This window comes from Hyla sarda, chromosome 4 (genome assembly GCF_029499605.1).
Source record: "Hyla sarda isolate aHylSar1 chromosome 4, aHylSar1.hap1, whole genome shotgun sequence".
Taxonomy (NCBI): Eukaryota; Metazoa; Chordata; class Amphibia; order Anura; family Hylidae; genus Hyla; species Hyla sarda.
This window is the reverse complement of record NC_079192.1, coordinates 80,465,433-80,537,521: the sequence shown is the minus strand read 5'-3', so window position 1 is coordinate 80,537,521 and position 72,089 is coordinate 80,465,433. Positions and strand designations below refer to the sequence as shown.

Below are 72,089 nucleotides of genomic sequence, written 5' to 3'. Positions count from 1 at the left end.
ATCGTTTTTTCCAGAATGAGTCATCTAAACTTATATCACATTGAGAACCGTGAACTGAAACAGGATGTTCCCAGCAACAAGCCATGCGAAGGGGGATGTATGAAAATATGTTAGAATGCAAATTTCTGAATGTGATTGATGAGTAACATGGCAGATGAATGGGGTAAATCTCCAGATTACTGAACCAGACTTTCCTCTTCTGCACTAGTTAATGATGTTAGGTGTATTTTTTTCTGTTTGATGCCCTTCAAATCCTCAGTATTTGTTATATTATAAATCTAATTGATAGTGATGTGTATATGACAATCTAATGAGACATGAACAATAATTCACTGCTGGAAATTATGATTTTTCCAGTATTCTTAATTGAATTTTCAATCCTAATTAAATATTCTACTAATAAAGTACAGTGGTCCCTCAACATACGATGATAATCCGTTCCAAATGGACCATCGTTTGTTGAAAACATTGTATGTTGAGGGATCCGTGCAATGTAAAGTATAGGACAGTGGTCTACAACCTGTGGATCTCCAGATGCAAAACTACAACATCCAGCATGCCCAGACAGCCGTTGGCTAGTATTGGAAGTTATACTCACGTGTCCCCGCCACTCCGGACCGTCACTGCTGCCCTGGATGTCGCCTTCCATTGCTGTCGCCGCGTCACTGGGGTGTCCACGCCGCTCCGGCTAGGCCTCTGTTTCCCCGGCATCCTCGCTCTCCGTCGCCACCATCACATCGCTACGCATGCCGCTCCGCATGCCGCTCCGCATGCCGCTCCTATTGGATGACGGGACGGCGTGCGCAGCGACATGATGACGATGATGGAGAGCGCCGACGATGCAGGGGATCTCGAAGAGGACGCGCCGGAGCACCGAGGACAGGTAAGTGATCGTCAGCGGACCACACGGGGCACCGTAAACGGCTATCCGGTGGCAGCTGAAGCAGTCTGAGCTGACGGATAGCCGTTTATGCAATGGCCCCGACATACAAAAGCATCGTATGTTGATGCTGCCTTCAACGTGCAATGGCCTCTGAGAGGCCATCGTATGTTGAAATGATCGTATGTTGGGGCCATCGTAGGTCGGAGGGTCACTGTACCAATGGAGCAATATTTACTTTACCCAGTAACATAATAACATAGTTTGTAAGGTTGAAAAAGAGACAAGAGTCCATCGAGTTCAACCTAAAACTCTGCTGTGTTGATCCAGAGGAAGGCAAAATCCCCCATGATGCTGATGCCAATTGCTCCATGACAAAGGAAAAATTCCTTCCCGATTCCAGTATGTCAATCAGAATAAATCCCTGGATCAACGTTCTATCCACAAAAATCTAGTATCCATAGCCAGTAATATTATATTAAAAAAACATCCAGGTTCTCCTTGAACTTTACCAATCTCTTGTCGCTCCAAATGTTGAAGCAAATCACCGGCTGTAGTGGTAGGTTAGCCAAAACCACAGAGGTCACTGCTGCTGCTAGGAAATGGCTACAGTGGTTACATGTGGAGACAACACAAGACCGGTAGGGGACAGGGAGCAATATGCGATTGCTAGGTTCAGTATTACTCTATGGGCCCGTTCACATTGCCGTTCGCATCCAATTTGATAAGGGTCCGATTGGCTCTTTCATTTTTTCTTGGAGCCGATCGGACCCTAAAATGGGTCGGATGAAAACGACTACTATCGGGTCCCGATGGACCCCATTCACTTGCATCATTGGGGATCGAAGGATCGGGCATGTTAAATTTTAGCTGCCTGATTCTTTCATTTTTGGGGGGATAAATCAATGCCAGAGGGGTCTGGCAAAGGCTGACCTCCTCCTTCTCTCTTCATATGAACACTCAGCTGACTTGAGCATTTATGTATATGGGGGTATTTGGGAGATAGAGCCACATTGGTATATATATGACTTTAGCTATGTGTTGTATGTCGTGAGGCTTAGTATAAATTGTGGAAAAAATTATAACCTGTGAAGTGTGTGACAGGTAACAAACTCACCACATTTCCAGCTATAGAAACATTTTCTAGTTATTGGCCTTCTCAAATATATTGTTCTATCTGCTCTGCTAACAAGACATGCTTATAGTGATGTTCATACCAATAAGTCCTTTATGGCCTGATTCCAAGAATACAAATACTATATAAATTTATACCAAGCACAAATTTATCTCATGCCGGTTGGATTTTCTTGGTTCACAGGTCACTGCTAATGCAATTTCTTATCGGACCTTTTGCCTGGGCTTTCTATCAGTAGCCAGCCATTCACAGGAGAAATCTAAGACTTAGGTGCTATATAGCTCCCATGAAATGGGCTGGATCTGATCCCCTAAGAGATTATTGTGCTTGAAATGAATGTTTATTTTCTGGGTATGAGAAAGTTAACCTTGTGAACTTCCTTCTAATCCTTATACTGTAGAAAATGTGTGAGAAAATGATAGAAGGAAGCCTGGGATTCTTATAGCGAAGAAATGTAAATATGATGCACGGATTACCATAAATTGGCATCATACACAGATTTACCATAACATTAAAATCACTGACAAGTGAGGCGTATATCATCGATCATCTTGTCAAAATGAACATGTCAAAGATCATGAGATAACAGAAAAGCTGTACCTTCTAGGAAGAGTCTGTGCCATGATGGGAGCAGTAGTAGGAGGGACAGCTCCTGCCGGGGAAGTGGGCGGCATTGCGCTCCATTCCCTGGCTAGTTCCCAGTATATGAATGAACACCAATGTAAAAATTTTAAATACCCCACGAAGAGCTATGAATGGCCACTCGGTGCCGGCCATTCAGGGCTCCTGACGGGGAATATGTTGAGAAAAGTTTCACATATACATCACCAGGGAGCAGAGCAGCGCGGCATGCCGCCCGCTCGCCTGGTTTATAAGTTATGATTGCATCGGGTCTCAGAAGTGAAACCCAATGTGATCAGTCCCTCAGCCCCTTTACTACTTCCCCTAACATGGAACAGACTCAGTCCCATCATGGGAGTAGTAGTACAAGGCCTACTGCAGTCACCAAAGCCATCCGCAGACTCCTGCAACCAGGGGGAACCACTACTGAAAGTGAGGACATGCTGGGAATTGTAGTGTTGATTGTACGCAGCGTGGAGCGATGCAGAGGCAAGCAGGGATAAGGTGCTGACAGCACTCATTGGTCCCCACTGATTGATCAATGAGGGCTTTTGGCAGGCAATGTGAACTTATAGTGCGTTAAGTTCACATTTCCCACCACAAGCCCACATTGGTCAATCGGAGGCGACCAATTAGGGCTTATGTCGGCAAATATGAATTTACTGAGTACTGAACTTAGCTTAGGACCATCCCCGAACAGAATAACACAACCTGGGAATAGTGCATCCTAAGTAAAATATACTTACCTAAAATAAAAAGTAAAAACATTTTAACACATAAAAAAAGATACATTACACATAAAAAATGAATAAATTACACATATTTTTTTTTTTTTTTAATGATTTTCACTAGGGATGCCTATTTTAATATTGTCGGTGGCTTTTAATTCCCTGCCGCTTTTCCGATAACTGTTCCCTGCTTTCTAATAAAAAAAAAAAAAAATGTAAATATAAAATTTGTTCCCTACAATTCAGGCATCCCTACTGTATCATTTCTTTTTTTTTGTCCATCCTTTTTTAGATTGCTGAAGTAAAAAAAGGAATAAAAACATCCACAAAAACACCAATGTTAAAACCCACATGGCTTTTTTTCACTCCAATGGAGTTCGATGGGAAAAAAAAACACCAAGATTTTCTTGAAAAAAATGCCAGTCTCAACATGAGGTCGTTTTTGAAAATTGCCCACTGAGCACAAAAGCCAAAAACACCAAAAGGATTAAAAACACAACAAACTGTAAAATGCCAAGTGGACATTGCAAGGCGATGCATTTTGCAGTTCCCTATTGACTTGCAGCTAACATCTGGCCATGGCAGAAGGGGCGTTTGCAATGTTTAGTGTTTGCAATTGTAAGACTGCAATTGTAGTCCCCATGGAAACAAAAAATAGTGATTGTATTTTTTTGTAATATGTATTAATAAAGGTGAATAAACCCCTTCCCCAATAAAAGTTAGAATTACTCAAATAAAATAATGCAAAGAAAAATAAACATATGAGGTACCGCGACATGGGTATATGTTCAAACTATTAAAATGTAACAGTAATAAAACCACATGGTGAATTGTGTAAACATAACAAAAACATAACACTCTATAAACCAGAAAAAGAAAAGGTTCTCATAAGAACTACAGAAAAATTAGACCTCATACAGCCCTGTATAGGGACCAAAAGAAAATGATTTTGAATATACCGTATATACTCGAGTATAAGCCGACCCGAGTATAAGCCGAGACCCCTAATTTCAACCCAAAATCCCAGGAAAAGTTATTGACTCGAGTATAAGCCTAGGGTGGGAAATACCTCATCCCCCCCGTCATCATCCAGACCCGTCATTAACATCCTCATCATCATCCCCTTGTCATCATCCCACACATCCCCCCCTTCATCATCCTCTTATCATCCCACACATCCCCCCTTCATCATCCCCTTATCATCCCACACATCCCCCCTTCATCATCCCCTTGTCATCATCCCACACATCCCCCCTTCATCATCCCCTTATCATCCCGCACATCCCCCCTTCATCATCCCCTTATCATCCCGCACATCCCCCCTTCATCATCCCCTTATCATCCCACACATCCCCCCTTCATCATCCCCTTATCATCCCGCACATCCCCCCTTCATCATCCCCTTATCATCCCGCACATCCCCCTTCATCATCCCCTTATCATCCCACACATCCCCCCTTCATCATCCCCTTATCATCCCGCACATCCCCCCTTCATCATCCCCTTATCATCCCACACCCCCCCCTTCATCATCCCCTTGTCATCATCCCACACATCCCCCCTTCATCATCCCCTTATCATCCCACACATCCCCCCTTCATCATCCCCTTATCATCCCGCACATCCCCCCTTCATCATCCCCTTATCATCCCACACCCCCCCCTTCATCATCCCCAACCCCTTCATCATCCTCTTCTCATCATTCGCCCTCAGTGGTCTTCAACCTGCGGACCTCCAGAGGTTTCAAAACTACAACTCCCAGCAAGCCCGGGCAGCCATCGGCTGTCCGGGCTTGCTGGGAGTTGTAGTTTTGAAACCTCCGGAGGTCCGCAGGTTGAAGACCACTGCGGCCTTCAACATCATCCAGCCCCCTCTCACCCCCTTTAGTTCTGAGTACTCACCTCCGCTCGGCGCTGGTCCGGTCCTGCAGGGCTGTCCGGTGAGGAGGTGGTCCGGTGGGGAGGTGGTCCGGGCTGCTATCTTCACCGGGGGCGCCTCTTCTCCGCGCTTCCGGCCCGGAATAGAGGCGTTGCCTTGACAATGACGCAGAAGCACCTATGCGTCGTTGTCACGGCAACGTGACTATTCTGAGGCCGGGCCCGAAGCGCTTAGAAGAGGCCTCCCCGGTGAAGATAGCAGCCCGGAACCACTATCCCACCGGACCACCTCCTCACCGGACAGTCCTGCAGGACCGGACCAGCGCCGAGCGGAGGTGAGTACTCAGAACTAAAGGGGGTGAGAGGGGGCTGGATGATGTTGAAGGCCGCAGTGGTCTTCAACCTGCGGACCTCCGGAGGTTTCAAAACTACAACTCCCAGCAAGCCCGGACAGCCGATGGCTGCCCGGGCTTGCTGGGAGTTGTAGTTTTGAAACCTCTGGAGGTCCGCAGGTTGAAGACCACTGCGGGTGGGGGAGTTCACTCGAGTATAAGCCGAGGGGGGTGTTTTCAGCACGAAAAATCGTGCTGAAAAACTCGGCCTGTACTCGAGTATATACGGTACTTATTTTCTTACAAAAAGTTATCATTTTTTTTTAAGTAGTAAAATAAAACAATACCTATATAAATTGGGTTCTAACAATACTGACTACAGAAAGGGTACTGCGTAGAAACAAAACCCTCCAAAAGGTGTAAAATTGCTTTATTTCAATTATGCCCCACAGATATTTTTTTCTTGTTTTGTTGTACATTTTGTGGCCAAATTAACGATTTCATTACAAAGTACAATTGGTGACGCAAAAAACAAGCCCTCATATGGGTCTGTAGGTACAAAATTGAAAGCGTTATAGAGAATAAAAAATATGTAAACACACACACAAAAAAAAATACCTGTGTCCTTAACCCCTCAAGCAAAAGGGCTTCGGGTACTTAAGGGGGTACGCCACCCCAAGACATCTTATCCCCTATCCAAATGATAGGGGATAAGATGTCTGATCGCGGGGATCCTGCTGCTGGGAACCCCAGTGATCTCTCCAGCAGCACCCCGAGTCATCTGCTGGACACAGCGAACTTCGCTCTTTGCCTGATGATGGACGTTACGGGAGCCGGAGTATCGTGATGTTATGACCCTGCCCCCTCATTACTTCACACCCCATCCCCTCAATACAAGTCTATGGGAGTGGGCATGATGGCCGCCACGCCCCTCCCATAGACTTGCATTGAGGGGACGAGGTGTGACGCCTGATGACGGGCTCCTTGCCTGATGACGGGCGATACAGGGTCTGGAGTATCGTGACATCACGGCGTGAGGTGCACTCCGTGCAGCAGATGACACGGGGTGCTTCAGGAGATCGTGGGAGTTCCCAGCGGCGGGATCAGACGGGGATAAGATGTCTAGGATTCGAGTACCCCTTTAAGAACCAAGGGTGGTCCTCTTACTGTGGTTTGAAGCATGCTTACGAGCTGAGCATGCTTCATACCCGGTGGGTCCTGGTTGCTATAAGCAGCCAGGACGACGGTTAATGCCGATTGGGCCTATGCCTGGCATTTACCCTTTAGATGCTGTGATCACAGTTGATTGTGATGTCTAAATGGGGGAGTTAACGGTGTCAGTTAGCTCAGCAGAGCTGTACAGGACCATCGCGATTAAATCTTGATGTCCTCCTCGCCATCCTATCGGTGCTCTGATTTCCCCAGCCAGCCATGGCAGGCTAGAGCAGCAGAGCACCGATAACACTGATCAATGCTGAGCCAAAACTCAGCATTGAAAAGTGTATGCAATTGCAAGGTTTTATGTTATTTTTACCGAAAAGTGCACTGCTTAGAAATGGAAGCCCCCAAAAGTTACAAAATGTTTTTTTTTTTTTCAATTTCACCCCACAAATATTTTTGGGGGGTTTTGCCGTAGATTTTGTTATGAAATGATTGATGTCATTACAAAGTACAATTGGTGATGCAAAAAACAAGCCCTTATATGGGTCTGTAGGTGCAAAATGTAAAGCATTATGGTTTTTTAGGAGGGGATGAGGAAAAAACTAAAGTGCAAAAACTAAAATTGGCCTGCCCCTTAAAAGGTTACTCCACTGCTAGGCATCTAATCCCCTATCCAAAGGATAGGGGATAAGATGTCTGATTGTTGGGGTCCTGCCGCTGGGTGCTGCACAGAGATCGCGGGGGTCCCACCGATGAGTGCTGCACAGAGATTGTGGGGCCCTAGCAGTGGGATCAAATATCTTATCCCCTATTATTTGGATAGCCTAGCGGTGGAGTACCACTTTGGTCCATAAGGGGTTAAATGGGCACTTTCAGATTCAAAACCTTTTTCTAATATACTTCATAAAATTTTTTATCTCCTTTTTATAGAAATTACGGCACTAGGGGTCCCCATACCATCCAGAACATAATCCTGTCTGACTGCAGCATCATCTTTGTTCCAGCTGAAGCACAGGATGAAACAAAGTTCAGGAAGTGAGGTTGGGACTGGCACTTCTCTGTGCTCACTCCTGTCCTATCAGACTCCTATCTGAAAAGAGAGAAGAGGGAGTTACAGAGCAGCCTGCAGTGCTTGGATGAGGATACCCAGCACAGCACGGCAGACACAGGGAGGAAGTGAATGTATGGTGAGTGACGGCGGGCTCAGCACTTGCCGTAGACAAACCCTTCCTGAGCAGTGGATGTCAGAGTGAGTGAACAGCAGAACAGAGGGAACAAAATACAGAAGCTAGATACATCAAAAGACATGTAAAGGATCTGCATGACCTAGTGGGTAACATATAAGCATTTTTTCTGTGAAATAACAGGTACACTTTAAGGGGTTAGCATCTGACCTTTCCTGTATAGCACATTATTGTACCATAGTCTAGTGCCTTATAAAACCCAAAAATAGTCTCCAGTTCATTAACAGGATAATTGTATTGGAAAAAAAAAAGTCAGAGCATTGGAATTATATGATTATCTTTCGCAGTGCGTCTTCGCATACACTTGGTGCCCATTTCCAAAGAATAGTAAAACTGGTTAGAAGCATCTGTATATTTTCTGATATTCCTGAGTGTTATAATCTTCCCTGTTTAGAAGATCATTACTTGCAGACAGGAAGAACCGACTGTCAGAATTTATGATCAATGGGGGATGATGACTTTTATCTTTTCTTAAAGAATTCAAAGACTTTTTGTAGGCATATGAAGCAGGTCACCACAGGATCCCCCTCCTGTCTACACATTGCCAATTAGACCTAAACAGAGTTATTGAAATCTTTATCAATGTGGATTAAGCACTGCCGCCTCCCAGGGGCGCCGTCGAAGGAGATGCAGTACAAGAAACATTAAGCTTTACAGTGGGTAGCAGCTAACGTGCCTTTTCTGCACATAGGCCTGATGTATACCGAAAAGTCAGATCAATACGCAATTGACTGTTTTATCTTTGCACTAAGTTCACCCTGAAATTGCTGGCAACATAATGGTGATAGTTATCAGCGAATCACAACATGGCATGAACTCGTTTAGCAGATAAATTTCACCAAATTGGATTCAAGCATTGACTCGTCAATAGGTACACTTAACCCCTTAAGGACTCAGCCCATTTGGGCCTTAAGGACTCAGACAATTTTATTTTTACGTTTTCGTTTGCTTTCAAAAGATTATAACTCTTATATTTTCATCCACAGACTAGTATGAAGGCTTGTTTTTTTGCGCCACCAGTTGTTCGTTGTAATGCCACTCACTTTATCATAAAATGTATGGTGCAACAAAAAAAAATACTATTTGTGTGGGGAAATTAAAAAGAAAACCGCAATTTTGCTAAGTTTGGAAGATTTCGTTTTCACGCTGTACAATTTACGGTAAAAATGACATGTGCTCTTTATTCTTTTGGTGAATACGATTAAGTGATATCATGATAACACACTTTTCTACTACTGTTCCACTTAAAAAAAATTGCAAACTGTTTAACCAAATTAGTACGTTTAAAATCCCCCTATTTTGAAGACCTATAACTTTTTCATTTTTCCATATAAGCGGCGGTATGAGGGCTCATTTTTTGTGCTGTGATCTGTACTTTTTATTGATACCATATTTGCTTATATAAAATTTTTAATACTTTTTTTATACATTTTTTTTAAATAAAATGTCATAAAAAAGCAGATATTTTGGACTTTTTTTTTTTTAAGTTCACGTCGTTCACCGTACGGTATCATTAACATTTTATTTTAAAAGTTCAGATATTTACGCACGTGGCAATACCAAATATGTATCTAAAATATTTTTTTTTACACTTTTTGGGGATGAAATAGGGAAAATGGGACAATTTACGTTTTTATTTTTTCACATTTTTTTTACACTTTAATAGTCCCCATAGGGAACTTGTTATAACAATCATTCGATTGCTAATACTGTTCAGTGCTATGTATAAGACATAGCACTGATCAGTGTTATCGGTCATCTTCTGCTCTGGTCTGCTCGATCGCAGACCAGAGCAGAAGACCTGTGGAAGGCAGCGGAGGCAGGTGAGGGGACCTCCGGCTGCCATGCGGCAGCGATGCGGGCAATCCGATCATCCATTTTAGTGACCGCGATGCTGCAGATGCCGTGATCTGTATTGATCACGGCATCTGAGGGGTTAATGGCGGACATCTCAGTGACCGCAGATGTCCGCCATTACGGGCGGGTCCCTGGCTGCTATCAGCAGCTGAGACCTGCCACGCATGAAGCGAGCATCGCTTCGATGCTCGCGGTTATGCATAGGATGTAAATGTACATCCTGGTGCGTTAAGTACCAGCTCACCAGGACGTACATTTACATCTTGCGTCATTAAGGGGTTAAAAATGAATGATTCTGTCTATCCCTCAAGTGATTTTCCTCTTTCATGTCATCTTTATGTAATTTTTAGGTCCAACATCCTATCCAGATGACTTTCTTCATATACATTTATAGAGCAGTAGTTGGAATTTGTTTTTTCTGATCCAAAGCTCAAAATCTCCTGCATAGATACAGATTTATAAAAAGCACGTTATTCTCTACAGCCACCACTAGAGGGAACATTGGAGTTAAATATGTAACAGAATGTGGTAAGCTCCCTCTAGAGGTAGCTGCAGGTAGAAAACATATTGGGGCAAATTTGCTAGAACAGCCTAAGGGTCTATTCACGCAACATAATTTCCGCTTGCGCTTCAAATTAAAGCCCATAGACTTCTATGGGATTCCACACTCCCATTCACAGTTCTGAATTTCTGCAAGTAAGTGGAATTCCGCTCTGATTGGTTGCTATGGGCAACTGCACCACTCTTCCTCCATGCAAGTTTTGATAAATCTCCCCCACTAGGTCAAGAGTGCATCATAGCGTTATACATCAAAACACACAACATGGTTTTTAACTCCTTCCCGCAAATGGACATATATTTACGTCCACTCTGGGCTCCTGCTGTATGACACGCGCTTAGCAGCTGGGTGCACATCTTACCTGGTGGGTCCCGGTTGCTATTAGCAACTGGGACCCATAGCTAATGCCGTAAATTGTCGATCGGGCTGATGTCCGGCATAAACCCTTTAGACACTGCAAAGTTTATTGCTGCATGTAAATGTGGTAAATCCCATTCCCAGCTAGCTCAGTATGCTGATCAGGACTGCCGTGGCGAAATCGCGGCACCCTGATAAGCTAAGAGGATGGTGGGGGGTCTCTAACCTTTCTCCCTGCTGTCCGATTGGTGCTCCAAACTTGCAGTCAGCCATGCCAGGCTGAATAAATGGAGCACTGATAACACTGATCAATTCTCTCCTATGGAGAAGCATTGATCTGTGAATGCAATCTAAAGATTGCACAGTATAGTCTCCTATAAAAAAAATAACAATAATAATCAATATAGCTGCAAGCAGCAATACAGGTGGCCAAGCTGCACAACCCGGGTATAGCACATGATTGCTTTGACCCCCTATGGTGGAGAAGGTGATCGTAGACATGTGTGCTAATTTTCACATTTTTCTGACCAGTTATTTAAGAGAAAAGTATGCTTGCAGAATATTACGCAATTCAGTATGGCAGCCAAAACATGTGATCAATAGTGGTACAGAAAGTGATCACAAACATGTGTGCTAATTTTCACATTGTTTTGACCTGAAATTTCATAGAAAACTATGCATGCAGAATATTGCGCAATTAAATATGGCCACCAAATCTGGTGATCAATAGTGGTACAGAAAGTAATGACAAACATGTGTGCTAATTTTTGCACAGTTCTGACCAGCAATTTTAGAGAAAACTATGTTTGCAGAATATTGCGCAATCCAATATGGCCGCCAAATTTAGTGAACATTAGTGGTACAGAAAGTGATCACGAACATGTGTGCTACTTTTCACATTGTTCTGACCTGCAATTTCAGAGAAAACTATGTTTTCAGAATATTGAGCAATCCAATATGGCTGCCAAATCTGGTGATCAACTGTGGTACAGGAAATGATCACAAACATGTGTGCTACTTTTTACATTGTTCTGACCAGTAATTTAGGAGAAAACTATGTTTTCAGAATATTGCACAATCCAATATGGCCGCCAAATCTGGTGATCACCTGTGGTACAGAAAGTGATCATGAACATGGGTGCTAATTTTCATATTGTTATGACCAGTAATTTTAGAGAAAACTATGTTTGGAGAATATTGCGCAATCCAATATGGCAACCAAAATTGGTGATCAACTGTGGTACAGAAAGTGAGTATTCTACTATTGTGCAAAGAAATATAACTTTTTGATTAACAGTCTACATATTACACACATTTAACAATATTGCATATAATTATTAATGCTATCTTAATGTTATTGTCATGCGGCGGCCATATTGATTATGCAAATGAACCAGCTTCAGCAAACCTGGTACAGGAGGTAACCATGAACATGTGTGTCAAATTATACCTACGTTATTTTAACAAATGGCTTTAGAGAAGATGTTTTTATAATATTGCACAATTCAACATGGTGGCTATACTATGTGATCAATAGTAACAAGTCAAAATTGTGATCACAGTCTAACCAAATATAACAATTTTTAAATCTGTATCTTTAGTGATTGGGGAAATACAGAGGTTTTAATATTGTGCAAAAACATGCCATACAAACCAATATGGCTGCCTGACCATGTGACCTATGACCTTTATGTTACAACAGATTATGCAGAGTACTGGGCTCTACCTTTGGGTAAAACATTATAACATTGTAACATTGAGGCATTTACAGGCATATTAAAAAAAAGCCCATAGAAATAATATGAATAATTGTTGATATTTACATTATTCAATATGGCTGCCGAACCCTATGGTTGAATGAAGTCAAACAAATATGAATGATTCTAGGTCACAGTGTAACCATACACGGCTATTTGTACATCTGTATCTTTAATGGTTTCAGAAAAACAAGGCTTTGCATATAGCATTGAATATTGTCAACTTGGCTTCCAGCTCATGTGACCTATGACCTTTATGTTAAAAAAATCTCTACCATTGTGCAAAGAAACATACGTTTTTAATTAACAGTGTACATATTACATAATTTTTTTTTTTTTATTGCACATTAATATTAATGCTGTCTAAATCTTATTGGCGATTGGTGGCCATATTGAATATGCAAAAGAACCAGCTTTAACAATATTAGAACAGGAGGTAACCATGAACATGTCTGCCAAATGATACGCTATTTTAAGAAACGGTTTGCGAGAAGAATATGTTTGTAGATTATTGTGCAATCCAATATGGCGGCCACACAATGTGACCAAAAGTCTTACAATGAACAAATCTGACTGCACAACAGTGTAACTACAAACAGTGATTTCTATATCTGTAGCTTTAGCAGTTATAGAGAAGATTTTTGAATATTGTGCAAAAATTGCCACAAAAAACAAGATGGCTGCCTTATCATGTGACCTATGACCTTTATAGTACATAAGATTATGCACAGCTCATGGGTCTACCACTATACAAAGTCACATGTGTTTTGGAGTTACAGTACAGCAGATTTGAAACTCGCTACAGAATAATAATAATAATAATAATAATAATAATAACAATAATAATAAAAAATATAGCTGCAAGCAGCAATACAGGTGGCCAAGCTGCACAGCCGGGTTATAGTACACGATTGTTGTGACCCCTGATGGTGGCAAAGGAGGTTCATGGACATGTGCGCAAATTTTCACATTGTTCTGACAAGTAATTTCAAAGAAAACTATGTTTGCAAAATATTGCGCAATCCAATATGGCCGCCAAATCGGGTAATCAAATGTGGTACAGAAAGTGATCACGAACATGTGTTGTCATTTTTACACTGTTCTGACTTGTTATTTTAGAGAAAACTATGTTTGCAGAATATTGTGCAATCCAATATGGCCACCAAATATAGTGATCAATTGTGGTACAGAAAGTGATCATGAACATGTTTTTCTAATTTTCACATTGTTTTGACTGACAATTTCAGAATAAACTGTGTATAAAGAATATTGCACAATCCATTATAGCTGCAAAACCGTGTGATCAATTATGAAGGAGAAAGTGATCACAAACTTGTGCTAATTTTCACATTGTTTGGACCAGAAATTGCAGAGAAAACTATGTATACAGAATATTGCGCAATCCAAGATGGCTGTCAATTGTCTTGTAATGAACAAATAATAATCTTGATCATGCTGTTGCCACATACAACAAATTATACATCTGTGTCTTTAATGGTTACATAGAAGCAGATATATGAATAAGGGAATCTCGCGAAAGGCCACAAAAACAATGAACTTTAGGAAGGCAACGTTTGATCAACTGAGAGAAGCCCTTAAAGGGGTATTCCAGGAAAAAACTTTTTTTATATATCAACTGGTTCCAGAAAGTTAAACAGATTTGTAAATTACTTCTATTAAAAAATCTTAATCCTTTCAGTACTTATGAGCTTCTGAAGTTAAGGTTGTTCTTTTCTGTCTAAGTAATCTCTGATGACACGTGTCTCGGGAAACGCCTAGTTTAGAAGCAAATTCCCATAGCAAACCTCTTCTAAACTGGGCGGTTCCCGAGACACGTGTCATCAGAGATTACTTAGACAGAAAAGAACAACCTAAACTTCAGAAGCTCATAAGTACTGAAAGGATTAAGATTTTTTTATAGAAGTAATTTTACACTCTGTTTAACTTTCTGGAGCCAGTTGATATATAAAAAAAAGTTTTTCCTGGATAACCCCTTTAACAATATAAAATGGGATATTGTCCTCAAAAACAAGAATACTGACACTAAATGGGAGACTTTTAAAAATATCTTAAACTCTCACTGTAAGCGGTATATACTTTATGGGAATATAAGGGTCAGGAATTAAATAAAACCAGTATGGATGAATAAAAACGTTAAGGGGGCAATAAATGACAAAAATAAAGCATTTAAACTACTAAAACAGAACGGCAGTGAAGACGCAGAGCTATAGAGAAAAAAACAGCTTTTATGAGGAGCTCCAGACTGGATCAGGGGGAATCGCTGGATGTCGTAAATCTGGATTTTTCCAAAGCATTTGATACAGTGCCACATAAAAGGTTGGTGCATAAAATGAGAAGGATTGGGCTGGGGGAGAATGTGTGCAAGTGGGTAAGTAACTGGCTCAGTGATAGGAAACAGGGTGGTTATGATTGGGTGACTGTTACTAGTGGGGTACCACAGGGGTCCGTCTTGGGTCCTGTTCTATTTAATATATTTATTAATGACCTTGTAGAGGGGTTGAATAGTAAAGTAGCAATCTTTGCAGATGATACTAAACTCTGTAAAGCGGTAAACACTGTAGAGGACAGTGCACTGTTACAAATGGATCTGGATAGGTTGGAGGTTTGGGCTGGGAAGTGGCAGATGAGGTTCAACACTGATAAATGTAAGGTAATGCACATGGGGAAGAAAAATCTGGGATGGGATTATGTATTAAATGGGATCACACTTGGGACAACTGACATGGAAAAGGACTTAGGAGTCTTAGTTAACAGTAAATTTAGCTGTAGTGACCAGTGTCAGGCAGCTGTTGCCAAGGCTAATAAAATCATGGGGTGCATCAATAGGGGCATAGATGCCCACGACAAGGAAATAATTCTAACGCTGTACAAATCACTAGTCAGACCACACATAGAATACTGTGTACAGTACTGGGCACCAGTGTACAAGAAAGATATAGTGGAGCTGGAGAGGGTTCAAAGATGGGCAACCAGAGTAATACGGGGAATGGGAGGACTACAGTACCCAGAAAGATTATCAGAATTAGGGTTATTTAGTTTAGAAAAAAGAAGGCTTAGGGGCGACCTAATAACTATGTATAAATATACCAGGGGGCCGTACAGAGATCTTTCCCATGATCTATTCATACCCAGGACTGTATCTATAACAAGGGGGCATCCTCTACATCTAGAGGAAAGAAGGTTTCTACACCAGCACAGACAGGGGGTTCTTTACTGTAAGAGCAGTGAGACTGTGGAATTCTCTCCTGGAGGAGGTCGTCCTGGTAAACTCTATAAAAGAATTTAAAAGGGGTCTGGATGCATTTTTGGAGAATAATAACATCACTGGTTATATATACTAGATTTATTAGATTTATAGTGACATAAGGTTGATCCAGGGATTTATTCTGATGCCATATTGGAGTCGGGAAGGAATTTTTACCTCTAGTATGAGGGTTTTTTGCCTTCCTCCGGATCAACTCAGTAGGGACTCATTAGGGTTATAGGTTTAACTTGATAGACTCTGGTCTTTTTTCAACCTTATGAACTATGTTACTATGTTACTAATATTATGCAAAAACATGCCCAAAAAATGAAATTATAATATTTAGCAAACATCGTCCTATACAAAGATGAAATATGTCTAATCATCTAAAAGGGAAATTGTGTACTAAAGGGAATATGTGACACATGTGACAAAGGTAGCAAAGAATTGAAGTAAGGACAGTGTATATTAATACATAATGTATGAAGAATCTAACTGTAAATGGATGTTTCTTATATTGCAACAATAGCAAAGAGTGTTTGTGTAATACAGTAATAGACAGTGTTAGTAATGTAGTGTAAAGCATGTGAGCATTTTAAATGGATAATTTGTAAAGGTTGTATGTTGTATCTTTAGAAAACCAAATGTGTTGACAGTGAAAAGGGAGGGAAGATGTATTAGTAAAACAGATACTCTTAGTAGCAGATATAGTAACCCCTTAAGGACTCAGCATTTTTCCGTTTTTGCATTTTCGTTTACCTTTAAAAAAATTATAACTCTTTCAATTGTGCACCTAAAATTCCATATAATGGCTTATTTTTTTGCGCCACCAATTCTACTTTGTAATTACATCAGTCATTTTACCCAAAAATCTATGGTGAAACGAAAAAAAAAATCATTGTGAGACAAAATTGAAAAAAAAATACGCAATTTTGTAACTTTTGGGGGCTTCCGTTTCTACACAGTACAATTTTTGATAAAAATGACACCTTCTTTTTATTCTGTAGGTCCATAAGGTTAAAATGATACCCTACTTATATAGGTTTGATTTTGTTGGACTTCTGGAAAAAATCATAACTACATGCAGGAAAATTTATATGTTTAAAATTGTCATCTTCTGACTCCTATAACTTTTTTATTTTTCCGTGTATGGGGCGGTATGAGGGCTCATTTTTTGCGCCATGATCTGTAGTTTTTAGCGGTACCATTTTTGCATTGATAGGACTTATTTATTCATTTTTTCTTGATATAAAAAGGGACCAAAAATGCGCTATTTTGGACTTTGGAATTTTTTTGCGTGCACGCCATTGACCATGCAGTTTAATTAATTATATATTTTTATAATTCGGATATTTCCATACTGTACCATTGTGCAAAGATATATAGGTTTTAAATACCTTAACGACCATGGATGTGTATACTCGTCCATGTGCCATTAAAGGGGTATTCCAGGCAATACCTTTATATATTTATATATATATATATATATATATATATATATATATATATATATATATATATATATATATATATCAACTGGCTCCGGTAAGTGAAACAGATTTGTAAATTACTTCTATTTAAAAATCTTAATCCTTCCAATAGTTATTAGCTTCTGAAGTTTTCTTTCTAACTGCTCAATGATGATGTCACGTCTCGGGAGCTGTGCATGATGGGAGAATATCCCCATAGGAACTGCACAGCTCCCGGGACGTGAGTCATCAGAGAGCAGTTAGACAGAAAACAACAACTCAACTTCAGAAGCTAATAACTATTGGAAGGATTAAGATTTTTTAATAGAAGTAATTTACAAATCTGTTTAACTTTCCGGAGCCAGTTGATATATATAAAAAAGTTTTGGCCTGGAATACCTCTTTAAGGTGATGTGGCACTAGCTCCCGACTCGAACCCACATCATACCGGCCGGCCCCCAGCTGATTCTTGTAGCTGGGGGCTGGTGTTAATAGCCAACATGCGGCGATCGCCGCGGCCGGCTATTAACCCTTTAGATCGCCACTGTCAAAGCCATCAAACACAGGTACAGACACTATATTATGAACTACACTAACTTTACAGTCAAATAAAAAATTGTGGAATGCCCCTTTAAACGTTAACCCTTGCCCATCCTTAATACCACAGCATATGCAGAGGTAGCAGTGTGACACAAAAAAATGGCAAGTTATACAAGCTTAACTCACGATACTCACACACTAGTTTATACACTTGAAGAGAGAACTTCTCAGCCACACGGTGACTAGTCACTTCAGTACCTGGGAGACAGTACATGCTGTCCTATTCCCTGCAACATGTATACATAAATGTGTCCAAAACTCCCTTTTCTCTTTTCTGTTTATTGATTTGAAAAGTCTAAATACATTCATTTTTCATAGTTACATAAAGCACAAGCCATTATTTTACATAACGATTTTAAAGTGTATATAAGAGGACATCACAGCGGGGGACTCAGACTACAGGTTCCAGGAATTCTATTGTAATTACCATAATTCAGATGTTTTTGTGTGTGAATATCGATCCTGATGGTAAGAGCTGGAAGCGTGCACATATTCGTCATACTGCTGCAACAAAAATCATAGGCTTTTCCCTCTAGAGAGCTTTTGAATAGGATCCTCAAGCTAAGACTATGCCTTTCAAGAAAGACAAATACTTTAGAAGCCTGCATTATCTAGGCGTTTGCGAGGCAATGTGTAGGGGTCAAACCAAAATGAAAAACTTTAGCAAATTATCCTTAGAAATATGCCTTGTATGTCACTATTTTTACTAGAAACAAACCATAGCCATGGAGCTTGTAAAAAAACACACAAAACAAAAAAAAAAAACATTTTCCATAAAGCATGTTTTATGGAAGAATATTTACTATGTTAAGAACACACAAAGAAACACACAAAGAACACACAAAGAACACACAAAGAAACATTAAAGAAACTTATCACAATTAAAGGGGCTAAAGAATAGGTGACAAATGCATTACTGGGGACCTGAGCTCCCATTCCTCATTAGGGTGCGTTCACACTGCGGAATCTTAGCTCACTGAATTCAGCCACCACCGCCGCCGAAAACACTTCGGCGCTAGGGCCACGGGGCACTGAGCTGATGCAGTGCTTGCGGAATCCGCGCAAAGAATAAACATGTTCTTTCTTTGCTAGGAACAATTTCAGGGGGCAGAATTGTCCGCCACTGAAATTCCGCAGTGTGAACGGTTCTCGCGGGAACCCATTCACACTGATGTTAAGTTCACCCTGCGGAATTCCGCTCATGTAATTCCGCGGGAATTCCGTAGTGCGAATGCACCCTTTCTGTATTAATGCAGTGAAGATAAGTTTAAAGGGGAACTCGGGTGATTTGTAAATCACTTCTATTTAAAAATCTTAACCCTTCTAGTACTTATCAGCTGCTGTATACTACAGATACACCACAGTTCTTTTCTGCTGACAACAGTGTTCTCTACTGACATCTCTGTCTGTGTCAGGAACCGTCCAAAACAGGAGAGGTTTTCTATGGGGATATGATTCTAATCTGGACAGTTCCTGACATGGACAGGGGTGTCAGCAGAGAGCACTGTTGTCAGACAGAAAATAAATTCACAAATTTCTCTGTTTTATACAGCAGCTAAAAAGTACTGGAAGGATTAAGATTTTTTTAATAGAAGTCATTTACAAATCTGTTTCACTTTCAGGCACCAGTTGATTTGAAGACATTCGTTTTCTTCTTGTTTCCACTGGAGTTCCCCTTTAACCCCTTAAGGACGCAGGGTTTTTCAGTTTTTGCATTTTCTTTTTTTCCTCATCACCTTCTAAAAATCATAACGCTTAAAATTTTGCACCTAAAATTCCATCTTATGGCTTATTTTTTGCGCCACCAATTCTAATTTGCAGTGACATTAGTCATTTTACCAAAAAATCTATGGCGAAACAGAAAAAAAAATTCATTGTGCAGCAAAATTGAAGAAAAAATGCCATTTTGTAACTTTTGGGGGCTTCCGTTTCTACGCAGTGCATTTTTTTGGTAAAAATGACACCTTATCTTTATTCTGTATGTCCATATGGTTAAAATGTTACCCTACTTATATAGGTTGGATTTTGTATTACTAGTGAAAAAAAATAACTACATGCAGGAAAATGTATAACTTTAAAATTGTCATATTCTGACCCCTATTACTTTTTAATTTTTCTGCATCCGGGCCGGTATGAGGGCTAATTTTTTGTGCCGTGATCTGAAGTTTTTATCGGTACAATTTTTGTATTGGTCGGACTTTTTGATCGCTTTTTATTCCTTTTTTTTAAATTATGTAAAAAGCGACCAAAAATAGTCTATTTTGGACTTTGGAATATTTTTGTGCGTTTATTTTTATTTACACAGTTTTTTTTTAAATGGGAAAAGGGGGGTTATTCTTACTTTTATTAGGGAAGGGGCTAAATGATCTTTATTAACTTTTTTCACACTCTTTTTTGCAGTGTTATAGCCCCGTCTAGTGGCTATAGCACAGCACATACCTATCTTATACATAGATCAGCCCCATGTATTAACATGGAGATGATCAGTGTTATCGGTGGTTGATTGCTCAAGCCTGGATCTCAGGTGCATTGGACGCAACAGAGGCAGGTAAGGCACCCTCATTTTCACCGCAATCAGCCCCACTGGGCAGCCGGGAAGTTTTCACTTTCATTTTAGACACGGCGATCAATTTTGAACGTCTAAAGGGTTAATAGTGTGCGGCAGAACGATTGGTCACGGCTGGGGATGTGATACAAAATAGTGATATTCACTTTATAATCACCTACCCTAGTCTCCTGCAACTCAGATCGTGACGTCATCCAGTCGCCAATTTTTCCAGTATCCGAGATGGGGTTGTCTAGGCAGGGACTGCCTACTCATCCAATCACTGACTGAGGTGGGGCACTGCTGAGACAGTGATTGCGTAGTGTCAAACCAAGGTAGGTGAGTATGATCTTTTATTTTTATTTTTATAACATCTCAAGTAATTCATGTGCCCAGATAACCTCTTTAAGGGAAGCAATGGTCAAGAATTTATGCTGTCCTTTAAATTACACAATATTGACAAAGATAGCCAAGTGCTGTACTTCCTTTTTTTCCCACTAGGGGTCATAAAAATGTAATTATTTCAAATCAATTGAGCAATGTCTCTGGCTTGGCCCAAAATATAAGTGATCAATGGCAAACCTAGGAGCTAGAAGTAAGCGAATCTACTGTAAGATTTAGTAAATCAAAATCTTATGAAGTGGCCATGAATTTATTTAGTCATGAAAAGGTACAGAAGTTCCACTTTCCAAGTGTTCCAATTTCATGGAAATCAGAACTACTTTATCAGGACTAAACAAATCTATGGCTTCTTCATTAGGTTGGATTTTGCTGAATTTTTATTGTCGATTTGCTTACATCTACTGGGAACCTTTGGTAGCCCCCAACAGCTGCTTTGGTGACAAATTGGTAGTCACAGTTACATTGCAGCATGCTAAGAGAGCATTTTCAAAGAGCAGTATAACCAATAAAAATATGCAGTATATAAAAAAAAACATTTATTTGCAATGTATTTCGGCTCTGTACACCAGAGCCTTCATGGAGCAAAACACATACTAAATATGTCATGTGGGAATTGGAACAGCAAAAAATATGTTGTTTTTAAAACATTCACACTCCATTATAAAAAAAATTGGTATGCTCGGAATACTCCATTAATTTTAAAGGCTACTGTTGATAAGTAGTTTATTCTATGAAACCATTCGGTTTCCTATGGCTCGGATCTTCAAAGTTGGATTGGCACAATGCTGACATTGTATCTAGATGTTTAGTAAAGATTTTGTTTGCTGCCTTTGCCGTGTATCTAAAAATTCTGTTCTAAGGCATAACGACTTGTTGGCAATCCCTGTTACAACAAACATCCAGGACACGTGCAACAATTGAAGAAGGAGAAACAGAGAAAGCTTATCAGGACAGCGGCTTAATGCTCGAGCGGATGTTTTCAGCTTTGAGAAGCGGATTATTTTATGAATAATTATTTGTATCTTAAATTCAGTTTTTTCATTCCATGTTGTGAGCTGACAGGCATTGTTGTAACCGCAGCGTCATTTCAGTGCAAAACAATAGGTACCATGGAAATGGTGACATGGAGTATATTCATCATTTAGAAAATATTATTGTACTACAAAGGATAAAGACGCAATTAAAAATAAGTTACCTGAGGAACGTTAATTCTTTACAAGTCTTACATTTCCTTAGTACGTGCGTACAACCGGGCTACCTAAATGATTCACACCACAATGGATAAATATCATGTGAATGTGACTGAGCTGTAGTACCAGGCTAGGTTACAAAACCCATTTTTCTGATGATCGGTGGATTATTATTTTTTTTTTTTACAATGATAAGGTATGGAAGGAAAGACCTCCTGCTAAGCACCGAGCAGACCTAGGTTGGCAGGCTGTATTGATATTAAGACAATGAAGGGATCCAGTTGTACTATTCCCAACGCTTTTTTTTTTAGCTTATAGCAATGATCTTAATCATGGTGCCCTTTGACCTGTAGATCGGACTTTTAAAGCAGGAGAATCAGTTGAATGAACAGATTCACAGGCCACAGGAGCCAAATACACCAATACAAAAGTACAAAAATGACATATATAATTCTCAACATTTAAAAGAAATGTTGTGGGAGAAACATTCCATTATAAGAATCTGTTTGGTATCCTCTAACAAGTAGTCTGTCACAGACTTGTGTGCCTTTCTTACAAGACTTGGACTATTGCTACAATTTCTCTTAACCCTTTTCAGTCCCCTGAAAGGTATGGATATCTTGGAGTGCTGGGGGTGCTAACTCTTATGGTTCAATATTGTATTTGGTGCAGGGGGCTTCACGAAAGTAGATAAAACTACATAGGAACCTGGTTTCCCCTTCAAGGTCAAATCAAGAAAAATGATTTGTGCCCTGTCATGAAAGTATTCCAAAAACAGTGGTATGACAGACATATCATCACTCGGATTGGTGGTGAAGAACAAATCCTGGAACACATCCATGATTTCAGCCTGAGATTGGACAGGGTACAACGTAGGGTTTGACAATGCAAAGGAATTGCTATATCCCTATTTATGCATTGTTTCATCCTCTTCCATCTATAATACTAAAAGATGAGTTAAACAACACTGTTTTTGCCTCCTCCTTCCTTTATGTTCTTTGAGCCCTTCACTTGTTTAGATTTATTTTCTACAATGCCCTTGTGAGAAACATACTGCTTAGGTTTTAGCTCTTACATCTGTGGTTGCTTTACCAGGTATATAATCTTACAATATATGTGACTTGTCTTTGGCTTTATTTCTTATCTTTAGTCCTATTCAACAAATTGCTAAGAAATCTAGGGGAACGGGGCTTATGAATGAAAAGAGCAGCAGTACCAGCCTCTAGGTAGGGGTTGCAAGCCAATTTTTTTCATCTTTTATTTTTGGGAGGGAGAGTTTGGATATATGTGTGCATAAGGCTGTTTTTACACAGGGTCTGCTTAACCTCTGTTACACTCTGCACTCTGGCCGCAAGCACCGGCCATGAGCGCAGAGTCCCTGTGTCCCCGTCTGCCGGCGGGGCCGTGATTCGCATCATGAGACGTGCCCACATGCGAATCCCGGCCCGTCACTCACCATGTTCTGCTGCCGCCTCCTCCCCTGTGTCTCAGCTGTGAAATTTAAAGAGCCAGTACGCCCATAATTACTGTTTGCACTTGACACTACATTATAAAGTCCCTGCATCTCCCACACTTCCCTGCCAGATCTTCAGTTCCCCTAGCCTGAGATTAAGCGACCCTTTAGCCGGTTAGCCTTACCCGTGTATCCAGACCTTCCGCTACGTTATTAGACTCCTCACCTCTGCCGCCTACCTTGACCTTCTGCTACGTTTGACTACGCTACTGCCACGCTACTGCTCCTGTACCTCACATTGCCCAGCTATCTGTGTGGTTGAGCCATGTCGGGGGTAGCGACCTGGGTGTCGCCTGCCGCAGAAAGCCCATCCTGCCTTGCGGCGGGCTCTGGTAAAGACCAGCGGCACCTTAGATTCAGCTCCCCGATACGGTACGAGTCATCAGTCACACAGGTTAGAGGATTCACATCCAGCTCCGTTACAACCTTCTCGTGTATGAGTTAAAAAAGATCCAAAGACCACCATTACCTGCAGAAGGTCATACGCATTTTATCTTTGCCACCATTCAGGTTATATTGAATAAAGTTTCTAATTTAAAAAAAATACCTGCAAAGTCCTAAGGAGTCAGTTGACCCCTCTAAATCCACCCTACAGTCAATTTGTCCTCTTCCCTCTTTCCCACTTATATATATCACATCTATCTGAGGAAGAGCATACACACTTTCTATGAGGTTTTTTTCAGATTTACTTTTATAGCCTATGAACATGAAATTTGGCAGTCTGACTTATGTCTGCAACCACACTGCCCCCAGGAATCACAATACTGAATCTAATTTTCATGCCATGAAAGTTGACATTTAAAAAAGGTAATTATAAAATAATGCTCGCTAAAAGTTAACTAAAAAATTACACAAAAATGTCACAAATCCAGACACAGCAACCAGATAGAACACAGCAGGCTTAAGACTGTTGTCGACATTACTATACATAATAAGATAGACTTAGACATAACACTGACCATAAAAGAGATGGTCGGTTGAAGGCTGTGTCTCATGACTAAAGATGGCCATATATTTTCAATAACTATTAACTAAACATACTGTCCTCTCTCCCCACTTTCCCATACACTTGGGCATTCGGCTTGGCCAAACATTCATGTGTTCTCTATTGGGAGGGGTAGGCATGGTGCTGGCACATTCCTCCTAGAACAATAGGGTCAGGCACTTAAAATACAACACGCCAAATCAGTCTTTCAGACGACATCAACTGTTGGTGGAAAGTTGGGAAGCTCCTTAATACACCATTCAGTTGGCCAAAGGCTGACTTCAAGACTTTAGACACCTTAAAGGGGTACTCTGCCCCTAGACATCTTATCCCCTATCCAAAGGATAGGGGATAAGATGTCTGATTGTGGGGTCCAGCCGCTGGGGATGCCCTCAATCTCCCTGCTGCACCCGGTGGTCGTTAAGAGCGTTGGGTGCAGCAACGGAGGCTCGGGACGTCACGGCTGTGCCCCGGTCATGATGTTATGGCCACACCCCCTAAATGCTAGTCTATGGGAGGGGGCGTGGCATCCACCACGCCCCCTCCCACAGACTTGCATTGAGGGGGCTTGGCCATTATGTCACGAGCCTCCGTCCTGCATTGCCAGTCAAACGACATGGAGAGAAGTTTGTTCCGTGTACCCAAAGTCTGGGGTACCGCAGCCGAGATCGCGGAGGTCCCCAGCGGCGGGACCACCGCGATCAGACATCTTATCCCTTATTCTTTGCATAAGATGTCTAGGGGCAGAATATCCTTTTAAGAGTCTATCCAGAATACATTCAGGTTCTACATTTCTGATATACATTGGAGTATCTGCAAAAACTGTACATTGATAGGCCCCCTATGTTAAATTGACCAAAAGCAGTTCACTTGTGATTATACTCAGTCCATACCCTTAATGTATACTGCATTGGACACAAAAGTTTGGCCTCCTTTGATTTTGGGACCTATAGAGAATCAATATACTCTTTTTTTTTTTAAATAAATATTCACACTCAAGGATCATGTATGTTGAAAAGCAGTCTTTGGAGATATGTGCAGGTTGTCCCCATAAACAACATATTGTTGCAAATGAGGCAAATATAGGTGGAAAGTTTGGGCAAAATTTTATTTTAGTTCAATGACTGCAGTGGAGGCCCACAAGATCTGCTCTTAAGGATCTGATTTAGATGCATATCATGATACAAAATTTTAAATATTTACTTACTTGTATTATGAACCTGCAATCTACACTTAAAAAAAAAATGTAACCCAAAGCAACATAGTCATTCTAAAAATAAACTAAAACTACCATTGAAAGCAAAACATAACGGTGAATCAGCAACCCACTCAACGCATGTAGCCTAGTTTCTTAAAATGTGTAGAAAAACCACAATACAAAGAATTGTCTGTCTTGAAAACCGACATAATCAATTTGTGTGCTGCTGCCTAGAGGCTACTCCTCAATATATCATTCTATGACCTTTCATGCTGAGCGTGCTCATGGAGAAAAGTTTGCCTTTTCTTGAAAGCGTTTTTTTTTTCTTTACACATTGTCATATTTTTTTATACCTGTATAGACAAGGGAGAAAATGCCATAAAGGTAGCACATGTGGCTGATATGGGGCAATGAAAAAAAGGAGCTTGTACCACTGACCTGACTTTGTGTAGGTATTTGACAATTTTCTGGCAATGTTTCATGCACTTTAGAAATCTAGCAATTTTATCACACCACTATACTGAAAATCACGGTCCATACATGTATCTCAATGAAACTACAATTGTGGCTCCCTCTGTAGCCGTGCATCTGCTCCCCTATTTCACAGGAGGTGGTTTTAGGTTGTTAGTGGATCCAGAATGTCACTCAGCCTGAGGTGAGTGAATGTTAGGGTCCCATCCGATATGAGGCCACCTCCGCGTGGTGGATGGGGGGACACGTTTTGATCAAAAAGTGCGCTAAGAGCCTCCATTTTGTAGACCAAGTGTCCTGCTGCCATTTTCTTTTTTTTACATGTTTTGTACTTGCCACAGCAGTGTGCACCCGTGTATTGGGCTTAGGTGCCGGCTAGATTTTAGTTTTTTTTTGTTTTTGTTGTATCTTACTTAGCCCAATGCTTCACTGTGCAATAAAACAAGAAACACCTGCATATTTACCTCATACACTTGTGTTCCCCGTTCTGCTTCTTCCCCTGATTGGCTTTGTGAGGAGCAGGATATCAACAAAAGAATGAAGAAAAACACAGGAGGGGAGACCAGAAGATGTGACAGCTGCAGTGCATAGGGAGCAAGTGAGGTACTGTGAGGATCAAAAGTTTGGGCACCCCAGGTAAAAATGTGTATTAATGTGCATAAAGAAGCCAAGGAAAGATGGAATAATCTCCAAAAGGCATCAAATTACAGACTAGACATTTTTATAATATGTCAACAAAAGTTAGATTTTATTTCCATCATTTAGACTTTCAAAATAACAAAAAACAAAAAAATGGCGTCTGCAAATGTTTGGGCACCCTGCAGAATTTATAGCATGCACTGCCCCCTTTGCAAAGCTGAGACCTGCCAGTGTCATGGGTGGTCTCAATCATCATTTGGAAAGGCCAGGTGATGTCAATCTCAAAGGTTTTAAATGCCCAGACTCATTTGACCTTGCCCCAACAATCAGCACCATGGGTTCTTCTAAGCAGTTGTCTAGAAATCTGAAAGTGAAAATAGTTGACACTCACAAAGCTGGAGAAGGCTATAAGAAGAAAGCAAAACGTTTTCAGATGTCAATATCCTCTCTTCGGAATGTAATTAAGAGATGGCAGTCATAAGAAACAGAACAGTGGAAGTTAAAGCAAGATCTGGAGGACCAAGAAAAATATCAGACAGAACAGCTCGCAGGATTGTGAGAAAAACAATTCAAAACCCACGTTTGACTGCAAAATCCCTCCAGAAAGATCTGGCAGACACAGGAGTTGTGGTACACTATTCCACTATAAAGAGATACTTGTACAAATATGGTCTTCATGGAAGAGTCATCAGAAGAAAACCTCTTCTATGTCCTCACCACAAAAATCAGCGTTTGAACTTTGGAAATGAACATATAAACAAGCCTGATGCATTTTGGAAACAAATTCTGTGGACCGATGAGGTTAAAATTGAACTTTTTGGCTGGAATGAGCAAAGGTACGTTTGGAGAAACAGAATTTAATGAAAAGAACTTCTGTCCAACTGTTAAGCATGGGGGTGGATCAATCATGCTTTGGGGTTGTATTGCAGCCAGTGGCACAGGAAACATCTCACGAGTAGAAGGAAAAATGGATTCAATAGAATTTCAGCAAATTTTGGATGCTAACTTGATGCCATCTGTGAAAAAGCTGAAGTTAAAGAGAGGATGGCTTCTACAAATGGATAATGATCCTAAACACACCTCGAAATCCACGGGGGATTACATCAAGAGGCGTAAACTGAAGGTTTTGTCATTGCCTTCACAATCTCCTGACCTCAACATAATTAAAAATCTATGGATAGACCTTAAAAGAGCAGTGCGTGAGAGACAGCCCAGAAATCTCAAAGAACTGGAAGACTTTTGTAAGGAAGAATGGGCAAAGATACCTCAAACAAGAATTGAAAGACTCTTGCCTGGCTACAAAAAGCGCTTACAAGCTGTGATTTTTACCAAAGGGGCAGTACAAGATATTAACTCTGCAGGGTGCCCAAACTTTTGCAGATGCCATTTTTTTGTTTTCTGTTATTTTAAAAGTGTAAATGATGGAAATAAAATCTAACTTTTGTTGACATATTATAAGAATGTCTAATGTGTAATTTGATGCCTTTTGGAGATTTTTCCATCTTTCCTTGGCTTGTCTATGCACATTAATACAAATTTTTACCTGGGGTGCCCAAACTTTTGATCCCCACTGTAAGTATGAGGGCATTTTAAGGCAATGAAATACCAAAGTAACTAAATTATGTTTATATACTGGTCAACCATGCATTGGAATTTTATTGCCTGGTGACCATCCCCTCATAACAAAGATATCTGTGGCAAGAACATCTACTGTATGGCTGCAAATACTGTAGCAGGTGCATCTGTTGCTGGTACCAGCTATAATAAGGGCATTTGTAGCTGGCACAGGCTACACACTCTGCATATTCTCTGGAATATTGTGATCAGTAAGAAGGTAATACATAAAACTTACGCTGTGTCCCTTCTTCTGCTCCTAGGCAGGTAGACTCAATTCACAATATATTTTTTTCTGTTCCTACCTTTACTTTAAATGATATAAGAATAAAACATAAATGGCCAACGGCTACTTACTATTGAAAATGAGATAACACTGTGATGTTCTGAGATCATATAACGCCACGTGGCTGGAGGCCAAGCACTTCTGCAAAATGCATGTAAATTAACTTTGAATATTTGTAATAATTTACAGGGATTTGCTCTTTTGTATGCAACAAAACACATATCCAGAACTGCATATCCAGCTTTTGAAAGTATAATATATTGGGGAACTGATTGATCTCCAGTTTTTAACACTTTAAGGAAGCAGAATTTTTTTATTTTTGCATTATTTTGTTTTCTACAAGGTGCCCCCATAGTTGTAGGCCCTCTCTGTGCTAGCTGCCCCCATAGTTGTAGGCCCCCTCTGTGATAGGTGTCCACATATATTTAGGTTGTGGCTCCCAGACATACTATCCCACAGCTGCCATATAAGCTTCTGTGCTCCACTGCTTCTCCGGGCCAGGGTTGGAACCTACTGATGTAGGTCCACAGCAGTAGATCCTGACCAAAGGAGTGGTGATTCGGTAGTTATCATCCTGGGTCTTCACAGCATCCTGGCAGCACTGCAGGCTGTGTCTCCGCTCTCCAGTGGCGTTGCGACCCGGGTGCGGGGGGTGCGGAGCGCACCGGGTGACACCAGCCTGGAGGGGTGACACCACGGCCGGAAGCACCCCCCACATCTGCACACCGTCACTCATCTCAGCCGGTATTTGCAGCATCCCCAGACAGAAGAGGCTTCTTTCATGACCTGCAGGCTGCCGCACTCCAGTTTCAGCCCCCGACACAATCCTATCCCCCAGCCCCAGGAAGCTGCCTCTTTAAGACCTGCAATGCTTTCTGGGAACAGAAGTGCCGTGCACACGTCTGCTCCCTCCCCCGACGTGTCCCTGCCTCATGTGCTCCGCATCTTCTGAGGATTCATGGGTGATAAATTCCTCCCCAACCCCCGGACATTCCTGGCCCTGGAGCCGCAGAAAGTGAAAGTGAAGACAAGAGACTGGTGAGCTGGTGAGACCTCTCTGCAAAACTGTGTATTTAATGCAGTGTTTCCCAACCAGGGTGCCTCCAGCTGTTGCAAAACTATTACTCCCAGCATGCCCAGACAGCCTTTGGCTATCCGGGCATGCTGGGAGTTGTAGTTTTGCAACAGCTGGAAGCACCCTGGTTGGGAAACACTGATTTAACGTTTTAATGTAACAGGGAGAAAGGGGGTGCTGAGAGGCTCTGGGGGGGGGGGGGGGGGCGCATTGCCAGGAGGATGATCCTCCTTATGTATGATGGGGGTGCTACTGATGAATGATGGGGGTGCTGCACCCCCATCATCCCTCAGCAGGATCATCCTCCTGTGAGAAGCACCCCCATCATCCATCAGCAGGATCATCCTCCTGTGAGAAGCACCCCCATCATCCATCAGCAGGATCATCCTCCTGTGAGAAGCACCCCCATCATCCATCAGCAGGATCATCCTCCTGTGAGTAGCACCCCCATCATCCATCAGCAGGATCATCCTCCTGTGAGAAGCACCCCCATCATCCATCAGCAGGATCATCCTCCTGGATGATGGGGGGTGCCTCTGGCAGGAGGATGATCCTCCTTATGTATGATGAGGGTGCTACTGATGAATTATGGGGGTGCTGCACCTCCATCATCCATCAGCAGATCATCCTCTGGGATGATGGGGGTGCTACTGGCAGGAGGATGCTCCTGCAGATGTAGCACCCCCATCATCCTGGCCGTAGCACCCTCATAATCCATTGGGAGGATCATCCTTCTGCCAGTAGCACCCCCACCATCCTGGATGATGGGGGTGCCACTGGCAGGAGGATAATCCTCCTTATGTATGATGAGGGTGCATAAGGAAAGACTATAGAGAAGTCACCTGTAGTCACTGATATTATTGTGTATTTTCCTCATTATGTCCCATCAGAGCTGTAGTCACTTGTAAGTTCTGCAGTTGTGATGAGTAAAACTACAACTCCCAGCCAGGGCCGGTGCAAGGATTTCTGCCTACACAAGCGAAGCTCCATTTCGGGAATCTCGGTGGGCCGCAGCAATAAAACCAGAGAGGGTGGAGTGGTGGCAGTGACCTCTGCTGTGCGGCGGCGGGGCGCACAGGTGTGGGTCTTAGTATAAAATAAAGTCTTAATTTTTCCGCCCCCATCAGCTGCGAGTCCATGCGTTCTCAAGCGGACGCATGGTTTGCCTTATGACAGCATCGGGCCTGCTCCCAGCATAACCTCACCACTGCGTAGGTCATACTGGGAGCTGTAGTTTTAATTGGTGAAACCTTTTTTAGCGCTTTACCATTCTTTGGCAATTGGTATATTTGATTATTATACTGGAATTTTTCACACTGCTCTACATCAGTGGCGCCTGTCACAACAGGCTAAAAACTTACTGGGGGGGGGGGGGGGTAGGTATGGGGTGACACCATTTTAGATCGCACCGGGTGACACCAACCTTAGCAACGCCACTGCCGCTCTCCTATCCCCCACTGATGTGACTTTGGGACCCCCAGCACTTTGATTTAGTGGACATGCCTGTGTGTGGCACGACCACTACCCTATGTTTCAGCAGCTACCATGCTCTTAAAGAGGCACTGTCATTATGAATAACGTTTTAATATTTTGTAGTACTACTGATAAGGTTACTTTTTTAAATGTACATTTATAAAAAATAAATAAAAAGAAAATAGCCACCACTAGGGGTCATCTGTCTTTATGCAGGCAGACTACTCTGTATTTTGTAGCATACCGTAAAGTGTGTTGGTATCCAGTATAGGAGATCACCATTGCACCACTACAGTCTTCAGCTGTTCCTAAAATACAACTCCTATGATGGGAGTTGTAGGTTTGCAACAGCTGGGGGTACAATCTTTGTAAAACTCTGTTTTAGAGCTGTGTATTCTCCAGCTGCGTGCCGCCAGCTCTTGCAAAATTACAGACAAAGGATGTGTGGGCATTCTGGGAGTTGTAGTTTGGCAACAGCTAAAGGCAACACTGCTCTAATGTAGTGCGTTATAAACACTGCAGCTCCAGCTGTTGCAGTGGCAGATCCAGGGGGGGGGGGGGGGGGGCAACGAGGCAGTTGCCCCTCCCCCCCCCCCAAGATTAATTTCCTTTGTCACATTCTGGACATTTCTGTGTCCAGAAAGGTCTTTTCGGGACACAAGGATGTCCCGGTTACCTTTCTGCGACCCTGCATTACTTTAAAACGCAGGGGCCGCCGGGAGGTAGAGCACGCAGGGACATCACTGACATCCCGTGCGTGTGCCCCCAGAAACAGAGCAGAGCGGTGCAGAGCAGCTAGAAGGATGAAACGTGCATGGTAAGTTACCAGCGGCACGCCATCTTCAGTGCTCCGACCACCGCTCCTCTAGTCCCGGGACCTACAGCAGATCATGACCCCTGACCGGAGGAGCAGTGGACGGAGCACTGAAGTGGGGCAGTACACAGACATACAACCTCAATCCATACACTGTATATGGCTGAAGGCTGTATGTCTGTGGGGGCCACTGCCAACCTAATGTGGGGAAACTACAACCTATGTGGGCAAAACTATACTGCAAGCCTAATGTGGGGGGAAATATACTACCAACCTAATGTGAGGGGAACTATACTGCCAGCCTTACGATGGGGTAACTATACTACCAACCTAATGTGGGGGGAACTATACTGCCAGCCTAATGTGGGGGGAACTATACTGCCAACCTAATGTGGGGAGAATTATACTGCCAACCCAATGTGGGGGGAACTATGCTACCAACCTAATGTGGGGGGAACTATACTGCCAACCTAATGTGGGGGAACTACAACCTAATGTGGGGGAACTATACTGCCAACCTAATGTGGGGGAACTATACTGTCAACCTAATGTGGGGGGAACTATACTGCCAACCTAATGTGGGGGGAACTATATTGCCATCCTAATGTGGGGGGAGTCTGCCAACCTAATGTGGGGGAACTATGCTGCGTGCCTAATCTGGTGGGAACTTTACTGCCAGCCTAATGTGGGGGGAACAATACTGTCAACCTAATGGAACTTTCCCCCACAATAGGTTGGCAGTATAGTTCCCCCCACATTAGGTTGGCAGTATAGTTCCACCCACATTAGGTTGGCAACATAGTTCCCCCACATTAGGTTGGCAGTATAGTTTCTTCCACATTAGGTTGTCAGCATAGTTCCCCCTCAAATTAGGTTGGCAGCATAGTTCCCCCCACATTAGGTCCACAGTATAGTTCCCCCCCGTTAGGTTGTAGTCCCCCCACATTAGGTTGGCAGTATAGTTCCCCCCACGTTAGGTTGGCAGCATAGTTCCCCCCACATTAGGTTGTCAGTGTAGTTCCCCCCCACATTAGGTTGGCAGTATAGTCCCCCCCACATTAGGTTGGCAGTATAGTTCCCCCCACATATACAGTGTATGGCTTGAGGTTGTATGTCTGTGTACTGCCCCACTTCAGTGCTCAATGCTGCCTACCTAGTGTGGGGGAACTATGCTGCCTTCCTAGTGTTGGGAAACTATGCTGCCTACCTAGTGTGGGAGAACTATGCTGCCTACCTAGTGTGGGGGAACAATGCTGCATACTTAAAGGGGTACTCCACTGCCCCAGTGTTTGGAAAATTTTGTTCCGAAATCTGGGTGCGGGCTGCAGGGGTTGTGACGTCACAGTCACGCCCCTTGTGACGTCGCACCACGCCATCTCAATGCAAGTCTACGGGAGGGGGCGTGTCAACAACTGCACGATACTCTGAGTGCCCCTCCTGAGACTAGACTCTGGATCCGCCCCTGAGCTGTTGCAATGCAAAACTACAACTCCCAGCATGCTTGAACAGCCAAAGCTTTCTCTGACTCCTGAATGACAAAGCAGCTGATCAAACATTCAGGAGTCTGTGAAAGCTGAATGACACACATAGTGACAGCTATGTTGATTAGCATCCAGCTTTACTAAGAACAGATAGAAAATGTATGCAGAAAAACTACTGTGCAGCAATTTGCTCACTGCCCAAAGAAGAAAGGGTTACAGAGTGCAGTGACTGCCAGGCTACTCCCAGATGAGTCATCCACAGTGAGGGAGAGAGACACACACCCTTCAGAAGGCAAGAACAAGAAAGCAAGTGAGCTACATATAAAGGCTATTTGTTAGGGATGTATAGGCCCTAGACACATAAAAATGATGTGTATATGATCAAGATTAGCTACTGAGTAACATATCCCTTTTTTTGTCTTCTTTGCACTATGACAGGTACGCTTTAAATAGTCAGTGGCCCCCGACGAAGGACTGGAGCAGCCTGCATATTCTAGGGTGCAATTTAAGTTGTAAATAAAATAAAATAAAAAATAAAGTATATTATTAATTAGTGTAAGTGTGAAAGTAAACATACCAGACTACAGCTAGAATGTAAATGTTAACTAGAAAAAAAATTAAGACCCCTGAAGTCCCTAAATAGCAGTACGAAAAAGGTAAAAGTGACTGCTGTATGTGCTGCAAACATATTCCACAAGGGGGCCTAAGGATCTTAGTATAAATATAAGTAATGTGTGGCATCCAGAAAAAAAATTCAATAACACCCTTAAACTGCTCACTTAAAGTTATGCGTGAAAGGCACAGATAGATGTTACTAATGGTAAAAACAAGGTGGTGTACTGTATAAAAGAGATGTATTCTGGCGCTCATACTATTGTGCACAATGCCTAAAAAAATGGCAATCCTACCAACCGTCAAAATAACGTAAACTAATAAAACTCATGCAACTGCGCAAAAATAGACTTGAGTGTTTATATCATGCATGCGATGTAGCTAAATGTAGTGAAATATGCATATAAATCAACCAAGCAAAACTCTCTGTTGTTAACCACAATGTAGTCTAAACTGTATATATGCACATTGCCTATTTAAATACGATCAAATCACAATATTAACACAGAAAGTCAGCACTGCACACACATCATGAATAAAAAAGGAAAAAGAAAAGAACTTAAAAAATGCATATGGCTGGTATCACATTATCTATTTGGTCTGAACTGTGTGTCTTCTATTACCCCTTCTACAAATGAAAAAAATGTAACTAAAACAGTATATATTTGGAATAAATGAATTCATTAATTTTATTTAAAAAAAACAACAACAAAAAAACCTTTAGGGTCAAAACCCTCATTTCCCCTCTAGAAAAATTCCTTGAGTTTTTCTTTTTTTTCTTTCTGTGTTTTGCAACCTGAAGGCCTCTACAAACCTTAGATTGTGCTTGAACGGCCCCAAGTAGGCCTCAAAATCCAAAAGGTGTGCCTTTATTCTGAGGCCTGTGTTAGGCAGTGCACTAGGGACACAAAAGGGATAAAAACAACAGAACCAGAGTTATAAATAGTGAGCTATGCTTCCGTGTGAACGTCAACTGTAATTCAGTACACAATAATAATTTGTATGTGATAAAATTTTGGGGCGTGTGCCAACTAAAATTAGGTCCATGGAAGGTGACAAATTACTCCTCAAGGCCAGATGGATATATCGGTTGAACAGCAGATATCTATTAGGACTTAATAAGGGATTCTCTTTTTCCACTTATTTAGATTGAGACATAAAATTTATAGCACCTAATAAACAATAAAAAATCAACATGATATTTGGTAAACAGCCGTGCTGATTGCATTTATAAGGACCATGGGGATGGAATGGCTCCATGTGGATGAGCGGGATCGATCGTGAAAAAATTATTGGGAGGTGGTTGTTCTCTTGTGCATTCTTCCGATTCTTGGGGAAAGAACAAGATTACAGCTGAAAGACCTGTGAGGGTATAATGGAATTAAAAGAAAATAATGTAATATATACTTACCTTGGCTCTAGTTGCCTGTGTGGTGATTGGATCTCTAGTTTGGGCCATATGTGAATGTAGAAAATAGATTTCTCTGCAGAAATTAAGAGAAATATGGTGGCTATAGAAGAGTCGTTATACTATGGGACTAAGAGTATAATGGTATCATAATAACGGTACAATACATTATAGAGATATAATGGTCACACATCAATCTGTCAGTAGAGGTACCTTTGCTGCTTAAGATATCCCCAGACACCCTTATAGAATTGCCTAATGGAACCCCATTGTGAGAGTACATAATTTAGAGGACACCATATGGCATAACAACCTACACCATATGACAAAGGAATTTATAAAATGTATATATATCTATACCCTGAAATGTGTACAACCCAAACAACTAGATAATATGAAGAATAACTTCATCCCTATTACTGATTGCTATTATAATGGACAAGATTCATTAAAGGGGTAGTCCAGTGGTGAAAAACTTATCCCCTATCCTAAGGATAGGGGATAAGTTTGAGATTGCGGGGGTCCGACCGCTGGGGCCCCCTGCGATCTCTCTGTACGGGGGCCAGGCTCTCCGGCCAGATAGCGGGTGTCGACCCCCGCACGAAGCGGCGGCCGACATGCCCCCTCAATACATCTCAATGGCAAAGCCGGAGATTGCCGAAGGCAGCGCTTCGGTTCTGCCATAGAGTTGTACTGATGGGGCGTGTCGGCCGCCCCTTCGTGCGGAGGTCGACCCCCCTTCGAGCGGTCGGACCCCCGCGATCTGCAACTTATCCCCTATGCTTAGGATAGGGGATAAGTTGTTCACCACTGAGTCACCACTGGATATCTCCTTTAAATAATGAGAACATCAAAGAATACTAACCTGTAAAGAGATCTTATCGTCTCATATAGTGTGGGGCAGTATTATATTCAGTGATACAGTGTGTAGCAGTATTATATTCAGGGATACAGTGTGTGGCAGTATTATATTCAGTGATACAGTGTGTGGCAGTATTATACTCAGAGGGACGAATATAGTGTGTGGCAGTATTATATTAAGGGATTCAGTGTGTGGCAGTATTATATTCAGATGGTACAGTGTGTGGCAGTATTATATTCAACAATACAGTGTGTGGCAGTATTATATTCAGTGATACAGTGTGTGGCAGTGTTATATTCAGGGATACAGTGTGTGGCAGTATTATATTCAGTGATACAATGTGTGGCAGTATTATATTCAGGGATACAGTGTGGGGCAGTATTATATTCAGCAATACAGTGTGTGGCAGTATTATATTTAGTGATACAGTGTGTGGCAGTATTATATTCAGGGATACAGTGTGTGGCAGTATTATATTCAGTGATACAGTGTGTGGCAGTATTATACTCAGAGGGACAAATATAGTGTGTGGCAGTATAATATTAAGGGATTCAGTGTGTGGCAGTATTATATTCAGGGGCAAAGTGTGAGCTACAATAAGGAGGAAACCATTACAGACAGGGGTCAAGTCCTGGGGAAAAAAGTGCTGGAAATCACCCAAGATTTGCACTCAAGGGCTGGTCCTGCAGAACTACTGCTAATGGGAACGGTGTTGTTGCTGTGGAAAAAGTGCAGGAACTCAGTTTCCACACATTCCTGCAGGACTTGAGCCCTGATTACAGAATAGACATCACCTGTCACTGTGTATTCTGTCTGTGTCCCATCAATGCTGTTGTCACTTTATAAGGTCTGTAGCAACGTAGCAATTGTAACAACAATTTAAAGCATATCCTTACCATTGCTCTGTGAGCTGTAGGTTTACTTGGTAAAAGCCAGAGCATGCTCTTAGCGGGTGAGGAAAGTATGCTGGCTTTTGTTGTTTTAATGCACAAGGAGGCATAGGGTTAACTATTGGGTTAGCCTGGAAAACCTCTTGTACTAAATTCAAGGAAAGATAATGATAAATAGCAACATAAGCTTCAATAGACTAAATGTAATCTACTGAATTTGGCCTGCTTTATGTTACTATACAGATATGAGAGATAGAAAGAAGCATAGTCTACACTTTGCTATCCCTCAAATTAAAGGTATACTGGTATATAGGGGGCCATCTGTAGTCAGAAGGAAACTTTGTCAATGGGTCTATTGAAGACTACACTGCAAGCATCCTCCAACATGACACTAACTTTTTGATGGTACTCCGATGTATACCCTCGATGGAGACCATAAACATCATGTAAATGGGGTCTTACATGTATATTAATGACTATTATTCCAATGTAGCAGTTCTTTCTGTATGCCTGACATGTAGAGTACTCCTCTTGTAACATTACTGCTCAGCTCAGTAATTCTTTACCTTTTCCAGAATCCATTGCTTCCTGTCAGGGCTTTGGGTGTTGAGTCAATACATTTTTAATTATTATGTATGACATGACAAATTTACTTCTCCTTGTATTTAAACTGTGTGAGTCAACGTTCTGTAAAATATGGGAAGACTAGTTGCTATGATATATAAAGATGTTCCCTCACTCTGCCTGGGGGGCAACACACCGATCCTGTGCTGTTATCGTTCATGACCAGCGAGCGTGACTTCCAGAGATTCCCAGCCCCCACTACTGAATATATTCGTGCTGACTTATTTTACATGATGAAGTTATTTAATGCCCCCATCCCTATGTTACTGCCCTCCTACCTAAAAAAGAAAAAAAAATTGTTTGCAGAATTCAATTGCCAATGCATTCTGTCCCTTGTGCATAAATTTGCTTCCAGGGGGAACAGTCTGCAAGTGCTGCTCCTTGATTTTCATAACTTAAGATCTTTTCTGAATATTACAAAACCCAGCAAGAGACATCAAAGCAGAAAGACAAAGCTTCTCTGCTGAAATCACAACCACTCGGCAATGTGTTATTTCATTTCTTCCTGCTTCTCCTTTTTTTTTTGCTTTTCTCATTTCTAGAATAAATGTTTGAAGACGGTAATGCGTTTGTTTCCCTTTTTCAATTTAAAAAGATAGTGGATTACCGGGGTCCTGTGGTGCAGCGCATTATGGAGGAACAGAAAATGTTTATCAAAAAACACAGACTTACATAATTAGTTTGGGCTGTGAAAGTCCACAACACAGACACTCCAAGGTCTCGAGTACAGGTCCGTATTATGGCACCATACATCCCTGAGTTGTAAGGAGCCGAAATACAGAACCTATAGATGTCTATGGGCCACTAGTGTACCTATATATGCATTCGGTGACAGGTTTTCATTTGCATTGGCAATGAACTTGGCAGTTTCTTCTGGATCCCATATGGAGGGACCACTTTAAGTTCAAAGCTCTAGGCATCCTATCCATTTTCCTGTCGGGCGTTTTGAACTCTATGGGGGAGATTTACCAAAACCTGTCCAGAGGAAAAGTTGCTGAGTTGCCCATAGCAACCAATCAGATTGCTTCTTTCATTTTTCAGGGGCCTTTTCAAAAATGAAAGAAGCGATCTGATTGGTTGCTATGGGCAACTCAACAACTTTTCCTCTGGACAGTTTTTGATGAATCTGCCTCTATATGTTTATTAGTTCTTTAGTCAGATCTTTGGAGCTCTGTTCATGACAGCTTATCTATAGTGTCCTCTGTTCACAACCACTCATATAGTGTCCCCTGTGCTGCTCACTGATCTGTGTCCTCTGAACTTTATACTATAGAGTTCTATGTTCATGTTATGTTTCTGGTTTGTGACCGACTATTTATTAGTATGTGTTTTTAATAGGCCCCTGCACTTTAGTTCAGAGAGGGACTGGCGCCAAGTTGTTGATTCACCGGTTAGGGTGGATGGGTAAGTAGGCAGGGAGAGCAGTTTTAGGGTCAGTTTAGGGCTCACTCTTTCTGACCCCTGGTTGGTCCTTGACACTGTTGAGCGTTCAGTGTATATTCTGTATCTGTTTCTATGTGGACGCCCAGTGGTATTGCAGCCTGTTTAGGTTTTTTCTTGTATATCACATATTGAATGTGTATATATGAAATTGGAGGTAGTTCAAGGAATGGTAGGGTTGAACACGTGTATTTCATACTGAACAAACCAGATTCTCCTCCAAAAGGAAGAATCATCCATCTGTAAATAGTTGCCATTATCTTACTCTTTGCTCATCTGTGTGTAACTTTGCCTGACTGAATGTGCATGTAAGGCTTCATACATAATGGGCCTCATTTACTAAGAGTGTGGGAAATGTTTAAAACTTGCAGGATTGCGGGAAAATTCTCTGACCAGCTTTGTCTAGGTGGAAATTTCCAGTCATTTATCCACAGGATTTTCTGTGAATTCAATAGTAAATTGGTTGGGTTGTAAAACCAAGCTCCCTTTAAGACCGGTCATGCTCCTTTTGCAACAGACCACGCCCCTTTTTCTGCTTTTCACAGTGCAATGTCGGGTTTGTCGTATTTTCCAGGTGCATACTGTCGCACACTGGCGCAGACATGTCGCAGACTGTAGAACTGTAGTTTGACAAGGCTGCCAACCATCTATGTCCTGTGGCATTCTGCTTGACTGTAGTCTGAATGTAGGTGAGTGGATTGTTATCAGTCCTTACTTCAAATGTTGCTCCATACAAATAGTCATGCAGTTTATCCACGTCGGCCCACTTTAGTGCCAGAAATTCCAACTTATGGACTGGATAGTTCTTCTCAGCAACCGTAAGACTTCTACTTATGTAAGCCACTGGTCTTAATCCTTCTGGATAACTTGCAATACACCCCCTAGGCCTTCCATACTGGCATCCACATGGAGGATATATTGTTTCTCAGGGTCTGCATACACCAAGACAGGAGCTTCTGTAAGTCTCTTCTTCAATGTCAGAAAAGCCTCTTCACATCCTGAAGTCCATTTCTCTCCAAAGGGATCTTTAAGACATGGTGCCTTAGCACCCCCTATGTCAGAGGTAATCTTCAGCAGGTCATGTAACTCTCGAGCAATCTTCGAGTAGTCTTTCACGAAACCTTCAATAGTAACTACGGAAATAAAGGAAGGACCGTAATTCGCTGTTATTGGGTCTTGGCCAATTCAACACTGCTTCAACTTTAGCTGGGTCTGTGGCTACTTCTTCAGCAGAGACTATGTGCCCTACGTAAGTGACAGAGTTCTGGGCAAACCGGCATTTGCCCACTGATAGCTTCAGGCCCTCTGCTTGAAGTGCATCCAACACCTTCAACAACCTCTGTTCGTGCTCCTCTGGTGTCTTCCCAAACACAATTAGGTCATCCAGATACACTAGACACTCTTTGGGATTCATATCCCCCACAGTTATCTCCATCAGCCTCTGAAAGGTAGCAGGAGCTCCTGTGACTCCTTATGGCATTCTGGCAAACTGGAAGAACCCCAAGGGACAGATGAAGGCTGTCTTCTCCTGATCCTCCTTCTTCATGGGTACTTGATAATACCCAGATCTAGGTAGAACACACTAAACCACTGGCTGCCAGATAGGGCGTTCAGCAGATCCTCTATCCGGGGCAAGGTGCACTGATCAGGCACAGTCCTCTTGTTCAGAGTACAATAGTCCATACATAGCTGAACTGCACTTTTCTTTTTCCTCACTACTTTGATGGGTGAAGCATAGGGGCTCCTGGACTCTGTGATGATGCCAGCTCCTTCCATCTGTTGGAGTATGTCCCGGACATCTTCCACATCTCGAGGGGGTATTCTTCTTGACTTTTCTCTGAAAGGAGCATGATCAGAAAGTCTTATAGCATGGGCGGCACTCTTAGAACACCCCAAGTCCATTTCTGCTCTGGAAAAAACTCCCTCTAGAGTAGTTAGTTTAGAACGAAGGCTGTCTTTCCACTGTTTTGATAGAGGAGAATCTTTCAAATTAAAATCTTCCAGTGCTTTCATATGATCCTTCTGTTCTGCACTCACAGACATGATGGACGAAACTTGATCTAACAGGTGTATCACAGCAATCTTCTGATAAATCCGGACTTCTGTGGGGGTTAAGTTCTGTACCATCACAGGAAAGCTCCGACACCAATTCTTGCCCCAATCTTTCACCTCAGGTAGAGACTTGAAAAGATATTGTCCAGTTCCCCCCAACATTTCACGGTGCATTGAGGCTATGGCTCGTAAGGTTTTGGTCTCACCGGGCTTCACAAATACAATGTTCTGTCCCCGAATAGTGGCACTACCCTGGTTTCAAGGGCTAGTCGTTGGCACTCTTTCCCTAGTACAGGGCTGACCTCTATCAGTCAGGCTAAGGAAACATCTCCCACTTCTGTTAGGTAGGCCCTGAATACATCCTGTGCCATCTTTGCATTAGTACCCAAGATTATTGGGGCACTTTCTTGGCTGCAGGGCATATGAGAGCTTCCAGCTCCATAGGACAAATCATCCCAGTGTTTAATAGGGGAATAGTTATGGTCACTTTTATGCATCCCTCCACTGGTTGAGCTTGAGACCCCATGCCCCATAGCTGAAACTCTCCTGCAGGTTCCATGGGAATGCGTTTCAAATAATGTTCATAGAAATCTTTGTAGATGATGGTGACTTGAGACCCTGTATCTAGCAATGCTGAAACATTAATTCCTTCCACTTGCATGCGTATCAAGGATTTAGGCCCAATCTTGGCCCATATGGATAGACTATGTGTAGGCCTGTTCTTTCTTCGCTTATAAGATCTGGTCATTTGAGTCTCCTCAAACTCGGTTGCAAGGACCTCCACATCTACCTCCATGGAATTTGCAGGGCACTCCCGCTGAAAATGCCCTGACTTTCGACATTTAAAGCTGTCCCCTCGGTGGGGTCAATCCTCAGGAAACAGCTGCTTCGGAGTCTTTCTTTGTTGCCCCCCACTTACAGGGGAAGGATCTGCTCTCTCTGGCGGTGATTTGCATAAAACCTCCAATTCAGCCACCTTCTTCCTAAGGGCTGACAGTTCTGTAACCTCTTTCTCTTTCTCTTTCCGTAGAGGAGGTTGACACATCTGGTCTTCCAATTTCCTGGCTGTATTTATTAATGGGAAATAGGGCAGAACTTTATCATCCAACTTGGCTCTGAGTAGAATCATAACTGAATTATTGGTCAAACCACCTCTCTGAATTTGCTTGGTGACTACTCCTTTATGGAATAACTTTCCCAGCGATAGCTGTAAACGGTTGATATAGTCAGTGGCTTTTTCATGTTCCTTCTGCTTAGTGGTTAGGAACTTAACCAACAGATCATCAAAATCTTCTGATTTTCCATAAGCGTCCTGTAAAACTTGCAGATAGTCTTGCACAGTAGCTTGGCCATTCACTCCCTTGCCCAGTCTTATCATGTCTGTAGCGGGAAAACGAAGACTCTCCACCAACCACTGTTTCTTTATGGTATCAAGGCCATTCCTCTAACAATTGCGTAGCATTATCCTTCCAGACCTCAAAAGGCTCTTCTCCTGGAGGGACAGGCTGATTCCCAGAAAACACCTTTAGTTTTCGGTCACTATGGGTGTGGTTTGCTGTCACTATGACCTCTGAGAGCTTTTGTAGTATTTCAAATACATCACTACTTCCTGTAGACATGCTATACAATATAGGGTCTTGTTTCTGTAATGCTGGAGATGGGGGAGTCTCGGTTTTAGGAGTAATCATCCCCTGTTCTCTAGTAAGGCAGGCAGCTTGTATAGGAATGGCCCCAGCCTTTCCAGAGATGGGAGTCAGGGGCTTTTCTGCATCATAGTCTTTTGGTCCAACCCAAAGGGTTGTTGTGGTGAGACCCTTTCTTTCTAATCAGGGAGGGTGTACACTAAGAAGCATCCTTCATCTGTTGCTCCATACAAATGAATGTTGATGGGCCTCTCATGGTCTCTCAGATCTGTATGACAATATATTAAGATGTACGTTTGGCCATCAGGATCTTGCAGGATATCCCTGACAGTCGCCATTTCTATTCCCAGTATGATTTCCATACACAAGATGACATGGTTCATCTCACAACAGGGTGGTACTTGGCATAATACTACGGGTTTCTGTAATGGTACATTCAGTTGCTGGGCCCACTCTGTTGAAAAGGAGGGAGTGGCCCGGGGAATTAACTTATTCTCACTGGCTGTACCCCAATTTATGATCTCAGCAGTGCCTCCATATGTAGAGTTTATTTTTGAGTGCCCCCTAGTGTCTCTGGGGTCCTTTACCCTAGCTACCTCATTATGCCCGACAGGCGGATCCTGAGCCTCCTCTATCTGGGAGCTGGGGTGCATGTCTGCGGCAGTGCCTCCACCCAGTGGAGCATCCGGGGTAGGGATGTGGGGTCCCACTGGGAACATACTTGGTACAATGAGACTGACACAGCCTAATGTGAACTAACTTTATATAGTAAGTGGCAAATGAACAACATATATAGGATAATAAAATAGTGTGCACAGATAGGAATGCAATTTGGATTTTCCTCACCCACCCACAAGCACACCTGAAGCCCACCCCTTGCTGTGCACATAGGAGTGTTGGGACCCTTATAAGTCCTCCTCTGCTGCATCACTGAAGCCACCTGAGCAGTGTAATATCCACCACTGAACCTCAGAGTCTTTACTTTGAGTAAGGAGACAGATGCTCTGTAGTGGAACAGGGAAGAGGCTTTAGGCTTACCCTCACAACACCATTAACTAGGTCAGTCCAGCAGCAGTCTCCTCTCACTGTATTCACCAGACGTCTGGACTCAGTGCTTGTCTCTGCCAGCAGGTCTCTCTCTCAGCCAGTGTGGTCCTGTGTGAAGCAAGTTCCCTCAGCTAGGTGCTGTCTCTGTGGTGCAGTCTCTCACAGCTAGAAGCACGTCTTTTCTCTAGCTAAGCTTGTAGTCGTCTGAGCAAATCCTCAGGGCACAGGAAATGTGACTGAAATCTATACCAATCAGCATTATCTCTCATGAAATGGCTGCTAATCATGTGATCACAGCTCCAGTCTGTATTAACAGCATACTAGTTCATTTGTGGTCTCCATCCGCCATCAACTGGGCATTTCAGATAATGCAGCCAACTCCACAGGGGTTACATAAGCAACACCTACTCAAATGTATATGAGCAGATTGAGACTTTCTCAATGTATTATTTACAAAGAAAGGGTCTTGCTCCAGCTACCATGGATGTAAAGTTGTCAAACAAAAGAAACTGTCTGCTACCTGCATAAATCTGTGTATGGGATACTGTAAGTTACCTTGTAAAACTGTTGTGTACATTATATTGCCTTAATAGCATACACTGAAGTATTCCAAGGATGTAAGGTTTACATATTTGCATACTGTTGTGTATCAGATGAGTGATGCCTTGGTCACGTGATGTTTCCCGGCTAGTTTCTATGTAGAAACTTCTAAACCAGCTGTGGGAAGAGTCCCTAGTTCAACCCCTTTTCCATTGATCTCAGTGGGGCGTGTTGACCACTGCTTTGTGCTGTGGTCGACTCAGGTCAGTGCATGAAGAGAGCTGGGGTGACGATCAGGAGATTTTTCTAGAAAAATAAATAAATAAATAGACCCCCTACAGTACTTATACAATTATAAATTAAAATAAACATGAAAATAACAGTACTCAATTCAATTTTTCCTTAATGAAAAATGTTGTGATGATTTCATCATAATCATAATAACATCATCTATGGGATATAATGCATATTTAATATCTCCTGTTGTTCTAATGTTTCTGTAGAACAGTAGGATATAAAGTTATCACTTTATAAATGGCTTTATAAATGTACTAAACAGTGTTTAGTACATATTCCTTGAAAATGGATCATTTAAATCAATTATGACTTTCTCACTCACAAAGTATCTGAACCTGTTTTTTATATTCTTCTCTATGTGAATTATTAAAAATCTTCTGTTTCACCTTTGCTATGGGCTGGAGGTCCCCATCTGTCTGTTGTTATATTTTATTTAGAGATAATTAATGTCCCGTAATGCTGAGATTGTGGCTACAAGGTACAATTTGGAAAACTGAAATGAAAGGTTAATATTTGGGTAACGCATACAAATAACCCAGTTAGAATGTAAGAACAGTATGTGTGTAAGGAAGCAATGGGGCCACAATACTCTATACTATGGCCCCACCATAGGTCTAATAACCTGAATTTCCAGCACTATAAGTATAAATGATATTGTAAGTTCAGGTTATTAGACCAAGATTTGTTGCTTGTAATACAGATGCTGTAATAAGGCCACATTACGGCTGTCTGAACGAGGCCTAAGGCTGCAAAACCTTGGCCTCAATTAGACCGTCATCCCAATGATTTATTTAGGGGGAATCATCTGGGCTCTGCATTTACACACAGGGCCAAAATCTTTTGTTATAGGAAAATAGAGTTCCCATTATAGCAAAATAAAACTAGTTTTCTCCAGAATAAAGTGTCCATGCTGATCACAGTCATAGTAGAGATGAGAATGAAATCATTAGTTAGAAAGTCAAACAGTGAAAATCCGAAATGTTAAAAATGACTCCATATTAATAAATGAGAGGGTAGAGCAGTTGTCCAAGTTTGGTTATGATATTTTATTTTTCTTAAAAGGATATTCCACAAGAAAAACAAAAATGTTTTCAAATGAACTGGTGCCAGAAAGCTAAACAGATTTGTAAATTATCTCTGTTTAAAAAAATAGAAATCTTCCAGTTCTTAGTCCGGAGGAAGTCATGTAATTATTTCCAATCTGACTTAGTGCTCACTACTGTCACCTCTGTCTGTGTCAGGAACTGTCCAGAGCAGGAGTAGTTTACTATGGGGATTTGCTCCTACTCTGGACAGTTCTTGACACAGACTTAGGTGGCTGCAAAGAGCGCTGAATGGTATTGGAAAGATTGCTATCCCTCCTCCAGGGCATATATGGGGGATTTATCATTGCCTTTAGAGCAGTTTTTTGTGTAAATTTGCCTCACAGTTTGTGCTGTGCAGCTTCCCAGGCTCTTTTTGCGTCTTTTTGGTTCACACTTTTTTTTTATAGTGTGTACAGACAGGTTATTCTTTTGCAGTGGTAAGGACTTTTTGGTGCATGTGTAGAAAAGTCACACTCATTTTTACACAGGATTGCTAAATATAGCACATCAGGATTAACCAGAGAAATTCCAGAAAATGTCTTCCTGCACAATTTTTATCAAATCCCCAGCAACCATTTAATAAATTTGGTGCACATACACATTAGGACAGAAATGCTTCACCTACACCTACAATGATGAAAGGATTTCATTTTAAAAATAGAGAAATGTACAAATCTATATAACTTTCTGGTACCAGTTGATTTAAAAAAAAAAAAAAAAAAATCATTGAAATATCCCTTAAAGCTTTTTGAGATTGTTCTATTCAGTCGTGGAGATCATTTCACAAGAGGAGAGTGCAGCTATATTGACAGTCATATCTCAGAAACTAAAGCTTAGCTGTCACATCTTGATTTTCCAAGAACATAACACCTTACTATTATTTTCCAAGTGATAGCCACAGATCCAGCACAAAGAGCCAGTAGGGAATTATATACTTAAAGGGGTATTCCGGGCAAAAACATCTTATCCCCTATCGAAAGGATAGGGGATAAGATGTCTGATCGTGGGGGGTCCGCCGCTGGGACCCCCCGAAATCTCCCTGCAGCAGCCCGCATTCTATGCATAGCTGCATCTGCAGTTTCGGAAACCGCTGGGCTTCCGAGACGGGGACGTGATGTCACACCACGCCTCCTCCATTCATGTCTATGGGAGGGAGCGTTGCGGCCGTTACTCCCCCTCCCATAGAAATGAATGGAGGGGGCGTGCCATGACATCACGTCCCCGTCTCGGAAGCCCAGCGGTTTCCAAAGCTGCAGATGCAGCTACGCATAGAATGCGGGCTGCTGCAGGGAGATCGCGGGGGGTCCCGGCGGTGGGCCCCCCACGATCAGACATCTTATCCCCTATCCTTTGGATAGGGGATAAGATGTTTTTTGCCCAGAATACCCCTTTAAAGGGGTACTCCGGTGGAAAACTTTTTTTAAATCAACTGGTGCCAGAAATTAAACAGATTTGTAAATTACTTTTATTAAAAATTCTTCATCCTTCCAGTACTTATTAGCAGCTATGTACTACAGAGGAAATTCTTTTCTTTTGGGATTTCTTTTCTGTCACAACCACACTGCTCTCTGCTGACACCTCTGTCCATTTTAGGAATTGTCCAGAGCAGGATAGGTTTGCTATGGGGATTTTCTCCTGCTCTAGACAATTCGTGACATGGACAGAGGTGTCAGCAGAGAGCACTTTGGTCGTGACAGAAAAGAAATCCAAAAAGAAAATAATTTCCTCTGTAGTACACAGCCACTAATAGTACTGGAAGGATTAAGATTTTTTAATAGAAGTAATTTATTTACAAATCTGTTTAACTTTTTGGCATCAATTGATTTAAAAAAATAAAAAAAAAAAGTTTTCCACTGGAGTACCCCTTTAAGGCAAACTGGTTCTAATCACTCAATTGAAAACAAGATTTGCATCTACAGATCTACATATGGAGCCTTACTTTCCTCTGTCCACACAAATTGATTGACAGCTCTCCCGGTATGAGCTGCTTTAAAGTATATTGCGGCAAAACTGAAATGCTCATTTGGGGCTTGAAGAAATTTACATTCTTGCCATTTAAACAATCCTGTTCAGATGAATTGAACGGATCTTCCTTTCCAGAACTTGCTGCAAGAAATCTGCCACATGTAATAATACCCTTAAATGGGCACTGTCAGGTCCAAAAACACTTTATGTGTTGTTACTTATGAAAATGAAAGACCTCTTGTTATGTGGTTGTTTAAAATGTTTTAAATATTTAATAAAGAAAATCAGTTCCTGAAAATCCCACAGCTAGGGGGTCCCCATATCTAATGGGACACTAACCACTAACAGCATCAGCTTGTCCATGAGTCATGGACAAGAGATGAATTATGGATGAGGCTGCATCAGCAGACAGACCAATCACCTCCCACCACCACAAGGAAGGACCCGCCCCCTTCTCCTGAGAGGATATCTAACACTGTGAGCTAATGAAAAGAGTGATTTTTACATTAAATATAGGTGATAGAAGTCATAGAGGTACATGTCAGGATTAGGATTAGGAGTAACATGTATATTTTTTTTCTTTTGTGGGTTCTGACAGGTACGCTTTGAAAGGGACTCTGGTGTAAAACTTATTTTTAAACATCATCCCCAGTCTGGTGACATATAAAACATAAAACTGGACTTACCTGCCGCAGCTCCCTCGGAGCCCCATCATTGCTGTGGTCCTTTTCCTCATTGCCAGTGGTCGATGTGTCAAATTGTGGCTCAGAAAATTGCTGGCTGTAGTGATGTCCCACCTCGACCATCGATGGGCTGAGCAGCAGTAGTCTTCTTCTTGGTGTCTCAGCTTATCACAGGTCAAGACAGGACATTGCTGCAGTTGGCAATTTACTGAATGACAGTATGACGTGTCGACTACTGGCAACTAGGAAGAAGACCGCACTGGAAGATGGGAGCAGAGAAACCAGGGCAGTGAGAGATTGGGGGCATGTAAGTCTAGGTTTTTGCTTTATATGCCGACAGCCTAGGGATGATGTTAAAAAAAGTTCTAGACCAGTTAACTCCTTTAGGGTGTTGGGGAAGTATTTAAGGGGACTTCAGTGCATTGTCACAGAGTTTCTAATTAAGAGAGAAATAAACGCAAGAAATGACATGACACAGACACAAGAGCAGTGTTCAGATCAGTTCTTTATATATATAGATAGATTACAAACAGAAAAACAAGTAAGGTGATGTCATCCATATGGTACAATATTTTATTAACACTTTTATTAACATTTCATTTTACAATTTTGCATAAAACCTACTCTCTACCGAGAGTTTCGTTGGACAATCCATCAAATCATATCCATTAGTTATCTTTTTACCCCTTCCCATTACATCATCTTCCTTCTTCCTTACTACTTGAGGCCTGCAGTACCTCCCATCACCTCCCTCTTCTCCACCCCACCCCCCCTCCTCACTCCCATTCGTGACTTCTATATGTACCTTTTCATTAACCCCTCCCTCCCTTATTTCTAAATGTTAACATCAGTAGAGGAAACTAAATTAATTCAATAACAAGCGGATTTTAACAACACCGCCATACCATCTCCTCCCAAGGGGTACTCGATCAAGGGGGGGGGAGAGGGGAGAAAGCAAAAGAGAAGAGAGAGAGAAGGGGGAGAGAAAGAAAGAAAGGGGAAAAAATAAATAAATAAATAAAAAACACACACCACACCATACAACCTTCCTCTTTTGTTATCTTTTCTTTCTCTTTTCCTTTCCTCTTACCTTACCTCTTTTTATTTTTCCCCTTCTCTCCCCTGACTTGCCACCCCGAGGCTGCAACTTTTTGGGTCGCAATCTCTGGACGACTACCCCCCAACCTCCCAAGGTGGTATTTTACTCACCATGGTCTGCCGGGGTAGCGAGGCATTTCAGGTGTTGAGGTTTATGAGGTTATTTATTTCTTCATTTCACACTGCTTTCTCCCAATTTAACAACAAAGGAGAGAAGGAAGAAGTAGGGAAAAAAAATATATATAAAAAAAAAAAAAAACTCCCCCCATCCCTGGTGGCATAATTACCTGGGTCGGGTCCGCGCTGCTGCAGGCCTCCGGCATACGTCCCCTTCGTCGTTGCTATGCGCTGCACGCCGCGGCGCATGACGTCAGTGCGCCGTGCCGTGCATAGCAACGACGCAGGGGACGCACGCCGGAGGCCTGCAGCAGCGCTGACCCGACCCAGGTAATTATGCCACCGGGGATGGGGGGAGGCAACAGGGCAGCGGCGCCGGCAATGGGTGCCGCTGCCCCTTCTCTCCCCCTGGCTGTCGGCGCCGCTTATCTCCCCCTGGCTATAGGCGTCGGCAATGGGGCTCCGGCACCGATAGTCAGGGGGACAGAACGGGCAGCGGCGCCGATAGCCAGGGGGAGAGAAGCGGCGGCAACAGGGCTCTAGACCCCAGGAAAGGCAGGGGGAGAGAAGCGGGCAGTGATGGCCTCTCTCCCCCTGCCTTTCCTGGGGGTGTATCGGGGTATACACGCACACACACGCACCCTCATTTTACCATGGATATTTGGGCAAAAAACTTTTTTTACCCAAATATCCTTGGTAAAATGAGGGTGCATGTTATAGGCCGGTGCGTGGTATACCCCGATAAATACGGTAATTTCATTTTTTTCACCTATTGGCATGTTTTCAATCCAACTATCCCATATTTGATGGAACTTTTTTAACCCTCCATTTTTTGTCGCATTCCATAATTCCAAATTAATTATATTTGCTACAGTGTTCATGTATTCCTTTATATCTGCATTTTCTTTACTCATCCATTTTCTGGCTATCATTAATCTTATTACAAACATCAATTTATACATCAGTGCCCTATTGTTTTTTCCAGCCACCATTCCTAACAGCCATATTTTGGGATTATCTGAAATTGTAATTTTCAACCTTGTTTTGATTTCTTTTATCATTTTTTGCCACACCCCTTGAACCTGTGCACATTTATAATACATATGGGCAAAATCTGCTTCCTCCTCTCCACATTTAGGACAATCATAGTGTCAATTCTTTGCTATCTTCCCCAACTGTTTGGGAGCATAATATAATCTCTTACTTATAAAAAATTGTGTCACCCTGTGATTTCTATTTAATATTGCTTTTTTACCCCATCCCCAAATGCTTTCCCATTCTATTTGACTTATACCACCAACTTCATTCTCCCATTTCCATTGACTATTATGAATCACCCTTCCATCCTGTACCTTCCTCAATGCCTTATACATTTTAGATGTTATTTTCCTTCTAATTTTCTTCCCCATCACCTCCTTCATTAATGGTTCTTCTGGTACCACCAACCACTCTTTTTCTTTTCTTCACCGTGTGTCTTAACTGAAAATATCGGAACCCCTGATTCTCAGGGATTCCATATTCTCTACTTAAACTATAAAATGATTTCAACCCCTTTTCCTCCCATATTTGTGCCACAAATCGTATATTATACTTGTGCCAAAATTCTTTTGTTTGTGTTTTAGTAATTTATTCCAATTTTATATTCTCAAATATTGGTGTATATCGTGTCGCTCTCTTCTGGGCTACTATATTTTTTATTTTTTCCCATATTTTCTGTGCCAACTCTAATAAAGTTTGTCCAACCTTTTCCCCAGTGCTTAATTGTCCTCCTTCTAACCATTCCCATATACTTTGACATTTCCCCCCCCCCCTGCTCCTAACTGCTCTTTTCAAATAGTCCATTTCTTTCCATCTGATTAAGTGAGTCAATTGCGCAGCCCAAAATATGTTCTAAAATCCGGGACTGACCACTATTCTCTTCCTTAACTAGGTGTTGCAACTTTATCCTCGGTCTTCTCCCCTCCCAAATTAAATCTTTCAACAAGGATTCTATTTTTTTTAAAACTGTCTCCCACAACCATATTGGACTATTTAATAGAACATATTGCAATTGTGGTAAGGTTATCATTTTTATTAGACTAATTCTGTCCGCCATATTCAGTGGGAGTCCACACCAAATCTTAAATTTAGCCCTTATTTTTTGCAGCACTGGATCTATGTTTAATTTTATATAATCTTTTACGTCTTCCGAGATCATAATACCCAAATATCGAAAGGATTCCTGTTCTTTTAGAACCCTAACCCTAACCTAACCCTAATACATATGGTACAATACTTAACTTATACAGGATGTTTACCAAACCTAAAGATGCCACCACCCTTAGAACATCCTGTTAAAACAATGTTCTCAGACCCTGTGAGGCTCCCTGCATTCCTTCCAGAAAAATCCTATCTCAGTTTGCTAACAATGGTATTACAAAGTATAATCATGGTTGACACTGAACGTCATGACCACTTGAACCAACATTTATTCTCTCACAAATCCCCCATTAGAAGCTTGGAAAATGGCAGCACTGTTTATATTAAAGGTACTTCAGAGGCTCTAAACCGCCATCTGCCAGACTTTCGGATTACATGCTTTGGTACTTCACCGGATTCCCACCACTGTTCCATTTTCCTTTAGCTTCTGAAATATAAAGAGACAAGCATTACTTGAAATACAGGGGTAGGCGTCTTACTTGAGGTTTTAACCTACAATAGACCAATATATTAATAAAACACAGAAGGACAAAAAGCAAGAATAATATAGTCATGGGGCCAAACAGGAAATGGACGATTTTAGTAGCCGTTGGTGGCCAACCTCTAAATATGTCATACCAGTGGTGTGCAGTTTCATCCTTAATAGATGAAGCTAATCCTAGAACCTAATCTTTGTCTATATATGCAGACACTAAGCTATCCTGTAAGGTGTGATCATATTTATTTATGTGTCTTCTTAAATGTTCAGCATCTTTTAACGAATTATGCAATTTAGATAAGTTGTAGATATATGCAGGTAATTCAATAAAGGAGGGAAGAGTTATGTTTTCGAGCATAAACAAGTGTATATCATTTTCAAACAAGAAAGTCACGTTTTCCCAATGCAGTACATGAACACCTGATATGTAGTGTTGAGCGGCATAGGCCATATTCGAATTCGCGAATATTCGTGAATATATGGACGAATATTCGCCATATATTCGCGAATATTCGCATATTCGTTATATTCTCGTTTTATTTTCGCATATGCGAAAATGCGCGTATGCGAAAATTAACATATGTGAATATTAGCATATACAAAATTAGCATACGCGAAAATTCGCATTTGCGAAAATTAGCATATGCTAATTTTCGCATATGCGAATTTTCGCACGCCAGTCTCACACAGTAGTATTACAGCCTTCTTTACACCACACAAGCTGGAAGCAGAGAGGGATGATCACTGTGATGTGTACTGTGAAAAAAAAAAAACGAATATTCGTAATTACGAATATATAGCGCTATATTCGTGAAATTCGCGAATTCGCGAATATGCGATATTCGCGAATAATATTCGAATTGCTAATATTCGTGAGCAACACTACTGATATGCACCCTGAGAAGGGAGCAGTAATATTAAGGGGTATGAGAGTTTCATTATCATTACTCACCATTACTCAGCAGGCTGGAGGTGGATCCTCTGTGTCAGAGAGGGATTGGCGTGGACCGTGTCGGTGGACCGGTTCTAAGTTGCTACTGGTCTTCACCAGAGCCCGCCGCAAAGCGGGATGGTCTTGCAGCAGCGGTAGCAACCAGGTCGTATACACCGGCAAAGGCTCAACCTCTCTGACTGCAGAGATAGGCGCGGTACAAGGGATTAGACAAGAGCAGGGTCGGACGTAGCAGAAGGTCAGGGCAGGCAGCAAGGATCGTAGTCAGGGGCAATGGCAAGGAGGTCTGGAACACAGGCTAGGAACACACAAGGAACGCTTTCACTGGCCCAATGGCAACAAGATCCGGCAAGGAAGTGCAGGGGAAGTGAGGTGATAAAGGGAAGTGCACAGGTGAAGACACTAATTAAAACCCATGCGCCAATCAGTGGTGCACCGGCCCTTTAAATTGCAAAGACCCGGCGCGCGCGCCCTAGGGAGCGGGGCCGCGCACGCCGGGGCAGCACAGACGGGGAGTGAGTCTGGTAAGTGGGTCGGGATGCGCACCACGAGCGGGCGCGTCCCGCATCGCGAATCGCATCCCGGCTGGGGACATTATCGCAGCGCACCCGGTCAGCGGGTCTGACCGGGACGCTGCGAACAGGAGAACGCTGTGAGCGCTCCGGGGAGGAGCGGGGACCCGGAGCGCTCGGCGTAACAGTAGGCCTCAAAGTGTCCTGCACACCACCTATCTTCACAATGACATATTTATCATGTGTTTCAAACCAGATATCCAATTTACTCAAATGTGGAAAGTATTTAGAACATTCATTATAATTTCCAGACATTATGTAACACTCACGTTTCTGAAGACAGGAACTCCGGTGTATGTGGATTCGCTGGACCTGTGTGGCAGATGACTCAGACAGTACCAGGGAGCGGAGTCTAAGGTGCCGCTGGTCTTCACCAGAGCCCGCCAAAAGCAGGATGGGCTTGCAGCTGCAGGCGACACCCAGGTCGCTACCCCTGGCACAGCTCGACCACACAGGCGGCACAGGAGATGCGAGGCAAAGGAGCGGTGAGGCAACTCGTAGTCTGGATAGCAGTAGGTCAGGGCTGGCGGCACAGTATCGTAGTTAGGATGTAGCAGGAGTTCAATAGGCAGGCGGCAGAGGAGCAAGGTCAAGTCACAAGAGCAGGAGATCTGGTACACGGCAAGGCAATACAATGGAAAGCTTTCTCTAGGGCACAAGTCAACAAAGATCCGGCAGAGAACTGAGGAGGGTGAAGGAATTTATAAACAAGCCACAGGTGGTTACACTAATGAGCGTACTGGCCCTTTAAATCTTAAAGCTTCGGTGCACGCACGCCCTAAGCGACGGGGACATGCGCGCCGGAGAAGAGAGGTGGAGGCAGAGGCAGGAGAAACACCTGGAGAGTGAAGGACTGGAGCTCGTATGCGGGCGCGTCCCGCGATGCAAGTCCCAGCCCCGTCGGCAGCAGAAGGTAAAGGGACCATGCCAGCGTGTGAGGTGGGAGCGCATTGTGTAACACATTAAAGCCATTTGAGCTTTTGTCTTTTGTGTGTGATAATGCAAGATATTTAGAGAACATATAGTTTGATTAATAAAGTAAGCAGAAGTATTCCATAAATCCAAAGCAGTAATTACAGACACATTAAACATTGTTAACCCACGATCTTCTATTTGTAGCGGCTGCTGATGCATATTAATGCTTGTTGGATGTCATTTACTTGATATTACTAATGCATCACTTATGTGACCTCCCTCCTTCATCCACTTATTCTGTATAGTCTCCATCTGTATACCATTCATTATTCCCATCTCAGTTCCTGCCCCTCCTAGTAGAGTGTGATACCATTCTCTTTTTACCCAGGGGCACTTTGGAATGTCAGGAAAAGAAAGATTAAAGATTGTTGACTTATAGAGACATTAATACAGGTGCGAGGAGAGGGTATTAGTACAGAAGTGTTAAAGGTGGGAGGCTCTATTTTAATTATATGTAAGTTGAACACAAAGGAAGTACGGTTAACAGTGGCACTCTGATTCATGCAATTATACATTCAGGGTTATATTTGTTGTCCAATTAAAAGTTATAGTGACATTTGATTTAGTCATTATCATGTATTTTCCCATTTTTATCCTATATACCCCATCAAGCCCTTGTATTGTGCCATTACCTGTGGACATGTATAATTCCCTTCAGTTTGGGACTTGGTGTTATTTTTCCACCACTACTTTTGTTTTCCCCTTCTCCTCTTTGACTGGGACCGCTGGTGTCCATGAGGTGGACAGTGAGACTAGCCATATTATGAGTACTATATGGATGACAACTTCATTCCTCCTCAGGCATCAAAACCTTTTTGCGATGTGACGCGTAAATCCAGTTGGGCTTTCCTTCAAGCTTCACTGAAGTGGCATTGGTCAGCAGGACTTGAAATGGACCATCAAACCAAGGATCAAGAGATTTCCTAACATGTCTCTTGACGACTACTCAGTCTCCTGGATGTAGGTCATGTGTTCCCTCTAGGTTATCTGGATCAGGGATAGAAGAGAAGACTTGATCATGTGTTACTTTCAGTCTCTTTTGTAAGGCCTGCACATGCAAGGTCAATACTCCATGTTGGTGCTGCATTTGCTGAGGAAAATACAGGACTAGTCTGGGTATGCTCTCAAACAACACTTCATAAGGGGACAAGCCTGACTTCCTGTTCGGTGTATACCTGACTAAAAACAATGCCAGGAGCAAACACTCTGTCAAGGGTTTGCCTGTTTCCTGCATTAAGTCAAAGAAAATATGTAGCCAGCTCACCGCTCGCAGTGTATCAGTCTCCGGGCACTCATTGTTATTGGTTAGGAAGCCAGGATAATACCCATGCTGTCCATTCCAGGGTTCTCTTTCTATGTTTCTATGTCATCTGCTGGTGTTGGTCACTGTGATTCATTAAGTCCAGGGTCAACACATCCGTCTACCAGGAGATTTTGGAGCACTTCATGCTTCCTTTCCTTTTAAGTTGCTTTAATGAAAAACAATGAACTTATTATTCGAGTTTCACCTGTAGCACATAAATCAAATATATTTTATAGATTTTCAACATTTTGATGAAGTAGCTTCATTTATGGAAATATTTATCTCTCCATACAAATGAAGTCGATAAAATAACGTTCTCCAGAAGAACAATTAAATTCTGTTTGATGAATCCAAGCTTACTGCTTGCTATTGTTATGTCACTTGATTTGGTGTGTAATCTGGTCGGCTCATTTACTTCAGTACATAATAATTCTCCTCTATGTGCCTGGTGTATAAATGCCATGGTTTCATGCAGAATTGTCACTGCACAAATACAACACTGTGTCGAACTCCAGTGATGTAAATAGAAAGCATAAGAATAGTGATGACTGCTGCTGATGACATGCTCTCCCTATTCCGCTGATGATATGCTCTCCCTGCTCTGCTAATGACGTGCTCTCCCTGCTTTGCTAATGACGTGCTCTCCCTGCTCCGCTGATAATGCGCTATCCCGGCTCCACTGATGATGTGCTTTCCCTGCTCCGCTGATGATGTGCTATCCCCTCTCCACTGTTGACATGCTATCCCTGCTCTGCTGATGATGTGCTATTCCTGCTCCACTGATGATGTGCTGTCCCTGGTCTGTTGATGACGTGCTCTCACTACTCTGCTGATGACGTGCTTTCCCTGCTCCGCGAATGATGTGCTCTCACTTATCTTCTGATAACGTGCTCTTCCTGTTCCACATATGATGTTCCAAACCCACTGTAGCATCATTGATTATCTGCACTTTGTTGTAAAGCCATCAGGAGAACAAGGAGAGCACATCCTCAGGGCAAGTAGGAAGAAGGACTGGAGCAGAGTGAAGTGCTGATGTTGGAACGGGTAACCATGTTTTTGTTTCTTATTTAACTGCCCTGGTTGTAATTAGCTTTTTAACTAAATCAGAATACCCATTTATTTGCTAAGGCTTTTTAATGCTTTTATAGAAAAAGGCATATTTGCAGTGGTCTAGATGGTAGAAGATAAAAGAATAGCAAAAGAGATTTAGGGGGATTTACTAAGTCTGAGGTTTCAAACCCTGGTCTTATACACTGCTCAAAAAAATAGGGAACACTAAGATAACACATCCTAGATCTGAATGAATGAACTAATCATATTAAATACCTCCGTCTTTACATAGTTGAATGTGCTGGCAACAAAATCACACAACACTTATCAATGGAAATTAAATTTATCAACCCATGAAGGTCTGGATATGGAGTTACACTTAAAATCAAAGTGGAAAACCACACTATAGGCTGATCCAACTTTGATGTAATGTCATTAAAACAAGTCAAAATGAAGCTCAGTAGTGTTTGTGTGGCCTCCATGTGCCCAAATGACCTCCTTACAATGCACGTGTGTGCTCCGGATGAGGTGGCAGATGGTCACCAACTCCTGGAAAGTCTGTGGTGCAATGTGGGCGTTGGTGGACGGAGCGAGACATGACGTCCCACATGTGTTCAATCGGATTCAGATCTGGGGAATGGGCGGGCCAGTTCATAGCATCAATGCTTTCTTCGGGCAGGAACTGCTGACACACTCCAGCCACATGAGGTCTAGCATTGTCTTGCATTAGGAGGAACCCAGAGCCAACCACACCAGCATATGGTCTCCCAAGGGGTCTGAGGATCTCATCTTGGTACCTAATGGCAGTCAGGCTACCTTTGGCAAGCACATGGATAGCTGTGCGGCCCCCCCAAAAAATGCCACCTCCCACCATTTCTGACCCTCCGCCAAACTGGTCATGCTGGTCATGCTGCAGCAGAATGTTCTCCATCGCGTCTCCAGACACTGTCACATCTGTCACATGTGCTCAGTGTGAACCTGTTTTCATCTGTGAAGAGAACAGGACGCCTATCACGATGCCGGCTGGCAGGAGGTGGATCCTCTGTGCCAGAGAGGGATGGCGAGGACCGTGCTAGTGGACCGGTTCTAAGACACTACTGGTTTTCACCAGAGCCCGCCGCAAAGCGGGATGGTCTTGCTGCGGCGGTAGTGACCAGGTCGTATCCACTAGCAACGGCACCTCTCTGGCTGCTGAAGATAGGCGAGGTACAAGGGAGTAGGCAGAAGCAAAGTCGGACGTAGCAGAAGGTCGGGGGCAGGCGGCAAGGTTCGTAGTCAGGGGAGATAGCAGTAGTTCTGGTACACAGGGTATAAACACACAAAGAATGCTTTCACTGGCACTAAGGCAACAAGATCCGGCAAGGGAGTGCAAGGGAGGAGACTAGATATAAGCAGGGAACAGGTGGGAACCAATTAAGCTAATTGGGCCAGGCACCAATCATTGGTGCACTGGCCCTTTAAGTCTCAGGGAGCTGGCGCGCGCGCGCCCTAGAGAGCGGAGCCGCGCGCGCCAGCACATGACCGCAGGAGACGGGAACGGGTAAGTGACCTGGGATGCGATTCGCGAGCGGGCGCGTCCCGCTGTGCGAATCGCATCCCCAACGGCCATGAGAGAGCAGCGCTCCCGGTCAGCGGGACTGACCGGGGAGCTGCAGGGAAAGAGACGCCGTGGGCGCTCCGGGGAGGAGCGGGGACCCGGAGCGCTAGGCGTAACAGTACCCCCCCCCTTAGGTCTCCCCTTCTCTTTATCGGGTAACTGCCTCCCCTGGGATGAGGACACCGGGAAAGGATGGAGGGATTCCTCAACGGCAGGCAGAACCGCAGGAGTAGGAATGGGGAGAGAGGGCAGAGGGCGGGACCTGGCACGGGGCATTTCCTGTGGCAGGCAGAGTCCTTAATGACCTTAGGGGGACCAGATACAGGAGGAACCACAGAGTTACGGCAAGGGTTACTGGGAACCGGTTTTAGACAGTTCTTGGAACAAGAGGACCTCCAACTCTTGATCTCCCCAGTGGACCAATCCAGGGTTGGGGAATGAAGTTGAAGCCAGGGAAGTCCAAGGAGAATTTCCGAGGTGCAATTGGGGAGGACCAAAAGTTCAATCCTCTCGTGGTGAGATCCGATGCTCATAAGAAGGGGCTCCGTGCGGAAACGTATGGTACAGTCCAACCTGGCTCCGTTGACCGCGGAAATGTGGAGTGGCTTGACAAGACGGGTCACCGGAATCCGGAATTTATTCACAAAGGAGTCCCGAATAAAATTCCCAGAAGCTCCAGAGTCCAGGCAGGCCACGGCTGAGAGGGGAGAGCTGGCTGAAGTGGAAATCCGAACAGGTACCGTGAGACGTGGAGAAGCCGACTTGGCATCAAGAGACGCCACACCCACGAGAGCTGAGTGCGAGCGTGCGTTTCCCAGACGTGGAGGACGGATTGGGCAATCCACCAGAAAATGTTCAGTACTGGCACAGTACAAACAAAGATTCTCTTCCTTACGGCGATTCCTCTCTTCCAGGGTCAGGCGAGACCGATCCACTTGCATGGCCTCCTCGGCGGGAGGCCTAGGCGCAGATTGCAGTGGAGACTGTGGGAGAGGTGTCCAGAGATCTAAGTCTTTTTCCTGGCGGAGCTCTTGATGCCTCTCAGAAAAACGCATGTCAATGCGAGTGGCTAGATGAATGAGTTCATGCAGGTTAGCAGGAGTCTCTCGTGCGGCCAGAACATCTTTAATGTTGCTGGATAGGCCTTTTTTAAAGGTCGCGCAGAGAGCCTCATTATTCCAGGATAGTTCAGAAGCAAGAGTACGGAATTGTATGGCGTACTCGCCAACGGAGGAATTACCCTGGACCAGGTTCAGCAGGGCAGTCTCAGCAGAAGAGGCTCGGGCAGGTTCCTCAAAGACGCTTCGAATTTCCGAGAAGAAGGAGTGTACAGAGGCAGTGACGGGGTCATCGCGGTCCCAGAGCGGTGTGGCCCATGACAGGGCCTTTCCAGACAGAAGGCTGACCACGAAAGCCACCCTAGACCTTTCAGTAGGAAACTGATCCGACATCATCTCCAAGTGCAAGGAACATTGCGAAAGAAAGCCACGGCAAAACTTAGAGTCCCCATTAAATTTGTCCGGCAAGGACAGGCGGAGGCTAGGAGCGGCCACTCGCTGCGGAAGGGGTGCAGGAGGTGGCGGAGGAGATGATTGCTGCTGCAGTTGCGACTGAAGTTGGTGCACAATGGTGGACATTTCCGACAGCCGGTGGGATAGATGGGCGATCTGTCGGGATTGCTGGGCGACCACCGTGGTGAGATCAGAGATGGACTGCTGGGGAACCTCAGCGGGATCCATGGCCGGATCTACTATCACGATGCCGGCTGGCAGGAGGTGGATCCTCTGTGCCAGAGAGGGATGGCGAGGACCGTGCTAGTGGACCGGTTCTAAGACACTACTGGTTTTCACCAGAGCCCGCCGCAAAGCGGGATGGTCTTGCTGCGGCGGTAGTGACCAGGTCGTATCCACTAGCAACGGCACCTCTCTGGCTGCTGAAGATAGGCGAGGTACAAGGGAGTAGGCAGAAGCAAAGTCGGACGTAGCAGAAGGTCGGGGGCAGGCGGCAAGGTTCGTAGTCAGGGGAGATAGCAGTAGTTCTGGTACACAGGGTATAAACACACAAAGAACGCTTTCACTGGCACTAAGGCAACAAGATCCGGCAAGGGAGTGCAAGGGAGGAGACTAGATATAAGCAGGGAACAGGTGGGAACCAATTAAGCTAATTGGGCCAGGCACCAATCATTGGTGCACTGGCCCTTTAAGTCTCAGGGAGCTGGCGCGCGCGCGCCCTAGAGAGCGGAGCCGCGCGCGCCAGCACATGACCGCAGGAGACGGGAACGGGTAAGTGACCTGGGATGCGATTCGCGAGCGGGCGCGTCCCGCTGTGCGAATCGCATCCCCAACGGCCATGAGAGAGCAGCGCTCCCGGTCAGCGGGACTGACCGGGGAGCTGCAGGGAAAGAGACGCCGTGGGCGCTCCGGGGAGGAGCGGGGACCCGGAGCGCTAGGCGTAACAACGCCATTGGCGAATCTGCCAATCTTGGTGTTCTCTGGCAAATGCCAAACGTTCTGCACGGTGTTGGGCTGCAACCACAACCCCCCACCTGTAGAAGTTGGGCCCTCATACCACCCTCATGGAGTCTGTTTCTGACCAGTGGACAAATGCACATTTGTGGCCTGCTGGAGGTCATTTTGCAGGGCTCTGGCAGTGCTTCTCCTGCTCCTCCATGCACAAAGGTGGAGGTAGCGGTCCTGCTGCTGGGTTGTTGCCCTCCTACAGCCTCCTCCACATCTCCTGATGTACTGGTCTATCACCTGGTAGCGCCTCCATGCTCGGGACACTGCTCTGACAGACACAGCAAACCTTCTTGCCACAGCTCGCATTGATGTGCCATCCTGGGTGAGCTGCACTACCTGAGCCACTTGTGTGGGTTTTAGACTCCGTCTCATGCTACCACTAGAGTGAAAGCACCAACAGCATTCAAAAGTGACCAAAACATCAGCCACTTCATATATCTATAAAACAAAAAGCAGAGCTCCTCATAGGACAGTATGTTCTAGACAACGGAGATGTAGGTGGATGCAGGATGACAATTGTTTCAGTGGTCCTCTCACCTGGCACGGTTGTGTAAATGACACAACTACACAAACGCATAGAGATAGTGGTGCAGCCTCCCGGTATCGGATCCAGCGGTCAGCAGGCCGATTATTAGCAGGATGTGAATGTAGAAAGAAAACCCGGTTCCACGGCGCGATCCACAAAGTCTGTCATATGATGGTGATAAGTAAATTATATATATTTTTATTTAGCCAGGGTGCAATGTGTTTCGGGGAATGGGATCCCCTTCATCAGGCAAATGGGCATAAACTTATGCCCATTTGCCTGATGAAGGGGATCCCATGTCCCGAAACGCGTTGCACCCTGGCTAAATAAAAATATATTTAATTTACTTATCACCATCATATGACAGACTTTGTGGATCACACCGTGGAACCGGGTTTTCTTTCTACATTCACATCCAAAACATCAGCCAGGAAACATAGGAACTGAGAAGTGGTCTGTGGTCACCACTGCAGAAACACTCCTTTATTGGGGGTGTCTTGCTAATTGCTTATCATTTCCACCAGTTGTCTGTTCTATTTGTACAACAGCATGTGAAATTGATTGTCAATCAGTGTTGCTTCCTGATTGGACAGTGTGATTTCACAGAAGTGTGATTGACTTGGAGTTACATTGTGTTGTTTAAGTGTGCCCTTTATTTTTTTGAGTAGGGTAAATAATCCTGCCCCTTTCAGCAGTGCCAAATTTATTAGGAGGCATTCGCCTCTCAATAGATTCTGCAAATCTGTGGCTTCCATGTACCAGCCTTAGAAATCTATGCCATTCCTGATCTAGCATGGGTTTCTAATTTAATGTACGCTAGTTACTGGTGTAAATTATAATAAGTCAGCTGGGCATGTAAGGACTCGTCCAATTTCCATTACGCCCCACCCACTTTTTAAAAAGCTGGCTCAGATAGTGTAGGAGCCCCAAAAAGCCACTTTGCACAAAAATTTCCAACTTTTTTTTTAACAACTGAATGCAGCTTAGGCTGCTTTCACACTATAAAATTAATCCGTTACAAACGTCCGTTAGAAAAGCCCTGGTAAACGGCCGTTAAACAATCCCATTAAAGTCTATGGGATTTTTTGTTTATCCTTTATGATCCGTTATAGTCAGTCATGAATAACGGCCGTTAGTTGTGACGGAAGAAATAACGGCACATGCATCCTTTGGATAGGGGATGAGATGTCTCAGGGCCGAAGTACCCCTTTAATAAATTCAGGACTTCTGACAGGAGTGAGATTTTACCTCAGGATAGGCGATCGGTGTCATAACAAATACACAAATCACAAAAATGTCTTATGTCAAATGTGTAAGCAATGTTTGTTTAATAGTTAAACACTGGCTACCTGAAACATCTCTTAAATACATGAAAGTAAAATACAGTATTTAAATTAATTCACAATGTTTTTTCCAGACTAAGCAAAGGGAGAAAATATAGAATCATAGGCACTCTCATTAAAACCAATTTTTGCTATTGCACTCCTTAGATGAAATAAAAAATCTTTCTAATGTACTTTGTTTAATAAAAAAAATACGTTTTCTGTGTTTTATTTGTGTTTAACCCCTTAAGGACGCAAGGTTTTTCCGTTTTTGTATTTTCATTCTTTACTCATCACCTTCTAAAATGCTTTAAATTTTGCACCTAAAATTCCATATTATGGCTTTGCAGAGACATTAGTCATTTTACCAAAATATCCACGGCGAAGCAGAAAAAAAATTCATTGTGCGACAAAATTGAAGAAGTAACTTTTGAGTGCTTCCATTTCTACGCAGTGCATTTTTCTGTAAAAATTACATCTTATCTTTTTCTGTAGGTCCATATGGTTAAAATGATATCCTACTTATATAGTTTTGATTTTGTAGTACTTCTAAAACAAAATTATAACTACATGCAGGAAAATTTATAAGTTTAAAATTGTCATCTTCGGACCCCTATAACTTTTTTATTTTTCCACGTATGGACCGGTATGAGGGCTCATTTTTTTTCCGTGATCTGAATTTTTTATCAGTACCATTTTTATATTGATTGGACTTTTTGATTGCTTTTTATAAATTTTTTTCATGATATAAAAAGTGAACAAAAATACGCTATTTTGGACTTTGGAATTATTTTGCACATACGCCATTGACCGTGCAGTTTAATTAACAATATCATTTTATAGATTGGACATTTCTGCACGCAGTGATACCACATATGTTTATTTTTCTTTACACTGTTTTTTTTTTATTGGAAAATGGGGGTGATTCTTACTTTTATTTGGGAAGGGGTTAAATGATTTTTATTAACTTTTTTTTTTTCACTTTTTTTCCCGCAGTGTTATAGACCCCCAGTGCATTGAAACTCTGCTCGCGTTCTAGCTGATCGGGACATCGCGATTTCACCTGAACTGCCGGTAAGCTTTTACTTTCATTTTAGACGCGGAAATCAACGTTGAACGTTGCGTCTAAAGGGTTTATAGCGTGCGGCACAACGATCGGTGCCGCACACTGTTAGCCCAGGGTCCCAGCTGTCATTAGCCACCGGGACCGACCTGGTATGCCCTGCATCCTTAAGAGGTTAAAAAAGCTTATGCAGACGACCTTCTCTTTTTTGTCACCAATCCGCAGATCTCCCTCCCTGTCCTCATAAAAGAATTAGAATGTTTTTCCAGGCTCTCAAATTTTAAGATAAATGACTCCAAATTGGGAGCATTGAATATATCCCTTCACGCAGAAGTGGGCGCCACACTGCAAAATTTTTTTGGATTTTATTGGTCCCAAGAGACTCTTAAATATTTGGGGGTACATTTTACGAGTAACATAGGGAAACTGTTTCTGCAGAATTTTCCTCCACTAATGCGTGAAATACAATCTAGGTGTTTAGCATGGACTTGGTTTGGTAGATGCGAGGCATTTAAGAGGATGATTTTACCAAAATTCTTATACATGTTTCAGTGTCTCCCTATACGAATTCCATCTTTTTTCTTTCGAGCTCTTGATTCCCTGCAAAATAAATTTTTCTGGGTAGGGAAAGCAGTGAGACTGAAAAGATAAACACTCTGTCACCCAAAGTCAGTCATATTTCAAAGCGGCTCTGCTAACTAGGGGGTTGATTGGTGTCGGCGTGCTCGGGATAAACCATGGGTTGATTTGGAACAGGCGTGTACTAAAACACCCCTCTTATGCTTACCTTGGTGTTCTCTCTCTTAATTACCCTTTCTGCAGGCACACCCTACGATTGGTCCCACTCTGGTGGTATGTTCAGACCAGACAGAGAGGGCACATTTGTTTCAAGCTAATTCCTCTATGCTGCCAATATTGGGCGGCCCTTGATTCCCTCTGGGTTTGAAAGATCCGGACTTCCAGAGATTGATAGCAGCGGGCAAATTCCGTGCCAAACAATGCTTGCATGAACAAAATTGGATGGCTAGTTCTTTATTGTCGGAGATTTTGGATCCATGCCCATTGGGATTATGGAGAATCACCCAATTGTGCCATTTTTTGACTACTCTTCCCCCACCTAGGCTGCTGACCAATCAACTAACGAGACTGTTTGTGCCATGGTCTGTAGTTTTTATACATTTTGATTGCTTTCTATAAATTTTTATGGTATATATGAAGTGCACAATTTTGGACTTTGGTATTTTTTACGTGTATGCCATTGACCATGCGGTTTAGCTAACCTTATATTTTAATAGTTCGGACATTTACGCACCAAATATGTATTTTTTTTATTACATTATTTTATAAAAAAAATAGGAAAAGGGGGTGATTCAAAAGGTTATTAGGGTGGGGATTATTCACAGGGGGCTGTATTTTAACAACTAGCTCAAAATGCTGTGCAATACATAAATAAAAAATAGGGTGTCCATATACTCTAATTATGTAACATTCACATCACTAGCCTATAGGTATAATAAAATGATTGTAAAAGGGGTGATCCAGCAAGATACAGACTAATTTTAAAATAATAAGCATTACTCACCGATGCCATTGCTGTACTGACACTTACAGGGTCTTCACTGATCTACATTTTTAGTTATATCTTGGCACCTTAGTAATACCCACTCATCCAATGCGGTCTAATGTCAGTGACTGGCTGAGTTGTCATTTCTTTCCATTTCCCAAGTGTCAAGATAGGACAAGGAGGTGGAGCTTATTATTTTATAACAATAAATTTTAATATATATATATATATATATATATATATATATATATATATATATATATATATATATATGCCAGCCTGACCCTTTTATGACTACAGATAAAATCTTACATGCTATGCATATGAGATCTACCGTCATCCATAATAGAAGAAGAGGGCATCATTTTTAAGGTCTTTTTATCCAGGCTGTCAGACCATTGATCAGAAAAACAAGGGTAAACACAAATGTGATTTGGTGGTGGGGGTGTAATGAATCCACCCTAGTTGTTTGGAATAAATAGAATAGGTCTTATTAGATTACATGGATCACATACTGTCAGGACACATACCAGAGAGTCACTCATATGTCATTCATAAGATTGTTATGTTTTCCATTTATTCTGGACTATAACATCTTTAAAAAAAATGAACAAGCAGAACATATGTCACGGATCGGCAGGCTGGAGGTGGATCCTCTGTGTCAGAGAGGGTTTGGCGAGGACCGTGTCGGTGGACCGGTTCTAAGTAGCTACTGGTTTTCACCAGAGCCCGCCGCAAAGCGGGATGGTCTTGCAGCGGCGGTAGCAACCAGGTCGTATCCACCGGCAACGGCTCAACCTCTCTGACTGCTGAGATAGGCATGGTACAAGGGATAAGGCAAGAGCAAGGTCGGACGTAGCAGAAGGTCAGGGCAGGCAGCAAGGGTCGTAGTCAGGGGCAACGGCAGGAGGTCTGGAACACGGGCTAGGAACAAACAAGGGAACGCTTTCACTAGGCACAAGGGCAACAAGATCCGGCAAGGGAGTGCAGGGGAAGTGAGGTATAAGTAGGGAGTGCACAGGTGGAAACTAATCAAGCTAATTGGGAAGATTGGGCCAGGCACCATCATTGGTGCACTGGCCCTTTAAATCTAGAGAGCTGGCGCGCGCGCGCCCTAGAGAGCGGAGCCGCGCGCGCCAGAGCATGACAGCCGGGGACCGGGACAGGTAAGTGACTTGGGACGCGATTCGCAAGCGGGCGCGTCCCGCTGTGCGAATCGCATCCCCGACGGCCATGACAGTGCAGCGCTCCCGGTCAGCGGGACTGACCGGGGCGCTGCAGGGAGAGAGACGCCGTGAGCGCTCCGGGGAGGAGCGGGGACCCGGAGCGCTCGGCGTAACAACATACTGGTTGGATGCATGGACTTGTATATTTTAGATTAGATGACTGTCACTTCAACAAGTTACTTGAATTGTCCTCTTCTCATGGGATCACTTAGGTTAGGTTCAAACTACGGAATTTCCGCCTGCAATTCCGCTTTGAAATTGCAGGCAGAAATTCCGCTTACTAAAATGTATAGTGTAGTGAAGGGGTTTCCGTTCCCAAATTCTCACTTCGGAATTGTGAAGCGGAATTTGTAAATGGAAAATCCGCTTGAAAATTTTCGCCTGAGGACTGGCATTGCTCATTCTTCAGGCGGAAATACTCGCGGAACACATTGCAGTCTATTGGAGACTGCAGTGTCCACTCGGTCCTAGCACCGACTGATTCAGTCAGCGCTGGCCGCACTCGGAATCTCTGGGCGGAAATTTTCTGCCCGGAGATTCGGCAGTGTGAACCTAGCCTTAGGGTCTATTCACATGGCAGAATTTCCGCTTGTGGAATTCCGCCTCCAATTAAAGTCCATAGACTTCTATGGAATTCCGCACTCCCATTCACACTTCTGAATTTCCGCAAGCGGTGCCCAGGTAATGAGATGGCACTAAAGAGACAGTATTAATCATTCCTCCTTTATTTCACATACTTATAAATTATTAATTTGTATTTTAATATAGATTTTCAGTAAGGATCCCTGTTTTGTGTAATATTTGTTGTGGTGTTTCTAATTGTGGTATATTTATTTATACATGAACATGTTGTTGTTTTTTTTTTGTAGGATAGTTATAAATTATTCAATCCATAGGTTTTGTAAGATGTATTCCTATCCCAGGCTTATGCACACCTGTCTACAGTCATTTCTACTATAGAAGGGAAAAGAGAGGGAGGCACAGGCATAGGTGTGGGTCTTGGCATATATATTTATTTATTTCTTGGTCACTGCACCTGCACACACATTTAAGCTAAAAAATGTTTTATTTATACAGTTATCGCTTGTCTGGGCACTAGTTACCATGGAGTAACCATCGAAGATGTCAAATTTTGCGCAAAAAACGGAAATTATGGCGCAACAAAATCCAATATGGCTGCAAAAAAAAACAAAAGTGAGTTTTTACATATTTTCAAAGCAGCACAAAAGACCGATGAAAATATGAGGAGAAAAAAAGGTGTGAATAATATCGCTAGAACTGAAATTACTATTGTTTTTGAGAATCTCCCCCATTGTCTATTTCCTCAAGGTCACAGCTGAGAGCTACTACCATGAGAATTGTATTGTGTCAAGTCTCGCCAGCCGACCGGCTGCACCTCCTGACCTTGCCTGATTGCCGCCTGCCCTGACATCTGCTTTAGAATTGATTACTCTATACATTGATTGATAATTTTCTGTCTGAATTGCTTTATCTCTTTTAGGCTTGCTGACCCTTGACCTCATCTTTCCCAGGTAACAGTTTGACCCATTCCATGGGTTTAGCTTTTTTACTTGCCTCCACTCCATAATACACATAATATATAACTACTAATGACTTCATCAACATGTTCTTATAATAAAGTAAAAATAAATCAATGTAAATTGCAGAATAAAATATTATGATATCATGCCTTTATGTGTAAATATATAGTTATATAAATGATATAACATCTGAAGAGAACGCTGGAATGATGAAAAGGTTTAAAATGTATTCCTTCCCCTGCAGTGAAGGAAACAATTATTTGATCCTCTGCTTATTTTGTACGTTTGCCCACTGACAAAGAAATGGTCAGTCTATAATTTTAATGGTAGGTTTATTTGTACAGTAAGAGGCAGATAAACCACTAAGAAATACAGAAAAATGCATTTCAAAAAGTTATGAATTGATTTGCATTTGATTCCCAATCAATCAGCAAGATTTCTGGTTCCCAGGTGTCATTATGCAGGTAATAAACTGAAATTAGGAGCACTCTCTTAAAGGGAGTTCTCCAAATCTCAGCTTGTTACCTGTATAAAAGACACCTGTCCACAGAAGCAATCAGCCAATCAGATTCCAAACTCTCTTCCATGGCCAAGACCAAAAAGCTGTCCAAGGATGGCAGGGCCAAGATTGTAGACCTGCCCAAGGCTGGAATGGTCCACAAGACCATTGCTAAGCAGCTTGATGAGAAGTTTACAACATATGGTGCGATTATTCGGAAATGGAAGAAACACAAAATAACTGTCTATCTCCCTCAGATAGAGGCGCGATGCAAGATCTCACCTTGAGGCATTTTAAAGGGGTATTCCAGGATTTTTTTTATTTGACTATGTTACAGGGGCTGTAAAGTTAGTGTAGTTCATAATATAGTGTCTGTACCTGTGTGTGACGGTTTTGTAGAAGGGAGGAAAATGGAATTGTGGGATTTGTAGTCAAAAAAAGAAAAGTCAAACAGGAAATGCCAGTTCACAAAAGCTAGCCACACAGTGTTATGGTAATCTCACAACATAACCATTTAGCCCCAAGACAATCGCAGATCCTTCCTAAGCATGTACATTACTGCCTGCCAGGTACTTACTAAAATCATCTTATGGTGGTAACCCCTTTAATGATCATGAGAACAGTGAGGAATAAGCCCTAAAATACATGACAAGATCTAGTCAATGATCCCAAGGTAGCTGGGACCATAGTTACAATCAAAACAATTGGTAACTCACTGAAATCCTGCTGTGCCTGCAAAGTCCCTTCACTCTAGAAAGCACATGTACAGGCCCATCGGAGGATTGCCTACAAACATCTGAATGATTCACTCTATATGTGCTAAAATAACAAAATTAGACATTTATTTGTTAAATCAACTGCTGCTCCAATGACTACAGCCCCTTGGTCTGTCACTGGTCTCTGCAGCAATTGTGTGCATTTCTACCATGTGACCAATACATTCAGTCAATGGTGAAAAAAAAACCTCAAGACCGCAGAGATAATGACAATATTTATGTTATTATGGGCTGTCACAGGTGTATTATTTTATTACATATGTAGTTGCCTCTATTGTTTGTAAAAGATCAATTAAATATTACTTTAAAGGACAACTGTAGAGCAATACTTTTATATACTGCACTACAGTTGCCCTTGAACCCCTTAAGGACACATGACGTACTGGAACGTCATGTGTCCGCTCCCGATCTATAACGCGGGGCCACGGCGTGGCCCCGCGTCTTAGCGGGTCGGGCCCGGCCTCTAACAACATTTGGGACCCGTGGCTAATAGCGCGCGGCATTGATCGCGGTGTTGTGCGCTATTAACCCTTTAGACGCGGCGTTCAAAGTTGAACGCTGCGTCTGAAGTGAAAGTGAAACCATGCCGGTTAGCTCAGGGAACTGTTCGGGATAGCCGCGGTGAAATCGCGGCATCCCGAACAGCTTACAGGACAGCTGGAGGGTCCCTATCTGCCTCCTCGCAGTCCGATCGCCGAATGACTGCTCAGTGCCTGAGATCCAGGCATGAGCAGTCAAGCGGCAGAATCATCGATCACTGGTTTCCTATGAGAAACCAGTGATCAATGATAAAGATCAGTGTGTGCAGTGTTATAGGTCCCTATGGGAGCTATAACACTGCAAAAAAAAGTGAAAAAAAAGTGAATAAAGATTATTTAACCCCTTCCCTATTAAAAGTTTGAATCATCCCCCTTTTCCCATAAAAAACCACAGTGTAAATAAAAATAAAAATAAACATATGTGGTATCACCACATGCAGAAATGTCCGAATTATAAATATATATCATTAATTAAACTGCGCGGTCAATGGCGTACGCGCAAAAACATTCCAAAGTCCAAAATAGTGCATTTTTGGTCACTTTTTATATCATGAAAAAATGAATAAAAAGCGATCAATAAGTCCTATCAATACAAAAATGGTACCGTTAAAAACTTCAGATCACAGCGCAAAAAAAATTGAGCCCTCATACTGCCCCATACACGGAAAAATAAAAAAGTTATAGGGGTCAGAAGATGACAATTTTAAACGTATTAATTTTCCTGCATGTAGTTATGATTTTTTCCAGAAGTACGACAAAATCAAACCTATATAAGTAGGGTATCATTTTAATCATATGGACCTACAGAATAAAGATAAGGTGTAATTTTTACCGAAAAATGTACTGTGTAGAAACAGAAGCACCCAAAAGCTACAAAACAGCGTTTTTTTTTTTTTTCAATTTTGTCTCACAATGATTTTATTTTCCGTTTCACTGTAGATTCTTGGACAAAATTACTGATGTCATTACAAAGTAGAATTGGTGGCGCAAAAAATAAGCAACATATGGATTTTTAGGTGCAAAATTGAAAGAGTTATGATTTTTAAAGGCAAGGAGTAAAAAATGAAAATGCAAAAACGGAAAAACCCCCGGTCCTTAAGGGGTTAATAAGAGGATAGAAAAGAAACTAAACAACAATAAAAAGCTTGTGAAACCTTTTAAAAGTTACATTGCGATATTTAGTTGGAGGATAATCCAATACAATGTTTTCAAGACAGAAATGAATGATCCTTCAGTGTGTAAACTTCAATGACACAGTTTCAGATATACTAAAAGATTTCTTTTTTTTTCCTTTTGGAGACATAAAGGAAACTGACTATGTGTTTTATTTTGTAGATTTTATTCTTTTTGTCTCCTTTTGAGCTTTACTATTTGAGCTGTGCAGTGTTCCTTTTTTATTTTTTTACACTTTCAGGCTTGGTTCAGAGAGTGTATGGTTATACCAAAAATGAAGTTCTGTTTTCAAATCAGATCATTTGTTTCTGTTAAAGTCTATGG

The 72,089-nt window shown here is 42.6% G+C and overlaps 1 long non-coding RNA gene across 1 annotated transcript; it reads right to left on the bottom strand.

Annotated features, from left to right (window-relative positions):
• Positions 1 to 34,890: 34,890 nt before the first annotated feature.
• Positions 34,891 to 38,727, bottom strand: LOC130366844 (uncharacterized). Its single transcript, XR_008891945.1, has 3 exons — positions 38,597 to 38,727; positions 35,552 to 35,624; positions 34,891 to 35,038 (listed from the first exon to the last, which is right to left on the bottom strand). It is a non-coding gene; the product is annotated as an uncharacterized LOC130366844 (long non-coding RNA).
• Positions 38,728 to 72,089: the final 33,362 nt, after the last annotated feature.